This window comes from Olea europaea, chromosome 6 (assembly GCF_002742605.1).
Source record: "Olea europaea var. sylvestris chromosome 6, O_europaea_v1, whole genome shotgun sequence".
NCBI lineage: Eukaryota > Viridiplantae > Streptophyta > Magnoliopsida > Lamiales > Oleaceae > Olea > Olea europaea.
This window is the reverse complement of record NC_036242.1, coordinates 24327811-24399899: the sequence shown is the minus strand read 5'-3', so window position 1 is coordinate 24399899 and position 72089 is coordinate 24327811. Positions and strand designations below refer to the sequence as shown.

General features: G+C 33.0%; 2 protein-coding genes, 1 long non-coding RNA gene and 1 other non-coding gene across 7 annotated transcripts; 1 reads left to right on the top strand and 3 right to left on the bottom strand.

The window, feature by feature from the left end:
- Positions 1-16131: 16131 nt before the first annotated feature.
- TRNAI-AAU lies at positions 16132-16205 on the bottom strand. Its single transcript has one exon. It is a non-coding gene; the product is annotated as a tRNA-Ile (tRNA).
- A 4894-nt stretch (positions 16206-21099) lies between these two features.
- Positions 21100-30449, top strand: LOC111396223 (truncated transcription factor CAULIFLOWER A-like). Its single transcript, XM_023022582.1, has 8 exons — positions 21100-21435; positions 24037-24115; positions 24359-24423; positions 24517-24616; positions 24713-24754; positions 25757-25798; positions 26085-26203; positions 30084-30449. The coding sequence occupies exons 1-8, from the start codon at positions 21251-21253 to the stop codon at positions 30181-30183; spliced, it is 732 nt and encodes a 243-aa protein (XP_022878350.1). The 5' UTR covers positions 21100-21250; the 3' UTR covers positions 30184-30449.
- A 712-nt stretch (positions 30450-31161) lies between these two features.
- Positions 31162-37288, bottom strand: LOC111396222. Of its 4 annotated transcripts, XR_002702964.1 has the most exons (8): positions 37094-37288; positions 35989-36131; positions 34875-35298; positions 34215-34312; positions 33562-33704; positions 32499-32852; positions 32276-32386; positions 31162-31410 (listed from the first exon to the last, which is right to left on the bottom strand). It is a non-coding gene; the product is annotated as an uncharacterized LOC111396222 (long non-coding RNA). The 4 variants fall into 4 exon arrangements; XR_002702965.1 differs by having other exon boundaries at positions 32499-32861; positions 35989-37288; XR_002702963.1 differs by having other exon boundaries at positions 35989-37288.
- A 3530-nt stretch (positions 37289-40818) lies between these two features.
- Positions 40819-43350, bottom strand: LOC111395297. The gene is made up of 5 exons (XM_023021279.1): positions 43081-43350; positions 42200-42343; positions 41842-42106; positions 41555-41679; positions 40819-41214 (listed from the first exon to the last, which is right to left on the bottom strand). Exons 1-5 carry the CDS (start codon positions 43348-43350, stop codon positions 40819-40821), a joined length of 1200 nt encoding a protein of 399 aa, XP_022877047.1.
- Positions 43351-72089: the final 28739 nt, after the last annotated feature.

Genomic DNA, 72089 nt, shown 5'->3' with positions numbered 1-72089 from the left:
TACAAATATTTGAATCTACGGACTCTATTATTTATTTAATTGTCTATTAATTAAATAATAGATATGCCATTTAATTGCATTAATTACATATAAAAGTATTTATGTCCAAAGTTGATTGGACCTAGGGCATAATACTTACAGATTCAACCACACAAAGATCTCGAAATTCATCATTTCAAGTAAATTTGTTAACCCGAAATTCATGTCAAAGCATGCTATAATTTTCTGACATTGGTATCAGAGCCATAAGGTTGAGTTCCTTGCTGTAATTAATGCTTAATTATGCCATCACATGATATAATTGGGTTATGAATCTTGTATGCAAAGTTTTGAAACTTTATGTGGTATTTAGTGGCATCATTTGATAATTTACTGCAATCCATTTATCCATCTTCATGTAGTAAGATTAGTGTATTTAGAAAGGTCTTCTCATAAGCTTTCCAACCATATAAAGAACTCTAATTTTGGACTTGAAACGAAGAAGTTATGAGGTTATGAAATTTGGACGATAATCTGAATTTTTTGCATGAAACTTGATAAAATCTAAAACTTCATCACATGATAACTTTTTATAAATTAATTTTCATACTATCCATTTGGTATGGTTGGATAGATCTTCTCAATACCTTTCCAATGATATAAAGATCTTTAATTTTGGGCTTGAAATGAGAAAGTTATGGCCTCTCGAAATTTAGATATAAATCTGATTTTTGAAGTGAAAATTGGTAAAATCTGAAACTTCATCACATGATAACTTCTTCCACGCTATGTTCCATGATGCTTATTTGGCATGGTTGGATAGATCTTCTTGAGACTTTCTAACGGTATAAAGAACATAAATTTTGGGCTTGGAATGAAGAAGTTATGACCTCCCGAAGCCTAGAAGTAAATCTGATTTTTGCATGAAAAATTGGTGAAATCTGAAAATTCATCCGATGATAACTTCTTCCACTTTGTGTTTTATGATTCTCATTTGATATGGTTGGATAGATCTTCTCGAGATCTTTCCAACGGTATAAAGAGCATAAATTTTGAACTTAAATTGAGGAAGTTATAGCATTTCAAAGTTTTGAGAAAAATCTGAGAAAAATACCTTTTTTTAAGATGATGAACAGTAATCGAAAAAGAAAAATTGTTGCCGTGGAGGGATTCAAATTTTGGAAATTGCATATTGGTCCCTCAATTATCGCAGATGCAATTTGAGAAATTTCATGTTGGTCCCACACTTTTTGAATGTTGAATATTCCAAATGCAATTTGAGAAATTGCATGTTAGCCCCACACTTTTGAATGTTTTTCAAATGTAATTTGAAAAATCGCATGTTGGTCCCAAAGCTATTTTTGAATTTTGCTTATTCCAATACCAATTTGAAAAGTTGTATGTTGGTCCCACAATTATTTTCTTCAGGAAATTTGATTATTCGAAATTCAATTTAGAAGATTATAAATTGGTCACGCATATGAGGATGCATACGAGACCCGACTTCAATTCTGAAAATTGAAAATTGGTCCTTCAAATATTCTTGTTTTTTGTGTGCAATTAAAATAAATTTCAGATAGTTCAAATTTTATTTATTTATTTATTTATTTTTACTCAATCAAACTCTGAAACATTTTATAAAGATCAAGAATATTTGTTAAATGGTATTTGCATAGTGGGAGTTATTATTATTATTATTATTTTTTTTTGAAGTGTTTCATTTTTGGAATGAAAAATACTCCAAAGGTATTTAAAATACCACATTTTATATATGTTCATGAGTTGTATGGGTCTTGATTAGGTTATGTGATCCATTATGACTTGTTTCCAATTTTGTACTTGATTATATATTATTGGATCTATGCACACTTATAACATCCTTAGCGGGAAGACTAGAGATACAACAGTTATAAGACTTGTTGAAAAGCTAAGTGCTTACTAAAATTTAAAATAAATGGATCTAAAACATAACCTAGTGTAATACGTGAATATTTTTGGGGACATTTTTTGGTGATAAACAGAATATGAAAAATTCTAATTTCACTTCCCATTCGTTGGGATTGTGTTGCAACAAATATTAAAGTGTGGTTGACAATCATGATATATGTCATAATTACACATTATGAAATTATATTATTGGATAAATGTGCATATTTATGGAAATACATTATATCCATTGACTCGTGTTGTGTTATAAATGCTAAGGTCAGTAGCATTAGTGAGATTCTTACTTAGACCTGTTGATTGTTAGTTGAGTGATAGTTCGATGATTGGAAGATTTAAAGAAAATCTCACCAAGAGCTATCTGATTCATCAATTTAGTGGGCGTTCTGAAGTTGGAAGAATTAATGTGATTCTCACTTAGAACACATGGAATTTTGCATTATGAAATTAAGTTTATGATAGTGAAACAATAGGACTGTGGGCGATGATTGGGAACATAGTGAACTTTCGACTCTGTGCCTAACGTTGAACTATCGTAGACGTTAATTTGCGTTAATGCAAAATTAAATATGTGCACAAATGGGCATTGATTGAGAATAAAATATCTCTAAAAATCTAATAGATCATGACATCAAAATCTATAGTAGTTAATCTTAATAAAGGTGATAAGCTAAATGCAATAACATTTGCCATGATAAGATTTTGAGTGTACGAAAAGGACCGATGCTTTAGAGAGCATCAACCACGCAATAGAAGACCTTATGTAGGTCATACTACTCTAGAGAATAAAGACAGAACTTTGTCGAGTATGGGAAAAATGTAGATTTTAGTACTCGAGCATTTAAATTGTTAAGTTTCATTATAAATAATCTTTTTTTTTCTCGAATGTGACTTAGTTGGTGGTTAGCATAGTGTTAACATTTTCGTTGGTCACATTAATTTTAGATGAGTAGTAAGCTCAAAATAGTCTCTTCTCAATATATGAAAATTTGAAAATCATTGTAACTTACAAATTGAAGTGTCAATTTTCTCTATTGACATTACCTGTTATGTGAGTTAAAAGACGTGGGACTTGATGTTGCTAAGTCTCAAGGACATGATTGTGTACCAATGTTCTAACTTGCATAAGATTTTGAATTTTAAGCATTGAATAAGCTAGAACAAATGTGGGATAGATGTGAGAGATGGGTAAAGGGACCAAGAAGAACTATCAGATAGTAAGTGAATGAAAGTGATTTTGGTAGAGGATCAATGTTACAAAGGTTCAAGTGCTTCAACTATACGATTTGAATCTCTTACCTCGAAAGTGGTTAGCTAAAAGATATTGCACTGAATATATTCCTCTTAGTGTTGATTACGTGTCAACACTATACACATTAGATCTTATCTTATGTGGATAGTGGATCCAAGGGTTAGAAACCCACTTTATATGAGATCAAAAGGTATATTAGTCTATTGTCGAGTTTTTGACTTGATACAAAGTAGATACATACAAATAATGAAGATGGATGGATGTTTATATGATTAATACTACAATTTAGTGTTGCAAAGTGGAGAAACTAACCTCCTATTTGATATTAAGATAATATCAAAGATTCCACTAAATTTGATCTTAATTATTGTTCTTCAAAGAGTGGTTTCTTACTTGGACTTATACGTGGTAGTTCTGTTCGTACTCACAATGGTGATGTTTATTATGATTCTGGATATTTGTACAAAGGTTTGAGATTTTGAGTTGAGAAAACTATTCAAAGCTGTAAGAGCTGAACTTCCATAGAAAAATACATCCAAATTTCATTGTGGGCCTTGATTAAGAGAGATAGGATGAAATTTCACTTTTCATTACATTTATAGATAATTCACGCACTTCAGTTGTGCGACTGATTTTCTTAAGTTGAAGATATTGTATTGATTTAGAATTTTGAAGTCGAGTAGAAAATCAGATTGTGAAAGTGAAGACTTTGAGAATTATCTGATAGCGTGAATCTCTATTGCGAGATATCAACGATCTATGTAATGAAAGATATTCTTATTTGATGGACTATTCCTTAATGTCCAATAATTATAAGGTGTATTGGATTGAAGGAATAAAATATTGCTGAATACGATAATGTTTGAGATATGGAGTAAAACTACGTATTTGCTTTTGGAAAGAGCGTTGCCTAACTACAACATATCAGTTAATGGAGTTCTCTCAATGTTGGTAACTTTAGAATATATAAGTTTTGGACATGTAAATAATTGAATGTGAGTTATCATAGACTGTTAATTGACTATATATGTTCTCGATAATGAGTATGGTTAAGAACAAGATGTGTTTTGATGACATACATGTAGTCCAAAAAGGTACTTAAGTGAAATTTTTGGATAAATATCGAGTCATAAGATATGATATTTGACAATTTTTTGAGTAAGGGAGAAAAAGATTGGAGAATATTGTTGAAATTGATATTTTTATATATTGACGAATCAGTTTTGAATATATAAGAGATGATTCAAACTTCTGATTCAAGTGGGAGTAATCTGTTTTCGAGTTGGCCTTATCTATCCAAGTGGGAGTCATTTAAGAACTGTCTAATTTTAATGATTCTTGGTTCCAAGTTGGATCTAAGAGATAGTTCAGAAAGTTAGAAGATGAATTTTGAGAAAAGTGATGGAAGTATTTATAGAGTATAGAATTTCAACATAATATGGGATATGGTGAAAGTTCTATTCAGACATTATGTTTACCGAGAACATTCAGGTTCTTGAAAGTTAAGTGGAAGACTAATGAGTTTCTAATAGATAAAGCTCATTTTTGAAAAATGTTATACTCAATGTGAGTGTATTGAGTTGGATAATTTTTTTCATAACGATGGGATTCCCTTCTGTAAATCATTGCTAGTCGTGATGGTATTTTTAAATTTAGAGTTACACCAAATCGACCTAGAGACTGTATTTTTATTCTCAATTGAGAAATGATTAAAGATATCAACATGAAGCGACTTTTAGATTTCATGTTAGGCCTTTTTTTTTGTATTGTGGTAACTTTACAGTTATACGCATGGCCAAATATAGTCATCTCGACAATCGTACTTGAGTTTTTAATATGGTTAAATCTCATACAAGAATTTCGTCATATAGACGAAAAATACTGTATTTATATAAAAGGTCTGATGTAGGTTGTAATTCTAATATTGATATTTATGACTTTGGATTGGCTGAGCATGATAAGGAGTGTATAGAGACCATTTTGAAATGATCGTCGTTAATTTTTGAGACAAAAGATATGAGTTTAGCAAATTGTATGATTTGTATTAAGAATACTTATCACATGTTCTTGCTCTATCATAAGAGTTTTATACTATAAATGCTCATATGGAATTGCAACTGTGATCATATAAGTCTTTAAAATGTCCAAAGACTTCATAAGTGCACAAAGAAATATCCAGAGAACCATATCTAATAAGATTAAGAGTTAGGAGATAGAAGTATACTATGATATATACTTGTCTTAACAATGGTCATGCCATGGATCTAATCGGTAGGTATAAATATTATCTTTAGAAAATATATTGTGATACCTGAAGGGTACTGCTGTCAGTTATTCTATTTCGTTGTCAAAGGAATAACTTGTGATTGGAATAGATATACAACTGTTGACTAATAATGAGAGTTAGTCGAGCACAATTAGTTATTTGACTTGTGCGCTTTTACTATATAGAGTAGCAAGAAGCATATATTATAATCTATATCTTAGCAGCTAAAGAAATTGTTTGTTATGGATGTATTAAGCATCTAATGATACTGGTTAAGAATATGAGATCCATGATAGTTACGCAACTATCTTATATGTTAAGATCTCAAGTATCAAGATGGAACCAAACACTTAATGGTAATTCTGTGAGAAACATTAGCAAAGAAAGTGTCTTTACGATATATCTACGTAAATGATGATATGTAATCATCATACTATGAAGATGTCTAGAGATATATTTGTTGATAATATAGAATCTCTAGAATTTCGTAGAATATGATACTTGGTGTATCAGACAAACTCTTGGTTGAGTTTGTGTGCCTATAGATGAACAATTTTGAGTTCATGTATAATCTAATGTTGGGATTACGAGACAAATGATTTGTATGCACAGATAAAGTATGTCGAATGGGTTGAGATTGGCTTACTCACACAAGCAATTGCCTCATACGTTTTAAGATACGCTGAGATGAGATATAGTGATCATGTTGTGTACATGATCCAATCGCCTTGATAGTGATCATTTTGTTTACATGATCTAGTCACTTTGATAAGGTATCAAGATGATATTACAACAAGTAATCGAAATAGATTTTGCTATCCATTAAACCCATTTAGTAGCCAGATCGAGTTCTCGATTTGAAAATGCCTGGAGGAATGAACATAAGGAGAACTCAAGTTAGGTATCGAGTAATACTTGAACTAGGATCTGTACAATGTTATTTGTTTACAAAGAATACGACATACGTCCTAAGAAAGGGAGAAAACATTGTAGCACGTGTTTCATACAGCGTGTGCTTTTACAACCAATATTGGGTAAATGAGTGAATGGATCCCTGTTTCTTCATTGTGTGAGACCCCAAGGTTTATGTAACCTCATATATACCCTTATGACTTCTCAATGTTTCTTGAGGTTTTATTTCAATGGTACTACTTTAGCATATTGCCAGTAACTATGATTGATTCGGTTTGATGGGGCATGTCTAGGAATGCAGCTGATTTAAAATCGAAAGACTCAAGTAGGAAAGGAAAACTATTTTGACCAACATTTATGTTTATATCCACCGGCCGGACAATAATGTTTAACCATTTGGTGTATAGAATGCAATTGTGAATGCAATGATATGATGCGGGATGTGATGTTCCTCCTCTAGTAGAGTTATTATATATCCCTAACAGGTTTATAGTATCGTGAGCTCTAATATTACTCGTTGGTCGCATGATCTATTTGCTCTATGAAGCTTTGTGAGATAGATCTTGAGAAAGATCTAAGGTGTGACATTTGTTGTCACTTGTGATTCGAATCAACTCCATCATGTGCGAGTGGGAGATGTTGGAAAATACGGATAATAGGTCGCCCATGTGGGGTGAGCCGACTCGCAGGATTTTAAAAGAGTTGGAGAGAGTGGTTTGAATTTGGAATTCAAACTTATAACTCCCAGGTAATCACTTGAAACTTTCACATAAAAGTTATGGAAAAAAAAAGTGGTATATGAAAAATGGTAAAAAAATTCGTATGTAAATTCACTATAAAATTGAAAAGTCCCTAGAATCACATTTTTGGCATGAAATCTCACAAGAAATGACATTTAGATTGTGGATGATAATCCCCTTCCATTGTAATCGGGATTTGGACCATTGGAGTACAAGAAAATGCAAATTTTGGAGATTTGAAGGTAAGGTGATTCAACCACACAAAGATCTTGAAATTCATTATTTTAAGTAAGTTTGTTGACCCGAAATTCATGTCAAAACATGCTACAATTTTCCAACAGAAGCTAAATCCAAGTTACTAACTAAAGACAAATTGAGGCATTGGGAAATTGACAGAAGCTGCATTTTCTGTGGAGTTACCAAAGAGACTGGACAACACCTGTTTTTCTCTTGTCTGAAAAACTTCTCCGTTTTGGAAAAAATTCGTGAATGGTTGGGCATGAGGCGGTCTATGCCTACGCTACTTAGTGCATTGAAGTGGATTAAAAAGGAGGCTTGAGGGACGTCTTGGCAAAGTAAAGCTAGGCGAATCGTTCTTTCAAGTATCGTTTACCACTTATGGACGGCACATTCCAGGAGGATTTTTATGGATCTTAGACCGCAAGTTGAAAGCATTGTTAGATGAATTAAAACATATGTATACAAAGTTATGTTCTCTTTGTATCCGCATGTTTTGATTCAATTTGAGTCTTTTGCATTCGGTCATTAGATCTTTTTGCCTTGTTAACATTTTTTTTCATTTTGTTTACCCAGTATTCTTGGTATGCTTGTATGCGTCACTTGTTCTTTGTTTGTCCGAGTATGCCCAGTGTACTTGTATACGAGTTTTGATCAATAAAAATTTATATTTACCAATAAAAAAATTCAGCTGCAAATTAACGAGCCTCCATTGGCTGTGTTAGGGTACAAAAATAACTTGATGAAGTTACAAATGGGCTCATTATGTGTCAAATAAAAACAGTTCGAGGCACCAATGACCCTAAATCGTGCACAAAGAGAAAGGGTCATCTTTAATTTACCAAATCGCACCCCGTTTTTTAAATTGTTTATATTAGTTTTTAACCTTATTTAGGGAATATGCACTTTTTTGGCACATAAGTGTTGGCTAGTGTGTTTTGTACTTTGTTCTACATTTAGTCCAATGTTACTTTACTCTTGGACCATAAACACTAGAATCTTATGAATTGTAGTAGAGAATTTGAACAAAATTAATTAGTTAATTGTGGAATGGGTTCAAAAGTTAGCGAGCTTTAAAAAGTGGCTCGTTTCTTATTCTCAAGTAGGCTTTTACACTAGTTGAGATAAGATTGAGTCGCTCAAATCTTGCCATATTGTTGAATGGGATATTTTGTCCATGTTCTCAGACAGTTCACAAACTGGCCTATGTGCAAAAGAATGAGTCCCATCCATCCATGCACGTTCAATCACTCAATGACCAGCGAACATCACATCACACCAAGATAGTAACATGCAACACTAGTTGGCTACATATTTCGCAAAGTGAAACTTGTGGTGCACAATTTTAAAGAAAACAAAGAAGTCAATATTTTATTCATATCCAATATTGCATAGTGATGCGAATATAACATTTATTGTGATAAGCAATTTTTAAAAAATCAATATAACATCAACCCAAGAAGACAATAAAGAGTCAGGAGGAAGAAAAGAATCCAATTGATCATCAAAATAAATAAATATACCCTTTTAGAGTGTCGGAGAGGCTGCTTTTCACTATTTTAGCCCTCAAGCCATTCAAGAAAATGTTTTTTTATTCCGAAAGAACCACTTGAAAAAGTGTAAACAGTGGCCTTGAGTCTATTGTTTCACGCTTCATAAAGGCGGTTGGTCAGTTTCAACAATCCGAACAATTTTATAGTCCGGTTCCAGATTTTCAAAAACATTGATGATGGCTTCCCTGGTTTCTCCAGACGTGGCCGTTCATTCTACACTCAAAGTGCTACAGCCTACTGCCTACATAATTATCTTCGTAAAGTTGAAGCTTTTATTGAATTCTTGAATAAATTCTATTTAAGTCATTAACAGATGAAAAGGCAAATGCGTTGTCTTCTCATTACAAACCCTATCTTATCCCCATAAAAGTGTATTGTTTGTCTCTTAGCTTTGCAGGAACATTGCTTATGGAAACTCGGAAAGGCGGGGAGTAAAGAGCTATTATTCATGGGGTCTGATTCCTGTTTTAGGGTGGTGGAAAATAGACTTCTTATTCAGATATTTGAGAGAAAAAAGAAGACATTATTCTGTCTCCCTTATCATTCACTCCATGTCATGATGGTCGATTTTATATTGTGGATTCCTATACAAATACCATGTAAGGAATGTTGCATTCGTATTCATAAATTATTTATAAATTTGTCGAACGAAAGTCCATCTTATTGGGTTTTTCACAAGTCATTTCAGATTAAGAAAGAGAGACAAGATTTAAAGCAAGATAATCTTCTTTTCATGGATTCATTTTAATCAACTTCAAATTTTGTAAATCATTCACAGTAATTCATAAACATCTGTTGGGCATCTTTGATCAATAGACGGGTGAGTTAGGGGGGTGCCTGATTATTCGACTGCAACAACCAATCAGTCGTTGCTATTGAAATCTAAAAGAGTGTAAGTCGAGAACTTAATAAACGGAGTAATTTGAGATGAGTCGGGGTCATGGAAAATTTTGTGCAGACTACATCACACTAATCAATGTGAAGCACATCAATATTGAGCTGGAAAACCCCTGTCGACCATGCTGGTCATTTCAAAGTTGACTTGTGTAATGTAGCATGAGTGCATGACTGGCCGAACTCTTCCTTTTGAACTTGAATGCCTTGGTGTATTGCCTTAGCAACCATGCATTGCTGCTTGTGCTCAAATTTTCAAGCCACTAGTAAGGACTTCTAATTCTATGACATTCATGGTTGGGCTCCACCGAACTTTAGCTTTTATTTTGTCCAGACATGAAGGGTAGAGCTTGAACTCATGTCTACATACTAACTCGATCAAATATGACAACTTGTATCTTTAAAGTAGACCTTGCCCAACCATTAGATTTTGGAGAGACTTAGGCCAACTTCAAAATATGGGCTCCATAAATTTTTTTAAAAAATATATATAATAATAAGGAAATAATAAATAAAAATTATATCTAGAACTTTCAAATATTTAAATTAAATTCACTCTTCTAGAATTTTATGATAAATAATTAACAATTATAATATTATAATCAATCTTTTTAAGAACTTTTTGATTAGACGCCATCACAATCCATTCTACCTCTCTTTTGATGTCACTAACAAAAGGTATGATTTTTATGAAATTCAACTTTGAGAAGTCCTTCTCAACAAATATAACTGTAACTACTAAGTCAATAATATTTTATAAGCTACCTACACATTCTACAAACAACAGTCAATCTTCTTTTGGATATCTTATGAAAAACAGTTTTTAACAATTTACAGATCTAATTAAAATAACGCATGCACATCAATATTAGAATCCTTGTCGTGTTTAAAAATTCTTCAAACTTATCATACAAACACTCCAAACAATTACATCTGCAAATTTTTAAATCGAATAGAAACCCAAAAATATTTTCATATTTTTTAATTATTTAAACATTAACATAAGTAAAGAAAGAGCTTGATTAACCATGGCTTTTTTAGCCCATTTTTTGGGGTCATAAATTTTGTAATAGTAATTTTTATTTTTTTTGGAGAATTTGTAATTAAAAAGTAGGAAAAATTGTGATTTATTTGTAAAATGAAATTTAGGAAAAAATGAATTTTAAAGAATGAGACTCTAATAGTGGGTATATATAAGACATAATCAACTCTAAAAGATTCTACACTTGAATGTCATTATATCATCATTCATATTTTCATCAAAGTTTTCTTTCTATGAATAATACGTTTTTCATGAAATACATGTTAAACTTCCACTTGAGCAACAATTTTTTAATAGTAATCTTGTCAGATTCAAATCCAATTTTTCTATATGTTACAAAAGATGAAGCTAGTGCTTTCAAGTGACTAATAGCAACACCAATAGAAATGTCATCATCTTGCAATATTTTGTTCACTCTATTAATAGCAAACAATACATTGTACTAAATAACTATGCTAAACAAGAACTCAAAATTCATAATGTTAAAATATAAAACATTTAGGATCTCTAAATGCCTTACGTCATGATCACATGTTTTAACCAAGTATTTTACAGTAATTTTTGTTTTTTGTGCTTGGAATCTTATTATTTTAACATTTTCAAATTTACTTTTTCAACGTATTTGCAATAGTGGATCATGTGTTAGGAAAAAATTCATCACTTCATAGAAAATGATATATATATATATATATATAATGATTACTAATGTTTAATTTATGTTAAGCATCGGTGACATGGCGTGCCAATTAATTGATAAATCGTTAAATTCGTGAGACCTATCACTAAAATATTTACCAATTAATTGGTGTGTCATATCATCGATACTTAATTTTTTTATGAATAATACGTTTTTCATGAAATATATGTTAAACTTCCACTTGAGCAGCAATTTTTTAATAGTAATCTTGTCAGATTCAAATCCAATTATATATATAACTTGTGTGTGGGCGCACAATTTCAAAAAAAATTAAAAAAAAACGATTTAACCTTTATTAGAGAACTTGCTATGTCATAAAGTGCAAATGTTACTACACACATGTTAAATTCACTAATGACAAACCAATTTGATTTTATTTCATTATGGCCACCCAACTTTATACTTAGTGTCACCATGACCAACCAATTTGATTTTATTTTATAACGCTCATCCAATTTTATATAACGTTTCACCATGGTTACTCAACTTCGTTTTACCATTTTCACCAATTTTGAAATGGTTAAAAAACGGTAACTTTACATTATATATAAAATAAATTTAAAAAAACAAAAATAAAATTTTTTCTATTTTAATTTTTTTAAATTAAGTTTTTAGTTTTATTTTTCTAAGTATCATTTTTTTAAAATAAATTTTTATTTTATTTTAAAATGTATTTTTTAGATAATTTTTTATTTTTTTAAGGAATAGTTTTTTGAATAAGTTATTTTATTTTATTTTTCTAAGTAACATTTTTCTTTAAAATAAGTTTTTATTTTATTTTATTTTTGAGGAATTTTTTTCAAAGTAAGTTTTTTATTTTATTTTATTAAATAACATTTTTTAAATATGTTTTTTCTTTTATTTTATTAATAAAATAATTTTTTTTATTTTTATTTTTTTAAAATTTATTTTATATATAATGTAAAGTTGCCGTATTACCTTTTTTTAAAAAAATTAGTAAAAAGTGTTCAATATTTTGACTTGCCTATGTATGTGATATCCAATATTTTGAACTTTTTGACTAGGGTTCATGTGTTAACTTAAGGGAGAATTTTGTATTGTTTCCTATAGTTGTGTTTTAATCTTAAATGTTAAATCTTTTTGCTTATGACAAAAGAGAGAAATATATGAGATTATATGATAAATAAGAATGTGGTTGTAGATGGATATGATCAATATGTTTGCCTTGATAAACATGTGCTTTAACGTGAATGACAAATGTTTGTAAAAGATATGGGGAATATATGAATTAAATGCAAAATTTAAGTTTTATATTCGTTATCAATTGTTCAATATTACTTTGCAAATCATATTGTTTGTTATAATAAAAAATGGAGAAATTGTTGACCTATGATTAACTATAACCTCAAAGTTTTGATTATAATTTACAAGATAATCTTGATTCTTGTTTTCTACCAAGTTGAACTTAAATAATTATAGTTTTTCAAAGTATACTATGAAAGATTGAAACTCCCAGTCCATTCGATCGTAATCCTTTTCAAGATCAACTTTGACTACAATGAAAGCCATCTTTCCCTAATTCTTCTTCACCCACTTACCCCTCTATCGTCTAGGCTACAAGCTTTGCGTGGTCTGCGATCAGACAACTAGAAATGAAAACAAAGGAAACAAATGCCTAGCTACTTCTTGAAAGTAAGCTCCGAACCTACCCCTGCTTCACTCTGTTCCCACCGCTCATTACGGAAGAGGCCAAACAAACCCAAGGCCTCAGCTCCAAATGCTATAGAACACCTTTCCCTCCTTGCCAAAGGCGTTGTTATCTAGACACATCATTCATGCCCTATGCCCATGGGTGGAGATCAAAAAATCCCTTCCTTCCAATCCTACGCTACTCTTGGTTTTTTTTTTCTTTCGATCAGCGGTTTAATCCTGTTTGGAGAGATAGTGGTGTCATCATTTCGGATTCTCGATCGATTTCGGCTTTGAACAAAAATAAGACCAATGTTATTGGGTGAGGTGCATACCAACTCGCTTTCGTCCTTTCCTGTTTGTAGTCCAAGGATTGTCAAAAGATCAAAAGTTATCATCACAAATCAGACTCAAGGAGGAGGTCAAGATCGAAGTCACACATTCATGAACTTTAGAGCCAAACTTCGAAGCAAGATCAATGACTTCATTTTCTAGATAAAGTGTAAAGGTACTAACACTAAGATATTTGGTAATGAATGCTTAATTTCACAATCCTCCTATAAATTGAAAATAATTTTGAGCATTAAAAGTCATTCTAGTGCAATGATTTAATTAAATATAAATATGAATTTTCATAATGATATTTGAACTTGAAAAATATCTTTTATATTAAAAAGTTAGTTGAAAATACTTTTCAAAAGTCCATGCTTCTCAAACCTTCGAATCGGAACAAATGGGGCTAAAGCATAAAAAGATCGAAATTGTCAAGCTATTGATCAGTCGGAAAAGGTGGTCGATTGGAAGGTTCCAACGGTCCAAAATTTGATCGTTTTAACATTTGATTTTTATTGTACAAACGGATCTATTGATTTTCCGGGCAATTTTTTGGCATTTTGAACTCTATAAATACCCCCGCTTCTTGCATTTATTATAACATTCTTCAAGATCATTAAAGTAAGAAATATTTGAGCAAAACTTTTTAAGCTTACATCTTATTTATTCCATCAAATAATTACTTTAAAAATCTTTGATTGATTTAACTTTTGAAAATCATCTTTTCATTAAAGCTTTTTCATCAACACTTGAACTTCATTTATTACTATTCAAATGAAGTGTTAGCCTATTTCTCTCTTAGTACTTAATTTATTTATATTATTTATTAATAGAGAAGTTTCAAATTGTAAAATAATTTATTATCAAATTTGTGGTCATATTGAGGTCTCGTAAAGCTCAATATTGCATTGTTTGTAAGTCACATGAATCCTTGTAAAGGGTTGGATTAATTTTTTATTATTAAGTAATTTGTGATTGATAAAATAGATAACTTGTGATCAATATATAATATGTGGCCTAAAAAAGTAAGATTGCAATTAAATTTGTAGTCACAATTCGCAATTTGTTAAGTTGTGATCAATTAATTTGACAAATTGTGACCATTAAATAAGTTGTGATCTATAAAATGTGCGACTTGCCATCGAGAAATTATACGTGAGCTATTAATTTGATAATTTGTTATCGATACATAAGTTGCGACCTATAAAATTTGTGATTTATGATTGAGAAATAATACTTGATCAATTAATTTGATAATTTATGAAAGAGAAATAAGTTGTAAATTATAAAATTTTTGATTTGTGACAGTGACATTTGGTGTGATTAGCATGTAACTGTGATCATAAAACTACATAATATTGTGACCTTAGTGTATTTAATTAATAAAATTTAATTATGGCATGCTTTTCAAATTTTGAAACAAATTTCTTAATTTCAAAATTGTATTTTTAAAGACCTTAAATATTTTTCTCTTTCTAGATTACTCGGCCAATTCCCCATTTTTGTCCAATCTGATTCTATTTTGATACCAGTTTTTTTAACAAAATATTACCACAAATAAACTTCACATTAATCTTCAATATTATTATGTTATTCATAAAATTTTCTATTAACATTATATTTTATTTTAGATACTTTATCTAGCTTCAACATTTTGGTGAACAAATTATATTTAGAAAAATGAGTGTTCCTTTAATTATTACAGATAGAAAAATCCAACTCAAAGATTCTTTTGATTAAACAACTTGGAAAGAGTTTTCAAAATTCGAGGGTCTACTTTAGTGTGAGACGCATTATCTAGAAATTGAGACAATTCTGAATGGTGTCATATGTGTCACATAAAAGGGTTATCTTTCTTTGAATACTGTATCATAAAAAGAATTTGAGATATGAATTCACATATAATTCAATAAACAAAAACTTAAATAGATTATTATTACTGGTACTAGCTTTGGCATTAGAAGTTGAACAAAGCCATTGTCCAATAGCAATCGAAGGATTTGGCTCAAAGGTAGCTTCAATGGCGTGAACTGACGAAGAGGCTTATTATTCCCATCATTCTGATTTTTATAATTACGAGTAATAATACTAAAAAAGAAATGTTGACAAATCTAACTTGTTAAAGAGCCATGAAAATTCTCTTACTGTGCATTTGAGCATTGATTATATTATTAAATAATTATTTTGTAATTTCTTTACACATGCTAATCTAAATTTATAATTTTTTGTGCATTGTTTGGAGAAATTACATAATTTTTCCACTATAGATTAAACATATTGCTTAAACTTTTTACAATCAGCTAACAAAATTTTTACCACATAATTTATGAGTTTAAATTGTAATAAAAAAATTTTTTAACATACTATATCCTTCTATTTATTCTAGAATAAAAATCTCTCAAAAAGGAATGAAAATAAATTTTTTTTTTTTTAAAAATGGTTTTTAAAGGGGAAAGCTTTATCACTCTTTTACCCGAAATGATATTACGTACTGGGCCACTGGGTCAGGTCCTATATTGTTATTAAAACCGAGGAAGTGTGAGACTTGAAGGCCAGGCCCAGCACCAAACATAACTAGCACTTTAGCCAGGTCGTTGGCAAATTGAAATTTGTGGTATTCATTAAACAAAAATGGCCCATGCAGGTCTCGAACCTGCGACCTTCGCGTTATTAGCACGACGCTCTAACCAACTGAGCTAATGGGCCAATTTGCACAGACCTTGATTACAAATTTAATAAATCTTATCAACGGCATACTGCCATTCCCAACTAACTTTTACGTTGAAATTTTACAGAGCCAGCGGGAGCTTCGAACTTTGGCATTAATTTTAGGTCAAGATTCGGTTCCAAGCAATTTTAATGGGGACATTTCAGTATCTATCACAATCCAACCTTCTTGGACCATGCTAGTAAAACTAATATTTATTGCATTAAGCATCTCGTGCTGCAGTTCTGATCTCTAGTTCACAATGGACAGAATAAAAACTTCTCACTACTGATGGCAAAAAAATTTCATGAAATTGGTTTTCTTGATACAACCTTTCTATGCACCATTTTCCACCTTTTTAAGGAAAATGTTTTTCTGTGGGTTAGGTGGTTTTTTGTTCTCCAGCCTTTATTTTTTTTGGCAATTGATACAAATTCTATCCCCAATTGCAATAAATTTTATTTCTTTAATTGACAATTTTCATGAAAACAAAGTCAAATGAGTACTAAAGATTCAAAATTTCAATATTTTTTAGGTGAAAAATTATACTATTCAAATACATTTAATTGACAATTCCCAGTAAAACAAGTTCTAGACAATTCAATTATATAAAATTCGTTTGCTTTCCATCCAAATTTTATTCTTGCAATCGAATGACCCTTATAGTTTTTTGCAATAGTTATACATTTAGAGAATCATACTTACGATTCTTTGTTTTTATCATGTCTACTAGGGTAGGAGATCAATTCTATCTCATGTTGATACAAAAGTTTTAAGTATAAAATAGATCAGAATTATTGCATAAGAATTCGCGATCCGAATGTCTTTGTCATGCATTAGAACACATTAACTTGCATTCAACACAATTTGCATTTAACTTAGTTAATTTACTCATAATTGCATAAGCATATTATTTTAGTTATAATTTCGTCATAAACAAACACATCACTTTATTATTGTTTCAGTTAAGGTCGCGATATTCAAAATCAAACTAAATGAATTTCTGTGGGACAATACTTGGACTTAAATCCACTTTATTACTTGTTAAGTAATCGTACATTTGCAGTGGTTTTAATTCGACAGATATTTTTTGAGCATCTTCAATTGAGATTTTAATTATTGAAATCCTTTAAAATTAAGCATCCTCAATATCTAGTGAATTTATAAAAAAAAAAAAATTATTAATAGAATGGTTCTAAAAGATTTGAATGGATTTCAAGGTAAAAAATACATGAAATCAAATCTTTTGAAATTTCAATATATTCGATGAGATTCTTATGAAATTTGTGAAAATTTATTCAAATCCACAAAATTCATTAGGATTTATAATATTTTAAATTTATCAAAATTTTAGTTGAGTACACCCCCCATAAGTCTCTAATCGTCAAAACAGAGCAAATTGGTCCCAAATCTCTCATTATAACTGTTCAATCAATCTCTAATTATATTGACTTTTCAAAATCATCATTGAATGACACCGCTCCAAGTCGTGAAAGAATGACTTTCCTATTTAACAAAATGCCTTAAGCAACTATAATAAAAGTTAGAAGCAAATTTTATTCTTTTTAATAGTTGAAAACTAACTAATATTGATGAAATAATACATTTGGGACCAACAGTGCAATTTTCCCACATAGATAGGCAGGTGAATCAAGCTACAATTCAACTGAGTACTTAGAGAGAGCCCTACAACAATCTCCAATGCGATAGTACAACTTAATGCTATCTTTACATGAAACTGGTGACTGCTGCAGTTTATCTAACTCTTCATATAGAGTAAATTCCATCTGCATTAATCGATAAAATTTTATCTTTGAACAAAGACGAGGGACCATTTCCGTACTTAAGGCACAAGCTAGGGATAATTTGCATCAAATTCCCTCAATTTATTTACGGAGAAATTAAAATGAAGATAGAAATACAAAAACGAAAAATTAAAATTCCAAATAATTGTAAACTACGTCATGGAATTTTATAATCTAATAACATTTTACTATCGGAAATTATAATTTAAACTCATAAGCAAAATCCAATCTATAATCATTAGAGTTCTCCTTCATCTTCTAATCATTTTCACCTTTTTTACTATGCGACACTGAAAGAGCCAAAACATTCTTCATTGTTGGTTAAAATTTAAGTTACAAGAATATTTTCTCGGACATCCTTCTCTCTAGTACACTTCGTCAACAATATTTTGTTCTTCGCTTGGAAATGAAGAATTTTCACTTAAAGTGGAGAAGTCGCCGGAATTTGTGGAGATGAGCTAAGTAGAAAAGGAGAATTATTTGAGGAAAAAAAAAATGCAAACTATGATTTGGGGGAAGAGTGAGATTAAGGACTGGAGAGAAGTTGGGAGATAGAATACTATTGGAAAAAAATCGTGCAAGTACGTAAAAGTACAAAATAAAAATAAAAAAAATCAGAAATTTTTGTGAGGTCGACTACTCATTTGCTACTATGTAAATATGCCACTTCCATGCATCGAAGCATTAATTTGTTTCACTAGAACGTCTTCAACAATATTTCATTAAATATAAAAACAAGTTTTTCATCAAAACAATCGTTTTAAAACTTGATCTAGACATTATCGTTCAATTAAGTCCCATTTGGTTTAGCAAAAACTCAAAATTTTAAGATATTTTGATAAAAGTGATAAAAAAAAGTTAATAAAAATTGTGAACTTCATATGTTATTAGAAATAAGTTTGAAAAAAAAAATGAATTTTGAAAAAGGGGTCAAACAATCTAAGCAATGTTAGAATTTGAGATTTCAACTTCTAGGGTGTGTTTGATTGATTTTATTTTTCATGAAAAAATCAAATTTTACTTTCACTCGAGTTTCTACTTTTGGAGTGTTTGATTGATATCTTTTTTCATAAAAAATATTCTTTAAAGGTTGGTCACGTGATCATATTTTCTTCAAAAATGAAGAAAAAAATTCTTGGGGATGGATATGTTTTTATTTTTCGGCAATTCAATCTCTCTTATGTAATCACCAATAAATGATTGACAAATATAATATTTTTTAAATAAAAAATTAAATCAATCAAACATATTTATTTCATGCAAATAAATTTTAGACAATCCAAATATCTAAAAGTTATTTTACTCTCATACAAATTTTATACTTGCAATCAAACACGCTCTTATACTATCACATTTCAAAAATACATGTAACCAAGAGAGCACAAATTTCTAGTGCAACAAACTCACTAGTTGCTACAAAGTTTTAATCAAATTAAGTATTTTTTTAAGGGAAAAATCATATTTTAGGTATATTCATTACACCATTTCAAAAATCTAAAATGAAGTTTGAAAATTCAAAATTCAGATATATATTTATTTAATTAAAAATATTTATTAAATAAATATAATAAAGTTACAATTACATGATTAATGGTCACGGATTCATAATTACATGTCATAGAATCATTAATTGATTACATATCGTCAAATTAGTTGGTCACAGATTATTTTGTGGTCACAAATCAAAAATTTTGTTGGTCACAGAGTATTCAAATTACGAGTTATATTTTATCTATGGGTCACATGGTCACAGTTTGTTGGTCACAAATCAGCTAAATTGTTACAGACGCCCCACCCATCACCGCCACCGCAACAACCACCTCCAACATCATCAACAACACAACAATAATTGGTCATCACGGCCTCTAGAGCCACCATCACCTCACCAATATGAGCACCATCGCCTCCTGCCACCACCCATAATGAGCACTATCGTATTTGTACCACCACCACCACAATAGGCCACCAAATCCAATCTATTACCAACAAAAACCACGACAACCACCTCTATCAGATCTCTTGCCACCAACAACCACCTCTACCACCACCAACCACTATCACCATCACAACCACCACTATCTCAAAAATTACAATCACCAGACCACGGTCTAGCTATCTCACACATCGATTTTAAAGAGTCTCCAACCCCAGCCCCACCACCACAACATCAATACTACACCAAACAGTGCGACGGTGTCATCAAACAATTGCAGCAATGCTGCCCAACACCCACATCAATTAACTACAGCGTCATCATCTCAAAATCCAACCACCACCTACGACAACTACTAAACCTTCGAATAAAATGCCACTTTGAGGCCGATTGAGTACTGCTGCAGCGGCTAAGATCTGAGCGCACCTACTGTTCTTCGTTGCAACGGCGCTCAGATCTGAGCTCCACCACAACTAGCATTTCAGAGCGTCGCTGATTCAGAGCGTTGCCAGAGCAAATAGAGTACATAGATCGGTGATTGAGTGTCGTCGATTCAGAGCGCCGACATTGATAAAGGAAGAAAACCCAGTGGCTTGACGACAAGGAAGAAAATAAATGGGTAGAGCGAGAAATCTAAAGCAGAATAAATTATATTGAGAGATAGATATAAATTCAATTACTACCTGAGTTTTGATTAAATAAACTTTACTCCTGATTATTAAATTAAGAAACTTAAGTAACTGTTTATATGTAATTTCCTTCTTTTTTTTTTTTTTTTAATTCACAAGCGCCACCAACAATAGTCAAGCAGAGTCACAAAGTCATCAAAGTATGAGTAATTCCATTTTTACAGTGTACAGCCCCCTGGGTTCATAATAAATAAAAAATTTGTGGCCCCATCATGTGAGGACCGGGATTCTCAAAGTATACTCAAATTCCGTACATTTCTGACCAATTAAACAGAACCCATCGTACTGAAACATCTTAAGAAAATCTGAAACTAAAAAACCACCGCGTACCAACGTAACCAAAAGGACCAGAACCAATCACAACTCGACAACGCATCCTCATAAAACCACCTTGTTTTCTATGGTGGTTTCACATCCTATTCCGCATGTGTAGGTGCTTTATCAGACAGCAACTTGGCCACCAAATGAAACAAAACAAGAAATGAAAATTTTACTGTACCTTAAAAACTTTCACCACGAGAGAAATTACAATCTGAGTGAAAAAATAATTATTATAATATCTGGGTTTCCATTTTTAGGGTTGTTTGAGAGAGAGAGAGAGGAAAGAGAGAGAGAGAATGGGAAGAGGAAAGGTACAACTGAAGAGGATAGAAAACAAGATAAACAGACAGGTAACTTTCTCAAAGAGGAGAGTTGGATTGCTAAAGAAGGCTCATGAGATCTCTGTACTGTGTGATGCGGAAGTGGCTTTGATTGTTTTTTCCTATAAGGGGAAGCTCTTTGAGTATGCCACTGATTCTTGGTATGGTTTTTCTTTTCTTTATTTATATCTGATATTATTATTGTTCTTTGGGTAATAAAATCTGTTATTTTCTTTAGGGTTTCTTAGTTTCACTTCTCTTCGTCATTAATTTTTATGTTATTTTCAATTCTTAATTTTCTTGATGCATACATCTTTTTAAGTTTTTTATCTTTAAATTTGTGATATGCTCATATGTTTTAAAAAAAATAATTTCTATTTCCTGTGATTTCAAAAGAAACATCAATTTAATTAACATCCCTTATTTCTTCGTTTTCTCCTAAAGATTTCGTGGTTATCTGTGAATTTTGGCCATCTAAATATATTTCTTCATATAAATATCCATCATTGTTTTGATTTGCTGTGTTTAATGAATTCTCTTAGATTTCTTTGAAAACAGTAATATTCAGTTCTTATTCTATTTGTAAAATTCAGTTATTTATGTTTCTGTACTAATTGCATGCTGAATTCATTAACATTCTGGGGCTTTTAAGGAATTTTTGAATTCAGGAAGTTAGAGTAGCAGTGCCTTTCTAACAAAGAATAAATGCTATATATACAATCATTGTTGAGAACATTGATTTACAATATCCTGCTCCGCAGCATCATATTCATCCATTTTAAAAACGATTTTTAATATCAAATGCTCAAATTTTGACAACACATGGTTATTAACCCCATATTTGTACATCTAGCTTTATTGAAATCAGATTATATTGGAAAAAACACAACTTCTCCTTTACTTCACTTGATAAAAATATTGCTAGTCAAAATTATAAATTCGATCGTGTAACAACTTGCTAAATTGATTTAAATAAAATGTATCAACTTCAATGCATGTTGTAATATAGAGGTTGTGGGTTTCCATGTGGGATGACCAGACCCGCAACACACAAAATGGTTGGAGAGAGTGGTTTGAATTTACAACTTCCTATAACCTCCCAACCTACAATATTCTACAACCTCAAAGTCTTGTCTTGTGCAAGGAAGAGAAAAGATGGCAAGGAAATAGTGAAAATCTGTATAGAAAATACCAAAAAATTGAGAAGTGCCTTGAACCATAATTTTGGCTTGAGAACTTATAAAACTAGGCATTTAGATTGTAGATAATAATCTTCTTCATTTTCACTACAAAAAAATATGGCTTTAGACACGGATTTTTTGTTCTTGAAACCACAATATCCTTTGATGATAATATTCACCAATGGAAAATGATTAGTTGAAAGCCTGTAACTATTCTGAGTTATGTAGCACGGACACTCTAACTAGAGTAGTGTGTCTGTGTCAGACATGTGTCGATACCAACACTCTTCGAACGCTCTGCAATAATTATTTTTCTTTCTTTATGAAGATTCAAAATATTTAGGGACGACACATATAACCTCGGTTGAGGGTGGTTCCCGTTGCCAAGCCAAAGGTGGCAAGGGAAACAACTAAAATTCAAAATTGTTATATTGAGGATATCAGCAACTTGATGGGAAGATGACATACGTAGTTAAGGAAAAGTTGTTGAATAACGCGATAATAAAATAATTGTCAAAAAGTCATACTAAAACTAGAATCGAAAACTTATCATAAGGTTATGCTCATCGATCCATTTTATTTTCTTTCTTTAATTTTTAATAATATGAATACTATTAATGGAAAAGAATACTAAGTGATGAAGATAGACAGTATTATTAATTTATGTTATTTTTATCTTTTTTTTTTATTAATTAGTAGTTGAAGGACTAGAGAGCCATTTTAATTCTAATTAGCAATTATTCTTTAGCTTTGTTATTGAATAAAATTATATCGATCCAGAGGTTCTCCATGTCATATTATTAATTAATGCCCGTGTTTAAGGGAATCAACGGTTATTTGATTGCTCTTTTTTTTTCTTTCTTTGAAAAAAAAAAAGAAAAAAAAAAAAAAACACTATCGGAAGGAATGTAGGATTTCACAACACTATGCCAGAAACCTCTCCATTATTTCAACCGACAACATATAGTTAGCTCTCCATCTAGATGAAGAAAACCTTAGCTAATGTATTTCTTTGACCAAACAAGCAGACATGGGCATGTAAATCTTAAAAATTTACTTATATGCTTTCAAACAAATATTTTTTTTGTCAAAGTTAAAAATAAACAAGTTAGTTATTTTGATAGCAACCACTATGTTACTTTTAAATAGACCTTGCTATATGTGTATCAAAATTTACATAAAAAATTACGTAATGTGTACATGACATTTTACCATTTATTAGTTAAAATATAACAACTTTTTTATCCAATCTTTTCACTCCACTTCATTTTCGGTAACTACTTATGTACCATTTTTATGTATAAGTTGCAAAATCTTTAAAAGAAATACTCCATCCCACAAAAAGATAGGTTCACTTTCATTTTCAAACAAATTAAGAAAATTTAATTAATATAGTAGGAAAAAATATATATATATATATATAGAATCCAAAGTTTACTTAAAAGAGCTTAGCCAAAGATGCTTGGTGACTCCAAAAGAAACAGACTTCATCAACTCATTGACTCTACCAATGAAATTTGTGCTGTGTGCATATATAAACATTGCATTCTGTGGAAATTTAACATTTTTCTTTTATGACAGCATGGACAGAATCCTTGAGAGGTATGAAAGATATTCATTTGCAGAGAGGCAATTAGTTGCAAATGAACCCCAGTCACCTGTAAGTCCTGAATTCAACAAGCAAACTTTTTGGTAGTACTCGACAGTACTAAAAAAGATAAAGACATATTTTCCATTATAATGTCGAGTTCTGTCTCATATTGCATACGGACATGCCCATAGGGTATGTATTACTTGTTCGTAGAGTATGATTTGTATTGGTTTATGTATTTGCTTTGGACCCATTCCCATGGAGGCAATATTTTAAAGTTTCTATATTTGTAACAATATTTGAATTATGCAGGCAAACTGGGCACTAGAATACTCCAAACTTAAAGCTAGAACTGAACTTCTGCAGATGAAACACAGGTAAAAAATTTACTCAGTATATATATTCAAGATGAGTAAACAAGGATCCCTGTTTACGGTTTCTCTTACTCTATAGTTTGCTTGTCCTCTCAGCCACTATATGGGAGAAAATCTTGACTCGATGAGCCTGAAAGATCTTAAAAATTTGGAGCAACAGATTGAAACTGCTCTTCAGAACATTCGATCTAGAAAAGTACGATGTGGTTACCTATATTTTCCGCAGAAATAACGGTTTCACTTTATTCAATTTTCAATGTGAAATCTAAAGGCTCTGGTTTTTTATGAACAGAATCAACTGTTGCAAGAGTCAATCTCTGAGATGCAGAAAAAGGTTGTCTCTTAAGCACTTTCAATCTCAAAATGAAATTATTACTGCTTATGATAACAATGATCATTGTGCCTGGTCCTCCCGCTCCCAAATTAGTCTGCAGCAAAAGTTTTTAGTGATCATAATTTACACTTAGGATTTGCATTTGTAACAATAATGAGGCCTAATAATCTCACTGCACAAATTTCAGGTATACGAGCTAGAAACTCCTAACTTTCAGCCAAGTAGATAAACACCATTTATATATGGGTAGAAATGCACTTCAGGTTAAAACCTTTTTAGGGTTTGGTATTATAAGTTAAGCTCCTGTTTGATGAGCTCAAAAAAAAAATAATAATAAAAATAAAAATAAAAATCACTTTTCTTGGTTTGTGTGTAAGTTCTATTAGGCAAGAAAATTTGTCTTTGCCAACATATCAAGAAAGTATCGAAATGTCCTTTGCAAAACTTTTTGGAGAAATAACAAGCATGAGGGCATTTCCATCTTTTGCAGAAGTGTAATAAGGTGTGGGCCCATTTGGAGTTATTTTATTGAAAGTTTGAATTGTCAAAATAGCTAGTAATATGCAATTTAAGCTACATCAAACAGGTTAATTTGCTTGTGAAAGTTCTAGGTTTACTATGTAATTGTTTCAGAGGTTCAGAAGCTCTTTGCAACTCATTTTATTATTTGGCGATAGAAAGGCCAAAAAGTAACATAGTCATAACAGCTAAATGTGTGTATGTGTGTGATTTTTTTTTATTTTTTTATTTTTTTTCCCTTTTTAATGATGACTTGCTGCATTTCAAACGTATAAAGGCAGGTTCGGTTGAAACCATGAAGAGACTATTAGAAAGAAAAAAAATTTAAAATATCATATATTATATTGCCTAGTGTTATCTATCTAGTAGTAGTTATCAATATGATAGATGCAATGAGAAAATACATTTTTAATATTGTAACCTACACTCTAGTAATTTTTATTTATTTTTTTCTTTTATTTATTTATTTATTTTTTTTTACAGGAGAAGGCATTACGAGAACAAAACAACATGCTGGAAAAGAAGGTAAGTCATATTGATGGATAAGCTTACAAATCAGAAAGAAAACGTTAAACTATCTTCTTCTTCTTCTTCTTCTTCTTGATAATAAGGTAATGGTTACTTTCAAAATTTTTTACTAACAAAACATATAAAGCTTATTTACGTATAAATACACCTATTGATATAACAAAGTAAACTTTTTAAGCTCCGGAAACATGCACAACACCATGAATACTGCAATTATCCTTTGTCTCATTTCTTATAATGAATTTGAAGCTAATAGAAATTAATGGCTGTCATCTGCAAATAGATCAAAGAGATGGAGAAGGAAATGGCAGTACGGCAACAGTGGGAACTTCCTAATCCTAATCATGGCGGTAATGGACCACCGTTCCTAATGGCTCCTCAACTTCCTTGCCTCAACATCAGGTGAGTATCTTAATCCCAGGTTCAATGAGGAGAAAGAAAATAAATCTTTATTTGTGCGTGAATAAAAATTTCCTTGTGACATGCATATGTGTGTAATCGAGTACAAATATTCATATTATCTTGAGAGACAGACATGAACCCCAAAAAATTGGATTACACATACTATCCATCTTAATGTCCTATATTAAATTATATCAACAATTAAATCTCCATGAAATGCATGATTTTTTTTTTCATGATTTATGGATTGTTTTGGTTTTTGTGTAACCTGTGTTATTTTGGTAGTTTATGTGATTTCGGTATTGTTATGACATTTGTGACTTCGATACCCTATAGAATCTGTTTGGGAGTGATTTTGATAATTGATTTCTTGACCGTTAGGAGAAAAGTGGGGTCCACCTGTGAGAGAAGAAGTCAAATATGACGGCTGGAATAGTGAAATAACGGTAAAAAATCAATTTTTGTGTGCAAAAAATCATTCCCAAATAGGCTCGTAGTAGTTTACTAGTTTTTAAATTATCCTCTTATGACATTAAAATTTTGTTATCTATTTTTGAGATTTTCTTCAAGGACTAAGATTTAAATTGCATTTAAGAAAAAGGATGTTCACATCATAATCCTTTTTAGTAAATGCACCATTTTATGTCCTTATCTTTTTTCATCACAATGGTTTAATACGAAAGATAAATATTTAGTCACATTTTCATATATTTTATATTTTTATTTATTTAAAATGCAATGGATAAATACGTCTTTACTTCATTTTAACGAAATCTTTGGATAGAGACCATCGATAGGGGCAAGATATGCTAATAAATGAAAAGGTAAAGGATTAAAATACGATGAAAAAAAGTTGATGACATAAATGTACAATGTATAAAGATCATGGACCTTTCATACAATTAAAATCGTGGCATAATAACGCTCAAATATTAAGCAAAAGACTTGAGCCAAAAGGCACTGAGGCCAAATGCGCTTATCACCCACATCCAAGCTATGTCAACACACTTCCTTTCAACCCATCACGTGCACACCCACGCCAAGGCATCGACATGGGGCAAGGCAGAGCAACATGGATCTAACCATTCTCGTTATTCTTTGTGATCGTACTGCTTATGATAACAATGATCATTGTGCCTGGTCCTCCCGCTCCCAAATTAGTCTGCAGCAAAAGTTTTTAGTGATCATAATTTACACTTAGGATTTGCATTTGTAACAATAATGAGGCCTAATAATCTCACTGCACAAATTTCAGGTATACGAGCTAGAAACTCCTAACTTTCAGCCAAGTAGATAAACACCATTTATATATGGGTAGAAATGCACTTCAGGTTAAAACCTTTTTAGGGTTTGGTATTATAAGTTAAGCTCCTGTTTGATGAGCTCAAAAAAAAAATAATAATAAAAATAAAAATAAAAATCACTTTTCTTGGTTTGTGTGTAAGTTCTATTAGGCAAGAAAATTTGTCTTTGCCAACATATCAAGAAAGTATCGAAATGTCCTTTGCAAAACTTTTTGGAGAAATAACAAGCATGAGGGCATTTCCATCTTTTGCAGAAGTGTAATAAGGTGTGGGCCCATTTGGAGTTATTTTATTGAAAGTTTGAATTGTCAAAATAGCTAGTAATATGCAATTTAAGCTACATCAAACAGGTTAATTTGCTTGTGAAAGTTCTAGGTTTACTATGTAATTGTTTCAGAGGTTCAGAAGCTCTTTGCAACTCATTTTATTATTTGGCGATAGAAAGGCCAAAAAGTAACATAGTCATAACAGCTAAATGTGTGTATGTGTGTGATTTTTTTTTATTTTTTTATTTTTTTTCCCTTTTTAATGATGACTTGCTGCATTTCAAACGTATAAAGGCAGGTTCGGTTGAAACCATGAAGAGACTATTAGAAAGAAAAAAAATTTAAAATATCATATATTATATTGCCTAGTGTTATCTATCTAGTAGTAGTTATCAATATGATAGATGCAATGAGAAAATACATTTTTAATATTGTAACCTACACTCTAGTAATTTTTATTTATTTTTTTCTTTTATTTATTTATTTATTTTTTTTTACAGGAGAAGGCATTACGAGAACAAAACAACATGCTGGAAAAGAAGGTAAGTCATATTGATGGATAAGCTTACAAATCAGAAAGAAAACGTTAAACTATCTTCTTCTTCTTCTTCTTCTTCTTGATAATAAGGTAATGGTTACTTTCAAAATTTTTTACTAACAAAACATATAAAGCTTATTTACGTATAAATACACCTATTGATATAACAAAGTAAACTTTTTAAGCTCCGGAAACATGCACAACACCATGAATACTGCAATTATCCTTTGTCTCATTTCTTATAATGAATTTGAAGCTAATAGAAATTAATGGCTGTCATCTGCAAATAGATCAAAGAGATGGAGAAGGAAATGGCAGTACGGCAACAGTGGGAACTTCCTAATCCTAATCATGGCGGTAATGGACCACCGTTCCTAATGGCTCCTCAACTTCCTTGCCTCAACATCAGGTGAGTATCTTAATCCCAGGTTCAATGAGGAGAAAGAAAATAAATCTTTATTTGTGCGTGAATAAAAATTTCCTTGTGACATGCATATGTGTGTAATCGAGTACAAATATTCATATTATCTTGAGAGACAGACATGAACCCCAAAAAATTGGATTACACATACTATCCATCAAATTATATCAACAATTAAATCTCCAGGAAATGCATGATTTTTTTTTTCATGATTTATGGATTGTTTTGGTTTTTGTGTAACCTGTGTTATTTTGGTAGTTTATGTGATTTCGGTATTGTTATGACATTTGTGACTTCGATACCCTATAGAATCTGTTTGGGAGTGATTTTGATAATTGATTTCTTGACCGTTAGGAGAAAAGTGGGGTCCACCTGTGAGAGAAGAAGTCAAATATGACGGCTGGAATAGTGAAATAACGGTAAAAAATCAATTTTTGTGTGCAAAAAATCATTCCCAAATAGGCTCGTAGTAGTTTACTAGTTTTTAAATTATCCTCTTATGACATTAAAATTTTGTTATCTATTTTTGAGATTTTCTTCAAGGACTAAGATTTAAATTGCATTTAAGAAAAAGGATGTTCACATCATAATCCTTTTTAGTAAATGCACCATTTTATGTCCTTATCTTTTTTCATCACAATGGTTTAATACGAAAGATAAATATTTAGTCACATTTTCATATATTTTATATTTTTATTTATTTAAAATGCAATGGATAAATACTTCTTTACTTCATTTTAACGAAATCTTTGGATAGAGACCATCGATAGGGGCAAGATATGCTAATAAATGAAAAGGTAAAGGATTAAAATACGATGAAAAAAAGTTGATGACATAAATGTACAATGTATAAAGATCATGGACCTTTCATACAATTAAAATCGTGGCATAATAACGCTCAAATATTAAGCAAAAGACTTGAGCCAAAAGGCACTGAGGCCAAATGCGCTTATCACCCACATCCAAGCTATGTCAACACACTTCCTTTCAACCCATCACGTGCACACCCACGCCAAGGCATCGACATGGGGCAAGGCAGAGCAACATGGATCTAACCATTCTCGTTATTCTTTGTGATCGATAACTCTTGATGCTTATTTTTTTAACATCTTAAGGAATTAGAAAATTGTTCGTGCTTGTCTCTTTTATACACTTCTTCTGACAACACACTCATTTTAATTGCCTTTTGGCTTATTTGAAAAGATGGAATACGCATCGGCATTGGAGACTATTAATCAAGAAAAGAAATTGTTATCATATATTGTAATGTCAAGTCAAATCGAGTACTGTATACAATAAAATACTTGGACACATTGTTGATAATGTGTAATTGGTATACTATTTGATGCAGTGGTGCATATGAAGGAGAATCAGCAGAAGCCACCAGGAATGAACTCGATCTCAATCTGGATTCACTGTATTCATGCCATCTTGGATGCTTTAATGCATGAAAAATATATAAAGACTGCTTCTTTAAGTAGGATTATATTTGGATCAGAGAATAATATACTCTCGCGTATTTATCATGTTCGAGTGTATTGTCTTTGCTAATTTCCATCTCCTCTGAGCAAATTATTTATAAGACTGTATTTTGCAAGGAGTATTTAGCGAAGAAACTCTAAATACGTTGCAACTATGAAATAATGTAATCTATGTACGTATAACATTACATATGTGACTTTGATTTATGCATTATGAATCCTTTCACAGTAATTCATATTTTCTGTGCTCTTTATTATTTTCATCATCTTCATCTTCATCTTCATCTTCATCTTCATCACCATCATCTATTTATTATTATCAGTGATTTTTAGGATTTGAGTTGCAAAAGAGAAAGGGTCTAAGGCATGTAATCGATTGATTGAAGATACAGTTTGTAATTTTTCTAGTCGAACCAACTAGTCTTACCAGGTTTTATGCTTTCAAATAGAACACAATCTAATATTATCCCTTTTACTGGAGAATAAGATTGAAGCACACAGCTTCCCAGAAAGTTTATGATACTTTGATTGCACAGAAACGGGTTAATAACCTAAATGATTACTGAACTTTGCAAAAAGTTACCACGGAGTCATTTAACTTTAAAAATCACCCAAGTCATCACTGAACCTTGCAAAAGGTTTCCATGGGATCATTGAACTTTAAAAATTATCCCTCCCATTCAACATTAAACTTTGCAAAAGGTTTTCATGGGGTCACTGAAAACCTTTTGCAAAGTTTAGTGATGAATGAAATGATTTTTAAAGTTCAGTAATCTCGTGGAATTTTTTTGCAAAATTCAGTGATGACTTGAGCGATGTTTAAAGTTCAGTGACCATGTGAAAACTTTTTACAAAGTTCAGAGATCATTTGGGTTATTAAATCCACTGAGAGGCACAAACAAGAGGAAAAGGCAAGATTTCGAAGAGTAAAACATATTATTGATTACTGCTAACTTTTCAAAACATCCATCATGGGCAGATAATTAACAGAATTTTGGGTGGATCGGCAAAGGAAAACACAAAATACAGAATTCAACCTCAAAATGCTATGTATCCTTTGATAATCCATATATAAGAACAAAAACAATTGCGAACCCACCTTGCATCCAGCATCAGCAAATTTACATTTCATATCCTCTAGAATATATCCAGTCCTTGGACAGTGGCACTTTAAACTGATTCATCAAAGAGCATAATCTAGACAGGAGAAGAGGAAATAAATGTGAAAATGGAATCAAGTAAATATCAATTCATGCGGACAATGCAATAACCGTCTTTGAAATAAAACTCGAGTTTCAGCAATTTTGGGGAGGAAGTGCACATTGCATACTCTACACTTTCACTCAATAACAGGAGAAATGAAAAAAAGTTAACATATATACTATAGATGCTAGTGTATTTCAGAAGCAATAGTCCACCCAGCCTAACAAAAATTTGCCAATGCATTCAAAGGAAAACATAAATATAGCCCATTGAAGATGTCGAAATGGTATAGCTTTCTTTTCTGTGAGTTAAAAGCACTCCTTACTGATGTTTAAGGGTTCTAGTGGATATTATAAGGAGGGTCGTGTTAATTCAGTCAATTCGTAATATTGTGGTTGAAGAGGTTAAGGCAGATTTAATTGCCCTGTGTCACTTGACTTTCAAATGATTTCAGAAGGCCTTACAAAGGTTTGACCACGAAAATACCAAATGCTAGGTAAAAGGTGTATGCATATCTTCTATGCAGGTCTTTCCTCCACTGTTAGTCGCTTAGAACTAATGAAAGCAGAGTACTCAGAACTAGAGAATGAGATTTATATCTTCTTTGGGACGTTATCATGGTAGCATGCCACACATGAGGTGCAGTTTTATTACGGGAGTGTAAGAGATGAAATAATGAATTTCTTCATCTGAGTGGGAAATTGGGTTATGTAACAATTTACTTCTTTCATCAGCATTTATCACACATGATTATCTTTGATCTTTATTCAAAAATATGGGCAATTTATATACAGAGAACGGTCATTGGCCAATGGAACTGTCATATAAGATATAGAAAGAAGGCCAACTAGCATCCTACCTTTCCACAAACAGGACAGCTTACACTTCTTTCCATCCACTCTTATATACAACTGAGATGATAATGATAAGAATATTTTGCTATAATTTTAGGATTTTTCTGGAGTATATTCTGCAAGAAATATACTTCAAATATTAGCGGATTAACATATTTTGTTTGATCAAAAAGAATTTATCAAAAATTACACATATTGATACTACTTCACATATTCTATAATAATTACCTTCAAGACATTTGGGACATACATCCTCATTGTCTGGTGAAGAGAACTCATAGCCAATTCCACTTTCCACTCTTGATGACAAGACTTTCAGAGAGGACTCGGATTGGTAATTAGTGGACGCTGTTTCACCATAAGATTCATCTATCTTGTGTTCTAGTAATATTTTTATTTTTCCGTGAAAATCAGTTGGTCTAATTGGTTCCGGCACAACTTGGGATTGGCTAGTAACCTTCTCCTCTAATCTCATTACTACATCCTGTTGCACTTGCAAATTTCGGAAGTTGCCACTGTTTGGCAATGCTCTGTCATGAGATTGACTGTTGTCGTATGAAATGTCAAGTGCTGCTTCAGAACCTGAAGGAGCTGCTTGTCGATTAGATAAAGTGATTGCATCCAAATTTAAAATGAAGGCCATCTCTTCAGCAACAAAATTATGATTTTATTATTATTCAAAGAGAATGCCAAAATAACAAATGTAAAAACAACCAAAAGAACTGCAACAAACAAGGTGATTGGAAAATTCTCTCATCCATAATGTACTTTTTGAGAGATTAATCTCTAGTATTCTGGAGAACACAAAGTCAGATTCACCAGATATATTACAGTTGCATATTTTGTTGGCTTATGAAAAAGACATATCAACGTTTTACGAAGTTTACATTTTTTTCTAGTCTATTGAAATAGTTTAAAACTGATGACAAGTGCAAAAAAATACAAACATACACAAGTTAAGGTCAATTCCAATTTAAAAAAAAATAAAAAAAAATAAAATAAAATAAAATCGTTAAATAAATAGATAAGTAACCGATTTTCACATCACCGGGATCAGAACTTCTCAGTTCTCACTGGACTACGTTAGATTTGTTTGGCACTTTTCGGAGCTCATACTGAATACTAGATGAGAAATCATTTTTAAGTCTTTTTCAACAACTAGTTTAACTTTTTACAGGAAATTGAAATCAATGTAAACAGAGTCCAAAAAGGACGATGTACAGTACAAAATTAGGCAAGTGAAAAGCTTGCATCACATGTTAGCTCAAGATAAATAAAGTCCCTAATTTACCTTATTCATTAAGTATTGAATGCAGCATTTGGGACACGAAAAATCTTGGTTCCTTGTATTCGATCCAGCACTACCATCCCCATCATGAACATGGAAACAACAGCAGATGGAACTCATTGTCGTCGTCCCAACTCACGTCTTCTCTGAACCCAAATAAAACTATGAATTTAAGGTCCTTGCAAGAATTGACCATGTAATTCTAAAGAGATTCAACAGTCAAAACCTTTCTTGGTTCACAATTAAATCCATCCAAAAGATTTTCACAGGGTCACTGAAAACATTTTGCAAAGTTTAGTGATGAATGAGATGATTTTTAAAGTTCAGTCATCTCGTGGATACTTTTTGCAAAATTCAGTGATGATTTGGGTGATTTTCAAAGTTCAGTGACCCCGCGAAAGCTTTTTGCAAAGTTTAGAGACCATTTGGGTTATTAACTCCACTGAGAGGCACAAATAAGAGGAAAAGGCAAGATTTCGAAGAGTAAAACATATTATTGATTACTGCTAACTTTTCAAAACATCCATAATGAGCAGATAATTAACAGAATTTTGGGTGGATCGGAAAAGGAAAACTCAAAATATAGAATTCAACCTCAAAATGCTATGTATCCTTTGATAATCCATATATAAGAACAAAAACAATTGCGAACCCACCTTGCATCCAGCATCAGCAAATTTACATTTCATATCCTCTAGCATATATCCAGTCCTTGGACAGTGGCACTTTAAATTGATTCATCAAAGAGCATAATCTAGACAGGAGGAGGAAATAAATGAGAAAATGGAATCAAGTAAATATCAATTCATGCTGACAATGCAATAACCGTCTTTGAAATAAAACTCGAGTTTCAGCAATTTTGGGGAGGAAGTGCACATTGCATACTCTACACTTTCACTCAACAATAACAGGAGAAATGAAAAAAAGTTTAACATATATACTATAGATGCTAGTGTATTTCAGAAGCAATAGTCCACCCAGCCTAACAAAAATTTGCCAACGCATTCGAAGGAAAACATAAATATAGCCAATTGAAGATGTCGAAATGGTATAGCTCACTTTTCTGTGAGTTAAAAGCACTCCTTACTAATGTTTAAGGGTTTTAGTGAATATTATAAGGAGGATTGTGTTAATTCAATCAACTAGTAATATTTGTGGTTGAAGTCTTGAAGAGGTTAACGCAGATTTAATTGCCCCGTGTCACTTGACTTTCAAATGATTTCAGAAGGCCTTACAAAGTTTTGACCACGAAAATACCAGATGCTATGTAAAAGGTGTATGCATATCTTCTATGTGGGTTTTTCCTCCACTGTTACCTTCAAGACATGTGGGACATACATCCTCATTGTGTGGTGAAGAGAACTCATAGCCAATTCCACTTTCCACTCTTGATGACAAGACTTTCAGAGAGGACTCGGATTGGCAATTAGTGGATGCTGTTTCACTATAAGATTCATCTATCTTGTGTTCTAGTAACATTTTTATATTTCCGTGAAAATCAGTTGGTCTAATTGGTTTCGGCACAACTTGGGATTGGCTAGTAACCTTCTCCTCTAATCTCATTACTACATCCTGTTGCACTTGCAAATTTCGGGAGTTGCCACTGTTTGGCATTGCTCTGTTATGAGATTGACTGTTGTCATATGAAATGTCAAGCGCTGCTTCAGAACCTGAAGGAGCTGCTTGTCGATTAGATAAGGTGATTGCATGTGATCCTCCTCTGACAAATAGATTCCTGTACTGTAACCAAATTTAAAATGAAGGCCATCTCTTCAGCAACAAAATTATGATTTTATTATTATTCAAAGAGAATGCCAAAATAACAAATGTAAAAACAACCAAAAGAACTGCAACAAACAAGGTGATTGGAAAATTCTCTCATCCATAATGTCCTTTTTGAGAGATTAATCTCTAGTATTCTGGAGAACACAAAGTCAGATTCACCAGATATATTACAGTTGCATATTTGCAGCTTTTTATAGGCAGACAAGATAATCGGCTTATGAAAAAGACATATCACCATTTTACGAAGTTCACATTTTTTCTAGTCTATTGAAATAGTTTAAAACTGATGACAAGTGCAAAAAAATACATACACACACAAGTTAAGGTCAATTCCAATTAAAAATAAAAAAAAATAAAAAAAAGCGTTAAATAAATAGATAAGCAACCGATTTTCACATCACCGGGATCAGAACTTCTCAGTTCTCACTGGACTACGTTAGATTTGTTTGGCACTTTTTCGGAGCTCATACTGAATACTAGATGAGAAATCATTTTAAAGTCTTTTTCAACAACTAGTTTAACTTTTTACAGGAAATTGAAATCAATGTAAACAGAGTCCAAAAAAGACGATGTACAATACAAAATTAGGCAAGTGAAAAGCTTGCATCACATGTTAGCTCAAGATAAATAAAGTCCCTAATTTACCTTATTCATTAAGTATTGAATGCAGCATTTGGGACACGAACAATCTTGGTTCCTTGTATTCGATCCAGCATTATCATCCCCATCATGAACATGGAAACAACAGCAGATGGAACTCATTGTCGTCGTCCCAACTCATGCCTTCTCTGAACACAAATAAAACTATGAATTTAAGATCCTTACCAGAATTGACCATGTAATTCTAAAGAGATTCAACCATCAAAACCTTTCTTGGTTCACAAGTAAATCCATCCAAAACGAAATCTTTATCTTTCTTGCATTTTCTTTAAAACACAGCGATGTAAAATCCTTTATTGGTTCACAGGTGTTGAATCAATGATAGCACATATTATAAAAACCATCCAAAACAAAATCTTCATTAATCTTTCGTTTATTTTGTTTAAAACACACTATGTTGTGATGTAGGCTGATGCAACCAATTCTCCCATTGCCGCAGCGGTACAAGAGTCGCATTCGAGCCCTTTATCGTCCAGAAAATGTCTGGAAATTCACTCCTATGCTATTAGTTCGAGCCTTGGGTCAAGAATACGTAGGCCCCCACTCATTATAACAAGTAATTAACAGACTGCCTCCCGGGGCACAGCTCAACTGGTGGATCAATCAATATTGTCTTGCTTCCAGCGGCAGGGTGAAGGTTTTAATCCTGGTGGAAACCTGCGGCTAGATTTATTTGGTATGGAGCAATCACTTTGGAGGAGGATCTCTTGTGCGCAGAAGTGTACAGACGGTGGGGGAACCTGTAATCCAGTTGAGGCATAACCCGCGATTTACCCCCTCCAAGATTCTAGGGGCAAGGGTCTTAGGGATCCAGGATTTAGTCTAGTGTAAGATTGAATACTTGGATTAAAAAAAAAAAAAAATAGGTAAATAACAGACTAAACTACAACCCACCACTACTTGCAATAATTATTCTTTACAACAATAATGATGTGACTAAAACCATAAAAAATTAGTACGAACCCATACAAGATAAACATACACACAGGAAAAAAAATCTTGAATAATATAATTGTTAGTTTAGAAGGAACCCTTTGTTAAATACATTTCATTATATGCATAAAGTCAGGAGAGGGCGTCCAAGAAATACCAGAGAGTTATCTTGTTCTTGACCGAAAGAAAAAGAGACGAAAAGGGAGTTGAAGTAGAGCAGACCTAGGAATCTCCGAGTCTGTGTCAATGTTAAAATTGTAGAATTTTTCGCCTGGGAATTAGCCCATTCCAATACTACATGAATTTTGGTTTCTTTGACTTATAGCAAACTATTCCCATTCCAATCTTACGGTTTGGAAATCTATGTTTGGTTTTGGTTTCCCATTCTCAAACTGTTTTCTATTTTAGTTTTCGAAAATACCCAAAACTTATTTGGTCTGTCGTTTTCAAAAATACATTTCCGACGACAAGGAAAAATTTAATTGAAAACTCAAAACAATTCTTTTCCGTTTTAAGTGTTTTTGTTTTAAAAACTCAAAACACGAAAAACACTTATAACACTCCATTTTTTTTTTAAACTTTTTTTTAAATTTTTTTTTACCAATGGGTGCTCAACAATACTTTTAAAATGAAATGTTGTGATCTGATACAATTTAGTGAAGCATAATAATTTTAAAACCCACAAAGCATTTTTCAATTTTCATTATTTTTTTTTCGTTGATCAAAATTTGGAAGAACTATTATTTCTTTTTTACTGTCCAAGTGACAACAAAACACATCTTGAAAGATGAAGGATGTACTAGCTATTTTCTTTACAACGATTCTTATTTTTGGTCTATAAATTTATTATTTATTATTTTATTTTTATAGCAAAAAATAGTAAATTCACCAAATTTAAAATATATAGCATCTGGTAATATATCAACATAAAATTATTATGTTTTACTAAATAATCAAATTAATTGAATAAATGCTATAAAACAATTTCTAAAAATTTTAAACCAAACGCATTTTATAGTTTTTCTATTTTGAGAAATCATTTTTCAAAATGACAAATCAAACACATTTTCTATAATTCTAAAATAGTCCCTCAAAATAGAAAACTAAAAATGAATTCAAAACTAAAAATAGAAAATGGAAACGCAAATCAAACACGGCCTAATTACTTTGGAAAAAATTAACGTCCAGCTTCTTAACCTTTCAATTGGCGTGATATGGGTTTCAATTTTCGAAAACATCTCAGTTTATTCAAATATATAAATTTAAATCCTTGTGTAACCGAAACTATGAACCAGCTGCATTTTCTATGTTAATGTTCGGGTCGAGTCTGACAATTATGTTATGAATGTGGATGTTAAGATCACATGTCTTTTCCAATTAAATTGAAAAGAAACTTATGTAATCTAATAATTTTACCCCCTAGCTTCGAGTCAAGTTAAAGATGCATGAAATTTTAACAACTAAATTGACGATTTTTTTGCCATGTGGGGGTCGGAATTCACAAAATGTAGGGGCCTTAACCTTTACTTTTAAAGTTTGATGACTCATAATCGCATCATACGAAGTTCAACTCTAATTTTCTATTTAAGAATCAATCCATTAACAATTCTTGTTCCAGGTTAAGACATAGGAGGGAGGAAGTCAATTAAGCAATAATTCAGAAATATATTCATTAAGATATTCTGAGAGGAAAAAAAGAATATTTTCTTCACTATAAATTTGCTGGAACCCAAAAACTCCAAACTCCTAATTTCTCGTATAATTTTATTATCAATCTTTAAATTTTATAATGTTCAATTGTTTAAGTTGTTGTTTCTGGTGTATAAGTTTCTCCTTAAAATAATCCGACGGAATTACCTTATGTAATTTTGAACAGCGTAAAATTATGATCAATAGTTAATTCGAGGCCACCGATTTCACGATATTTTTAGAAAGTGAATTTGCAGCCTTTAACAGTGCTAAAGGTGTCCAGCAATCATTTCTTAGGATAAAACGAATTTTGGCTCCTACGAAAACAGTACAGCAATCTGCAAGAGTTCCAACGAATGCAACAAGTGTTTTAACTTTGAAAATAATATCAGAACGAGAGAGAGGGGGGATGAGATTCAATGCAAAGAATATTTGTAATGAAAATTGTGTAATTTTTCTAGCAGCTGGACAGGCTATTTATAGACTTGTTCGTGACCATTCGAACATCCTCTCGAACAGTCGTCACTGGCCTTCAAAACTCGAACAAACATGTTTGTTCGATACTGTGCCGGTTTAGTCGGTTAATAGTCGACTGTTTAGTCGGTTAATAGTCGACTGTTTGGTCGGTTAACAGACGACTGTTTAATAGACCATCCAGACCAAGAAAAATTACCTAAAAATAAGCCAAAATTAATTTCATTAAATACCCAAGAATTTGATTATTTACAATTTAGTCCAAAAAACTTAAATAAATTTTGTCTAAAAAGTTAATGTAACGCAAGGACCCACCCACACCCGAACATGAACTAGACCGGATTCGGACACGGGCACGTGCTCGTGCCGGCCGATTGGACCAACGACGATAGATGCGTGCGCATGGGTTTATGATCGAACCCGATAGAATATAGGTCTCCCCCTTCCAAAGACTATTGGTACCCCTTGAGGCCCAAACCCAATTCCCAAACTTCCACTATATAAACCATACCAAAGTTTCCTAACTTTTTTATGTGGGATAAGTGTTTAATAAATCAAATTCTTCCATGATTTATAGTTTTAAATGGGTTACTTTGACATTCAATATTTCATTCAACTCTAAATAGTGTTTGACAAATAAATATACCACGTTAATCACCTCGTGAAGTAGAACGTGAATACCTAGATCCCGACATAATTAAAGTGTGGGTCCCACTGAAATTTGGGCTCAAACTTGACCGATTTATTAACCATTTTTCAACAATCTCCCACATGAATGAAATACGTCGACATTTTTCCAAACAATATCTGATATGTTTATCGAAGTAAAATTGAAGAAAACTCCATCGAGAAAAGTAGCTAAAGACTTTGAACTTTCCCTAATAAAATCTATCAGATTTACTCAGTCAATCAGTAGCAAGTTACTTTGAATAGTCAGCCATCCATGTAAACCTAGACAATAGAAGTCACACAGTTCTCTTCGATCACTGTTGGTTCTCACGTTTGTGTTCATTTTAGCCTTGGACACCTCCTGGTTCATGAGTGTTTTTAGAGAATTCGTCTTCACTTAATTCTCTTAGAAATGGCCCCTTCTCACCCACATAGGTGGTTTCTATAAAGAGTATTCTGCTATACTCCATTTGAACGAATCAAGATATAGAAACCATTAAAAGTGTAACTTAACCTATTTCACGACAATTAGACACTCGCTTATCATAAGAATGGGTAGGAGTAAAAATCTCCTAGTGCGTACTAAGTTTTCCACAATTTGGTTGTCCCATTGAACCTAGATTTTGGGATCTCTAGTCAACTATGTTAGGTTGCCATCATGGAAACTTTTGATTATTTTATTGGTTTTAATCTCATCCCCTTCGATGATCGTTCGACTTGCTCTCTTGTTAAACTTTTAGTTAGTAGATCCGCAATATTCTCTTTTGACTTCACATATTCTATAGAGATAATGCCAGTAGAGAGCAATTGTCTAACGGTATTATGTCTACGACGTATATGTCGATATTTACCGTTGTACATCGCATTCTGTGCCCTACCAATTGCTAATTGACTATCACAATGGATACATATAGCAGGCACATATTTTATCCAACATGGAATATCTTTTAGAAAGTTTCGTAGCCATTCAGCTTCTTCTCCAGCTTTTTCTAACGTAGTGAATTCGGATTCCATCGTTAACCTAGCCATACATGTTTGTTTTGAAGATTTTCATGATACTGCAGCACTTCCAAGTGTAAAAATATATCCACTTGTTGACTTGGAATCTTTAGTATGTGATATCCAATTTGCATCAGAGTATCCTTCAAGTACAGTTGGATATCTTGAATAGTGCAATCCAAAGTTTTTGGTATGTTTTAAATACCCTAAAACTCTAACAATTGTCTTCCAATGATCAGTACTTGGATTGCTCGTATATCGATTTAGTCTACTAATGGAATAAGCAATATCAGGTCGTGTGCAGTTCATGACATACATTAAGCTGCCAATAATACGAGAGTATTCCAATTGAGACTTACTATCACCAGTATCGGAAACAAGATGCATACTAACATTCATAGATGTTTTCATATACATAATATCATATTTCTTGAATTTATCAAGAATCTTCTTAATGTAGTGTGATTGAGTCAATATGAGACCATCGGATGTTCTAGAAATTTTAATTCCTAATATAACATCGGCCACACCTAAATCCTTCATTTCAAATTTACTTATTAGCATCCTTTTGGTAGTTTGAATTATGGTATCATTGTTACCCATAATCAATATGTCATCTACATATAAACATACTATGATGTAACCATTTTTAGTGTTTTTAATATATAACACATTTGTCACACTCGTTAATTTTGAAATTATTTGACATCATAATCGTGTCAAATTTTTCATGTCATTTCTTAGGAGCTTGCTTTAATCCATAAAGTGATTTAACAAGTCAACATACTTTCTTTTTTTGTCCTGAGGCCACAAATCCTTCAGGTTTCTCCATATAAATTTTTTCATCTAATTCACCATTCAAGAAAGCTATTTTAACATCCATTTGATATATATCCAAACCATTTAATGCTGCTATCGCAATAAGCATACGTATGGAAGTAATTCTTGTCACAGGAGAATAAGTATCGAAATAATCAAGACTTTCTTTTTGCTTGTAGCCTTTTGCGACAAGTCTAGCCTTATATTTGTCAATTGATCCATCTACTTTCATTTCTTTTTTGAAAATCCATTTACATCCCAATGGCATATTATTGGGAGGAAGGTCTACTAATTTCCATGTATGATTTTGTAGTATGAATCCAATTTCACTATAAACAGCTTTTTCCCAATATGAAGCTTTGGTTGATGACATAGCCTCCTTAAAACTTTGAGATTCATTTTCTAACAAATATATTAGAAAGTCAGGCCCAAAGGAGATTGAAGTCCTAGCCCTTTTACTGCGTCTAGGTTGTTCATTTATAGATTCTTGATCTATAGCCTCTTCACTTTCACGAGATATCTTCAGTGAATTTGATTCATTTTGCATGTTATAAGGAAAAACATTTTCGAAAAATGTAGCATCCTTTAATTCAATAATTGTATTGACATGCACATCGAGTATTTCAGACTTCTGTACAAGAAATCTATACGCATTATTGTAGTAGGCATAGCCAATGAATACACAATCAATGGTTTTAGGTCCTATCTTAACTCTTTTGGGTTTAGGAATTGCTACTTTAGCCAAACAACCCCATACCTTCAAGTATTTATAATTAGGTTTGTGATATTTCCATACTTCATAAGGTATTTTAGGAGTTTTTCGATGTGATAATTTGTTAAGAATATAATTGACAGAAAGCAAAGCTTCCCCCCACAAGTTCTGTGGTAATCTAGATCTTATTAACATAGCATTCATCATCTTCTTCAATATTCAATTCTTGCGTTCAGCAACACCATTGGATTGAAGAGAATAAGGCGTGGTAGTTTTATGAATAATTCCATGTTTCGAACAGAATTGTTCAAATTGAGAATCATATTCACCATCTCTATCACTTCTTATGGTCTTAATCTTTTATTAAGTTGATTTTCAACTTATAACTTGTAGTATTTAAACACTTCAATTGTTTCGTCTTTGCTTTTGAGTAAATATACATAGCAATATCGAGTACAATCATCGATAAAAGTGATAAAGTACTCATTACCTCCTCTAGTTTGAATAAACTTTAAATCACATATGTCAGTGTGGATCAAATCTAGGAGTTCGGTACTTCTTTTAACAGAACGAAAGGGTAAATGTGCCATTTTGGCTTCTACACATATATCGCATTTGTGATTAGGATTTAAATCGTACTTTGGTAATAAATTTAATTTGATTAGTCTTCGCAAAGTATTATAATTTACATGTCCTAATCGTTTATGTCAAATATTAAATGACTCCAGCAAGTAAGAAGAAGATGTAATTTTATTCATAATCGGAGATACAACGGTTATTACATTCAACTTAAAGAGCCCCTCATTCAGGTAGCCATTTCCTACAAGCATTTCATTATTTGTAAGTACAAATTTGTCTGAAACGAATACTAACTTAAACCCATTCTTGCTTAATAAGGAACCAGATATCAAATTCTTTTGAATATCTGGCACATGAAGAACGTCATTTAAAGTGAGCTCCTTTTCACTTGTCATTTTTAGCACTATCTTTTCATGTCCTTTTACCTTGGAAGATGAAGAGTTTCCCATGTAGAGGTGTTCATCATGATCCATCGCTTTGTAGATAGAGAAGATCCCATGGTTTGAGCATATATGACGAGTAGCTCCAGTATCCACCTACCATTCCTTAGTGTTTCCAACTAAGCTGCATTCAGAGACGAACCCAGAAAGATTTATATCTTGTACCTTATCGGAGAGGTTGTTATGTTCCGTTACATTAGCCTGATGTGTTTTTCCCTTGAAATTCTTTGGCTTTCGACAGTCCTTGGATCGATGTCCTGCCTTGCCACAATTGTAACAGTTACCTTTGAACTTTTTAGCAGTTTTTGAAGAACTAGTTTGTCATTCTCCATTGTGCTTCCTCTTTTTGCTTGTCTTTAAACATCCTTCCATAATGTTGGCTTTCAATTTCATCACATGAGATGCACCATTCTTTTTTTCAGATTTGCGATTGTCTTTTTCAATTCTCAATCGAACAATGATATCTTCAAGTTTCATTTCCTTCCGCTTATGCTTTAGATAATTCTTGAAGTTCTTCCAAAAAGGCGGTTATTTCTCAATCAGTGTAGCAACTTGAAATGATTCATTTAGTTTCATTCATTCGGCATGGATGTCGCTGAGTAGGATTTGAAGTTCTTAAACTTGGGATATGACAGTCTTGCTGTCAACCATTTTATAATCCAAAAAATGATCGACAATTCGTGCCTACATCTTCGATTTTGTACTTGGTTTCCAAAGATCCCCATAGTTCTTTTGCAGATTTCGTATTGCAGTACACATTATGTAATGTGTTATCCAATCCATTGAGCACATAATTTCTGCATAGAAAATCAGAATGCTTCCTTGCATCAACCGCAGCCAATTTCTCAACATCACTGTCTTGTTCGGTGTATGAAGGTGCATTTTTTTTTTTGAGAAATTTAGCCAAACTTAATATTGTTAGATAAAAAAGCATTTTCTGTTGCCAGCACTTGAAATCTGATCCATTAAATTTCACTGGTTTCTTTCCGATCGTATTCGAGAGTGTAATATCAGAAGTTGTCATTTTTGAAACACAATTAGAAGATAGATGATAAGAAGGGGTAGAAACATAATAAACTAGAAAAAAAATTCGTTTTAAAATTGTTATTTCTGGAGTATAAGTTTCTCCTTAAAATAATTCGACAGAATTACCTTATGTAATTTTGAACAACATAAAATTATGATCAACAGTTAATTCGAGCCCACCGACTTTATGATATTTTCTTAAAATGAATTTGCTGTCTTCAACGGTACTAAAGACGTTCAGTAATCGTTTTCCAGGATAGAACAAATTTTGTCTCCTACGAAAGTAGCACAGTAATCTGCAGGAGTTCCAACGAAAGCAACGAAGTGTTTTAACTTCGAAAATAATATCAGAACGAGAGAGAGGAAGGATGAGATTCAATGCAGAGAATATTTGCAATGAAAAAGGTATAATTTTTCTAACAACGAGGCAGAATATTTATAGACTTGTTCGAGGCTATTCGAACATCCTCTCGAACAGTCGTCACTGTTCAGACAACCTTCAAAACTGACATGTTTGTTTGATACTGCGCCGATTTAGTTGGTCAACAGTTGACTGTTTAGTCAGTTAACAGTCAATTGTTTGGTCGATTAATAGATGATTGTTTAACAGACCATCCAAACCAAGAAAAATTACCTTTTAATAAGTCAAAATTAATTTCATTAAGTACCCGAGAATTTGATTATTTACAATTTGATCCAAAAATTTCATATAAAATTTGTCCAAAAAGTTAATATAGCGCAAGGACCCACCCGTACTCGAACACGAACCAGACCGGACTCAGACTCGGGCATGTGCTCGTGCCAGGCCGGTCGGTCGGACGGAGGCTCACGCGTGTGGGTTTATAACCGAGCCCGATAGGATATCATTCTCTCTCCTTCCAAAGACTATTTGTACCCCTTAGGGCCCAAACTCAATTCCCAAACTTTCACTATATAAACCACATCAAAGTTTCATAACTTTTCTATGCGGGATAAGTGTTTGGTAAATCAAATTCTTCCATAATTTATAGTTTCAAGTGGATTACTTTGATATTCAATATTTCATTCAACTCTAAATGGTTTTCGACAAATAAATATATCACGTTAATCACCTTGCGGAGTAGAACGTGAATACTCTAGATCTCGACTTGATTAAAGTGTGGGTCCCACTGAAACTTGGGCTCAAATTTGACCCATTTATTAACCATTTTCCAACCTAAGTTAACATATTTATAATATGAATTGCTTAAATTTGTTCAATTTTGTCATTTTTCTCCAACTAAAATATACAAATGCAAACTATTTCATATCAGTTTTCCAATAATGACTATTGTTTTAAATTTTTTTGGTGTAGAAAGTCTAAAAAAGTAGTTTCTTAAACTTACAAATCTAATTTTTTTATGTATATTTTTAGTGTAAAAATTATATATACCAATGTATTGAAACCAACCCAAAAAGGACAAAGAGTCAAGGGTCAAAAAATCGAATCGGCATTGAGCCGGGTATAATAAATAAATAAATATACCACAAAATTTTGAGAAAAATAAGTTAATTTCTTAATATTAATTAATACACTCAGATAAAAGATAAGTGAGTAACAAAATTTTCCTCCCAAAATAAAGTATTTCTTTTCTTGAAATGTGTAGTTTTATTAAAATTTGAAACTTGGCTACATTTAATTTTCGTTATAATCACTTCTAATCTTTAAAAAAAAAAAAAAAAAAAGAGACGATAAAAATAGCTAAATTTTCAACATATAATTTATATAGCATTTCAGCCTGTGTTTATGTTTCATTTGTTTACTAAAAACTTAATAGTTACTTTTCAAAGTCAATTTTGAATATAACTACACATTTCAAGAAAAGAAAATAATTTATTTTGGGAACAAATTTTCTTATTCACTTTTTCAGATAAAAATAGCACTTCCTTCCTCAGATCATTCCTAGAAAAGTTGTTAAAAGGCTTGATGGTGTTCATTTGTAATGTTAAACAATACAACATCTAAACCAGGAAGGACAAAGGTGAAGGAAAAAACGATAAAATGGCCAGCAAATTGTAGGGAAATAATAAATGCTGGGCCTTATTAACTTGTTAACATTAGGCCTAAGGAGTTTACTATATAGGAATTGGGATCGAGTCACTGGTTTGTGGTTTGAACTTTCTTTTGGCAGATTTTTTCTCGATTATTAGCTTGAAGGATTTTAAGTCATAGTCGAACCGATTTATTGGGCGGTTCATGCGTTTTTCGGTTGGACCAACTAGTCCGATCCGATTTTGACAACATTGAAATATACATTATTCCTTATTGTGCACCTAGGAGGTCTAAAAAATTATTTGGTCATTGAACTTTGCAAAATATATACATTGGCCATTAAACTTTAAAAGTTTTTTTTTGAATGGTCGTTGAATTTATCGAATTGTTATTACATTGGCTATTAAACTTTAGAGGTTTTTTTGGATGATCACCTTACTTATCAAATTGTTATTCCATTGGCTCTTGAACTTTAAAATTTTTTTGATTAATCACCAAATTTATTAAATTGTTGTTTCATTCATCACTCAATAACTCACCATTAAAAAAAAAATTGACGGAATTACTAACATGACAAATGAAAATGCTAACATGACACATTATATTATTGTCGCTAATGGTCGACAAATTAGTAAAAAATGTGCTTCCATCTATTACGAGCTATTATAAAAATTGCGATTTAATTTTAACATTTGCTTGTTTTCTTTTGTTTATATGTATTTTCATTTAATATTATTATTTCATTGCTTTTTTACATTATTCAAATTTTTTTACAAGCACGTTTTTGGCTAATTTGTCAGTAACTAACAATAATAATATGTCATATCCATATTTCCATTTGTCATGTCAGCGAATTCGTTAAATTTTCTAATGATAAGCTATCGTTTGATGGACGGATTGATAAGTTCAATGACCATCCGAAAATTTTTTAAAATTTAATAGCCAATGAAATAATGATTTGATAATTTTGGTGACCATTCAAAAAACTTTCAAAATTTAATGACCAACGAAAAATATTGTGTAAAGTTCAATGGCCATGTGAATTTTTTAATTTTACCTAGGAAAAGATCGCTGCTATTTGAATATTAGCACATTCGAAAACTGATTCTAAAATGTTCACATTCATAGGAAAGTTTTGTGCGTAGAATACATAGCATTACTAAAAAAGAACATTTATAAATAGTGATGCATTGCTAAACTTACTAATCTTTGAAGGTAAATTCTTTTATATGAGATGCGTGTTCGATAAGATGGGTTGAACTCAATCAACAATGAAAACCTAATTATCAAGTTGGTCAGCCTTCGTAGTCAACTAGCTCGATTCAATAGTTGAATGGGTTGAGTTTTTATAATAACAAATAAAGGTAAAAATTTTTAAATACACACAATAAAAAGTAACATAGACAAGCAAAAACAATTTTCTCCCCACAAAAGTAATTATATAGTGTACTATCGCACATGCACAAGAGTATTTGGCCAGGAAAGGTAATGAAAACTTTCAGTAATTCTTTGAATGAAGAATCAGAGTTCATGAATCAAAGCCAAATCCCATGGAAATAAGAAATAACTATGACGAATGTGTTTTCAAAATTACGACATTTTCATAGGCTGTTTATAGGAAAATTTTATGAAATTATTTCACAAAAACTAACATTAGAGCACACTAAGAAATTAGATCAGAATTTATAGATGCTAAATTATACTATAACCAAAATCAGGTCGTATTTAGGAAAATGTGATCACAAATTATCAAAATCAAGTTACAAAAACCTATTCACGTAAGTCACAGTATGCTCATACGCTACATTTGACATTCCAGAGCATTTACACAAATAAACATTAACTGCACGAGGGATTACGTTCGATTTTTTTTTTGGTTACATATAAACAAAAATCAGATGGCAATACATCATATGTACGTCACAAATAATCCATTCAAAGCACATCCATACACTACATTTCATACTGGGAAGCATTTAAACAAAAACAATGAATGAAGTGTACATTAGGGATATACCTTCTTCGAGGATTTCCCACCGAATGCGGACTTCTTTTTTCTTTTTGGTGAAAATTCTTCGACTTTTTTCTTCATTTCCCTTTATCTTTAGCTTTTCAATATTTTCTGCATCCCCGTTGACTCTTGGAAATAGCACCATTTTCTTCAACAATTTATGATGAATATTCCTTAATCACAAGATTTAATGGTCAGAGTATTAAATTTAAGCTTGTGCCGAAAACTCAGTAGTAATAATGGCCGGTTTCAGTAGGGTTTATGGTAATGATTTGCATGGAGGTTGAAGACACGATGGAGTTGAGGAAGAGAGAAGTATAGAGAGAGAGAGAAAGAAGTGGTTCGGTTACGTTAAAGTGATTATTTGAAAAGATTTTATTATTTGATTTAAGGAAAAATAATATAATGAGCACGAGTTCTCAGCTTATTCTTTTTGTGAGTTTCAACATTTGAATTAAATTTGTTATTTATCAATGCATTAATTTAACAAATTACCGACACTTAGTATAAGATAAGTACCAGTGCTCATTAAATTATTTATTAATATATTAATCTTAGTTAAATCTAAATTAATACACGATTTATGAAAATAAAAGTTTAACATCTTATTTTTGAAATATAAAGTCAAATTTTGCTTAATTTTTTCCATTTTAAAGTCTATTTATATTATAGGCCCACCCCCAAAGAGTTGGGCTTGGGCCTAACGAACTCCAACTATTGGGAGGGACTGGCCAGTGGGCCTTTTTTCACATTACAAGCCATTTAGCCCATAAGTTGAAGACTTATTTTCATGTTCGAAGGTTGGAACCTATACCATTACCACATTTCTAGCATTTGGGAATTCCAAACCTGATTTTCCAAAAAATAAAAACAAAAGACTGAGCATTCAATGCTGAAAAAAAGTCTAAAAAGTTAACAGGGACTCCAACTACACGTTGTCCATAAGTTGGGGCACTAATTGCAATTTCTAGAGATCTCAAAAATTGGTCTTGCTTGTTGTTAAGAAATCTCAAATAATGCTTAAGTAGGACCCACGAGACGGAATTTTTCAGAAAGTAATATCGACTACATAAATAAACTCGGTGATTCTTTTTCCCATTTAGTCGTCGATCACTATCCCCTTACAGAATTTACTAAATTTTAAAAAGGAAAAACGTATAAAAATGTATTGCTTGTGGTGGGTTTCAATAGTTAGTATAAACCGGAGGACCCACAACGTGAAACTAATTGAAACACGTTGAAGGATGAATGGAATTTGTTGTGAAGAATTAGTAAATCGTTTGATGTTAAATCGACATTGTTTACATTGAAATAGAAATCTTAAAAAGTATTTAAGGGGGTGTATTTAATTGAATATTTTAATAACTTTTTTGGATTTAAAAAGTTTACGAGGATTTAATGTAGACTTTTTTAGACTCTCTAAATTCAAACTTTTAAAGACTTTGACGGACTTTTTTAAGTGATGACTTCTGTAGACTTCTTGGATCTTTTATAGATTTGTATGGAATTAATGAAAATCTTTCGTAAACTTCTATGGACTTTCATTTTAAAATTTTTAGACTTTTGTAAAGTTCAAAAAACTTTTGAAAACTTTCATTTGAAATAATAATCGTTTATATCTAGTACAGTGGTGTGAAATTCTTACATATGAAATGTACATTCCCACAATTTCATTTTTCATTTCCCTTCTTCTTTCCATTTAATAAAAAAATAAAAGAATAAAAAAAAAAAAATATATATATATATATACACCCATAAAAGTATTGAAATATTCAATTGAGACTTTTCTCTAAAAATCACGTTGTGTTCAGTTAAAACTTTTTAGAAGCATCTATAAGTTTTAAGATATTCAAATTTTAATGAATTTCAGAATATATATATATATATATATATATATATATATATATATCTTTCATTTTTCTTTCTACAAAAATTAGAGGTATGATTTAAATTTGAATAATATTATTTGCAATCACTTACTGTCGCAGTCGTCGTACGTGGCATACATATGACTGTTGGTAATTTGATATATGAGTAAGAATAAACTACCACATTAATTTATCAAATCACAAACCACTATGTAGGATGTCATGTAGGACAACTGCTGCAGTGAAGGATTATGAATAGCATTACTCTTAAAACATATATTTTTTTTATTGATTATATTTATTTCCATTTTTCTTTTTCTGTCTTTTATTGTTTATCTCTTTTTCTATGAAATAATTAAATTGGATTCTTATAACTTTTTTTTTTCCTTTTTCATTAATTTTTTTTGTAAAAAAAATCTATTTTTAATTAAATTATAAAATTTTATATAGACTAATTTATAATTAAATTTAAATATATTGATTTTTTTAATTTTTAAAGGTATATTGTATTAATAATATATTTTTTTTCTTTTATCATATGTATGTATAAATTTTATTACTATTTGATATTGGCATTCCGGATAACCCGACCACCATATTATTCCGAGGATTACGCTATCCTTTTATGATATACATGAATGCTCGATCATTTTATCCTGACCACAAATCTTGGATAAACTCGCAAATTCTACATATGGAGTGTTCGAGCATATGCTCAACCTGAGGGTTATTCTCGAGCACTCACTGTCTTGCTGCTTTACATATTGCGATTCTTGTACTCGAGCATTAGTAGTCCTCGAGCATACCCTCCCCTCACAACCTACGATTGTTGACCTTTTAGAACTCCTATGTAATTAGGACTCTAACTCAACCATATACTTGACTCCCGCAAGGATTCTATCCCACATATAATTATTGTATTTGACCAACTCCTTAACTATACAGGACTTCAACAGATAAGGACACCTAGCTAGTTGAGTCTCACTAGGAGAATGTCGCTTACTACTATAAATACAGAACCTTGAGCCATTATTCAGGTACTTTTTTCATTATTCCCCAGTCTATAGCCTCACACATATAATTCCCTTTCTGACTTAAGCATCGGAGGGGTGACAAGAACACACATCATTGCCTTTGTTTCAGGTATCGGAAGACTACGATCGTGCTCAATCAAATCATCAAGCTCGAGAAATATATAGGTATGATTTTTGGTAGCATCATTGGCGCCGTCTGTGGGAAACGCTACCAAAAGCCATGGTTAACACACAATCAGGTCTTCTTCCCGCAAGCTCATTCGCTCCCATCCCTCATCCTGTCGAAGATCAACCAGCTCCTCATGAAGAATCATCAGGAGTGCCCACACCTCTGCCAGCGGTCATCACAACCGAAGCCTTTGAAGAGCTCCATCAGCAATGGCTACGCTCACGCAACTGTTAAGTCAAAGAAATTCACATCCGTCGCCAACGCAGGAGGAACATGGTGGTTTTATGGCCGATGCTCGAGCACGACCACCAAACCCCGCAAATGGCGGAGTAGGAACCTCGGATATTCACAATATAGCCTCGGGCTCGAGATCGGTCGCCATGGATTCCGGTGAAATTGCCCGAATCATTCAAGAAAGAATTATAGCTGCACTGCAACGGAATGCTCGGGGGCCAATAGGTTTCACCCCTAACACTCCATTCACGCCAGAGATATTGTCATATCCCTTGCCCGACAAATTCAAATATCCTTGCATTAAAGAGTATGACGGGACGACCGACCCCATTAACCATCTCAATGTATACACTGATGTCATGAACTTGCAAGTTGCGCTGGATCAGGTTATGTACAAAGCCTTTCCACAAACGCTGACTAATGCTGCTAGGGATTGGTTCTCGACATTGGAGCCCAATTTCATAGCCTCATTCTCAGATTTGGCTTATAAGTTCTCAGCCTTCTTTGCAAGTAGCAAGCGAATCGGGAAGACCGCGACCTTTCTCATGGAACTTCGCCAAGGACCAACTGAAACCTTACAAGGATTTATGACAAGGTCTAACAAGGAAAGGCTTCAAATACCTGACCTTCACATCACAGCAGCTGTCTCTGCCCTCACTTACGCCGTAAGATGTGAAGCTTTCAAGATGTTTTTATCAAAGACCCCACCGCAGACAGTGACCGAGCTCCTCACTCGAGTTGAAAAATACATTAATATGGAGGAAACACTAAATCCAAGGAGACCTGGTCCTTCCCATGAAAAGATCGAGAACAAGAGGCAACATGATCCCGTCCCCTGGCATGAGGTTCCCCAGGATAAGCGCAGGAACGAGGTGCCATCTGCACCTCTCACTCGGTTGAACACCTCTAAGACAAACATTTTGATGGAGGTTAAGGATATGAAAGAATTAAAGTGGACTTCAAGGATGAAGTCACCCCTTGACATAAGAGATAGGATCAAGTATTGCAAATTTCACCGGGATCATGGGCATACTACAGAGGATTGTCATGCTTTACAGCGAGAAATTGAAGCTCTTATCAAAAGATGATTTTTAAAGAATTACATTGGTCATGATAAACGACCAAGGAGTGACCGTGACAATCAGAAAGAGCCTGGGGCCGGAAGCAGTGCTCAACCTACTGTCGGAACCATTAATATTATCGTTGGGGGCATAGCATCTGGTGGAGACACAAGTAGTGGGCGAAAGCAGTATGCCCGCCAACATGCTCATACCCCAAGAGAATCCCGTAATGAAGTCAAAGACATCACTTTTGGAGAAAGAGATTTGGAAGGAATATCATATCCTCATGACGATGCCTTGGTCGTCTCTGCGGTTGTGGCTAACTTCGAAGTAAGGAGGATTCTGGTTGATAATGGGAGTGTAGGGAACATACTATCACAGGAGGCTTTCACCAAAATGGGAATCTCTCCCAAATAGCTCAAAGCAGTAAAAACTCCCCTACAGGAATTTGGTGGTGGAGTCATTATCCTTGAAGGCATCATCAAGCTCCCGCTTACATTAGGAACTGGTAGTACACAAGTGATAGAGATCACACCATTCCAAGTGGTTAATACCCCAATGGCCTACAACGTCATTCTGGGAAGACTGCTACTGAACAAGATCCAGGCTATTGCGTCAACTTTCCACCCCGCCATGAAGTTCCCCACAGGTCATGGCATCGGAGTAGTTCGAGGAGACCAAACAGCGACTAGACAGTGCTATGTTACTAGCATCCGAGGAATGAGTACAGACGTCATGCAACTTTCAGACCTCGAGCTCGAGCCAAGGGGCAGATTGCCCTCTGTTGAGGAATTAGAAGTGGTCGAGCTCGAGCACGGGAAAGCTGTCACTATTGGTCGGGATCTTCAGGCCAACTTTCGGGAGGAAATCATCGATTGTCTGACCCGCAACATCGATGTTTTTGCATGGAAGGTGGAGGATATGCCCGGGATAGACCCAGAAGTAGCTGTCCATAAACTCAATATCAACCCAAGGGCCAAACCTATTAAGCAAAGGAAGAGACAGTTTGAGCCGGAAAGACATGTGGTTATTCAGGAAGAAGTCGGCAAATTGGTGAGAGCGGGGTTCATAAGGGAAGTCTAATACCCCTATTGGCTCACTAATGTTGTTCTTGTGAAAAAGGCTAGTGGCAAATGAAGGATCTGTATTGACTTCACAGATCTTAATAAGGCGTGCCCAAAGGATAGCTACACTCTACCAAGGATTGATAATCTTGTGGATAGCACATCAGGACATAAGCTGTTCAGCTTCTTAGATGCATTCTTAGGGTATCATCAAATCCTCATGGCCAAAGAAGACCAAGAGAAGACTTCATTTATGGCTAATTCAGCCATATATTGCTATAAGGTGATGCCATTTGGATTGAAAAATGCTGGGGTGACACATCAGAGGCTCATCAACAAAGTCTTCGCCGATTTGATAGGGAAGAACATCGAGGCCTATGTGGACGATATGGTTGTAAAGAGTAAGAGGGTGGAGGAACACATATCCGATCTAGAGGAGGTGTTTGTCACCCTACGAAAATATAAAATGAAGCTCAACCTGGAGAAGTGTGTATTCGGCATAGCTTTAGGAAAGTTTCTAGGTTTTATGATCACTCACTGGGGGATTGAGGCCAACCCCGACAAGATTCAGGCTCTGGCAGCAATGGAATCACCAAGGACCAAGAAAGAGTTTCAAAAGTTGACAGGTAGGGTAGCTGCCTTAAACAGGTTCATGTCCCGAGCAACAGACAGGTGCTTTCCCTTCTTCAAAGCCCTCAGGGGGAATCATTGCTTTGAATGGAATGAGGAGTGAGAGAAGGCTTTTTAGGAGCTCAAGCAGACATTGGAATATCATCCTATCCTCACCAAACCCAAGCCCAAGGATACTTTGTATTTATTCTTAGCCGTATCTCAGAATGCAGTGAGTGGTGTCTTGGTGAAAGAGGTTAACAGGGCCCAGCAACCCATTTATTACGTAAGTAAAGTTCTACTTGATGCAGAAACAAGATACATTTTGGCAGAACAACTTGCCCTTGCACTAATAGTGGCAGCATGAAAACTTCGACAATATTTTCAGTCGCATCCTATTGTAGTGCTCACCAATCAGCCTTTGAAACACATTCTTCAGAAACCAGACGTCTCAGGAAGATTACTGAGGTTGTCAATTGAACTCAGAGAACTTGACATAAAGTTCAAGCCCTGTCCATCTATCAAAGCTTAGGCCTTAGCTGACTTCATTGCAGAACTCATCCCAAGGCCTCGGGGACCAGATGGTAGCTCGAGCTCGACCATATGTGTGTGGAAAGTTTTCGTAGATGAAGTATCAAACTCCTCAAGCTCAGGTGCAGGAGTCATAATCATAGGCCCGGACATGCTCATAAACATTCAGTGCGCACTCAGGTTCGAATTTGAGGTGACCAATAATGAGGCAGAGTATGAGGCTGTCATCATAGCCATGGAACTCACCATAAATCTCGAGCTTGAAAATATCAAAATTTACAATGATTCCCAGTTGGTGGTTGGACAAATCGAAGGGACGTTCGATAGGAAGGAGGATAAGATGAGCTTATACTGCTTGAAAGTGCATGATCTCCAACGAAAGTTCAAGAGTTGTGAAATTGTGAAAATTTCTCGAACTGAGAATTGTAAGGCCAATGCCTTGTCAAGATTGGTGTTCATGGGAATAGATAGGTTTGACAGGTTGTAACCGAGCCAAGCATCAATTAGACCATAGGCATTATGGATATTGATAATGAACCATCGTGGATGGACTCAATAGTGGATTTCATAAAACATGGCAATCTTCCAGAAGATCCTCGAGCAACGACAAGCATCCAGTCTAAAGCTCCAAGGTATTGCATGATTGAAGGAGTTTTATTTTGCAGGAGCCTCACACTTCCATACCTCAGATGCCTTAGGCCTTTCGAATCATCCCAGGCCCTAGAAGAAGTTCATGAAGGAGTATGTGGGAACCATCAAGGAGCTCGAGCATTAGCCTTCAAGCTCATAAGGTATGGATATTATTGGCCAACCATGAAGAAAGACACCCAGGAATATGTCAAGAAGTGTGATAAGTGCCAGAGATTTGGTAATGTCATCCACCCTCCTATAGAGGACCTCACTAACATTAGTTGCACAACTCCATTTGAGCAGTAGGAAATTGACATCCTTGGTCCCTTTCCAATAAGTAGGGGACAATTGAAGTTTGTGGCTGTGATTGTAGAGTATTTCACTAAGTGGGTGGAGGCCGAGCCTTCAGCAACAATTTCAGAGCTGAAGTTAAGAAGTTTCATTTGGAGATCTATCATATGTAGGTTCGGAAAATCGAAAGTCCTCATAACTGATAATGGCAGGCAGTTCGACAATGCACAATTTAAAAAATTTTGTTCCAACCTAGGGGTTGATCACCGTTTGACGTCGGTTTCCCATCCTCAAAGTAATGGTCTCGCCAAAGTGACCAATCGGATTATATTGCAAGACCTCCATACAAGGATCGGGGATGCAAGAGGTTCCTAGTCTGATGAGTTACCTTCCATACTTTGGACATATAGAACATCCCATAGAACTGCCACGGGGGAAACCCCCTTCATGTTAGCTTTTGGTATTGAGGCCACCATCCCTGTTGAAGTCAGGTTGCCCAACCAAAGAAGGCTTGAGCCCGAAGATGCAGGGCGTACCACTGAACACCTCGACCTCTTGGAAGAAGTTCGTGATCAGGTAACTTTAAGAATGGCCTACTACCAAGATAAAATAGCAAAGTACTTCAATAAAAAAGTGAGGACACGGAGATTCAGAGCTAGAGACCTTATGTTAAGAAGGGCCGAAGCAGCAGGTCATGCCTCGAGCAAGCTAGGACCAGTTTGGGAAGGGCCCTTTGAGTCATACGACAACTCCAAGGAGGCGCGTACAGTTTAAGGGATACATCAGGAAGACCACTTCCAAGACCATGGAACGCCAAGAATTTAAAGATATATTACAGTTAACTTGGTCTTCTAGTTATCAGTAGTCAGGCCTGTGCATTAAGGTTCACGTTTTCAATTCTCAAGCCTGTGTGCCAAGTTTTATTTTTCGGTAGTCAGGCCTTCATGCCAAGGTTCACATTTTTAGTCGTCAAGCCTGCGTGCCAAGTCTATTTTTAAAGTATAATAAGAATTAAGCTATTCGTCAAAATATGATCTAGCTACAAAAAGCCTTGCCCTGCACAAGTCATTCAAGCCTTGCCCCACGCAAGCAACTCAAGCCTTGCCCCTCGCAAGCAATCAAAAAGCCTTGCCCTGAGCAAGCAATTAAAAAGTCTTGCCCCACGCAAGCAATCAAAAAGCATCAAAAAGCCTTGTCCCACCCAAGCAACTTAAGCCTTGCCCCGCGTAAGCACGTCAAGTAACATTCTTGATCACACAGTGCCTGATCAATGGTGTGAGAGATCTTATAAAAAGGCCATTATTGCCCTCGGGAATCACGCTATAGGTCGATACAATTACGTTGTCATGGAGTCCTCGAGATAAACATGCATAATATGCTCGAGCTCAACGCATAATGTTCAAAAATGATTTTACAAATTGAGTCCTCGGGATACTTGTGTACATGCTCGAGCTCAACGCATAGTGTTCAAAAATGATTTTAAAATCTTCGATTGCAATGCCTCGAGCTTCAGTCAGGTGAGTTTCAAAATCCCTCTTCAAACGCTCGATCTCGAGCTTTAAATCCTCGACCTCACCATTGGCCACTCCAGCCTCTTCCCGAGCTATTTGAAGGTCGTTCTTCACGTCATCAAGCTCTCTCTGGAGAAGGAAGCGCTCAGCTTCCATGTCAGCTATCCTCTTCTCATGTACTCAAGAAATATCCTCGAGCTCAGCAGTTTTCTAGTGCCTCGTCTTTCCCATTCAGAGAGAGGCCTTGAGTAATACTCAGAGTCTGCATCATATAAACCCAAGCTTAAACGATCACATCATATAAACCCATAAATTACACCAAGTAAGTTGAGCGAGCTTACCTTCAGTGTAAGGGATTTAAGAGCTTTCATGCCCTCGTCAAAGCCGAGGTCCTTTCGATATTTGTCCACGATGCTCAACACCAGGGGACACCAATCAGGATCTTGATTTTGGAATGAACGCATAGGAGGGACCTCATCCTCGAGGTTAACAACCTCGGGGGTACTCCTTGACCGAGGACATGATCGAGAAGGGGCAATTGGAGTTTCATGAGCCTGTATGGTCGGGGATTGTCCCCGGGCAGAAGGTTCGCCTGGCCCACTCCTAATATTCTCGGGGCCTGAATCATGAGCTCTTTTCTTCCCTCTCTTTTGACCTGGAGCTCGAGCTTAAGGGGCCTTCGACTTTTTGTTCACGGCCTGTTTAAGGGCTGAAGGATCGAAAGTCATCTCTGCAAAAACAAGTCATTAACATGAGCACAATTATACATTCAAAGACAGATCAATGAAGAAGAAGGCAAAAAGATGATCCCTACCCTCAGTGCCTTTCACATCCGCAAGATCGAGAACGTCACCCCCGAGGATGTCATCTATATCATAAACAAGAGGCTCAAGGTTCTCTAACATCGCCCTATGCCTTTCTAAAGACTCAAAATAGGCATGGCCTTCACAAAACCTGGTAGTGTCGGGCAAAACCCACCTAGGACTAAAAGGAAGGTCACTATCCTGAGGTACGACATAAAACCACTTTTCTTTCCATCATTTCAATGAATTGGGCATCCTCGGTAATCTAAAACTTCCTTGAGATGAAAGGTAGGCGAACCAAGTATATTGAGGTAGCTGTTTCAAGTCAAAGACCATTCTACAAAGATCGATGTATGGGTTAATTCCTAGGTATCTACAGGCTATAAAAAAATAGGTGAGCATCCTCCACCCATTTGGCACGAGCTGTCCAGGGCTCATGTTGTGCTCAACCAATAAAGCCACAAAAAAGGGGTGCAGGGGCCATCTAAATCCACCTTTTACTGAGTCCCTAAAAATTACAAACTCTCCATCCCGAGCAAAGGTCATCCTATCCTCTCCCCCTGGCGTCCTAATATCACACTTCGGCATGAGCCCGTGCTCTCTAGCCGTCGATATTGCTAGATGCTCTTTAAACTTACAAGGAACCTCGGGGTACCTAAATGGGGTCGGGTTACTTTGTGCCCGAGGTTGGGCATTAATAGGCACGACCATAGGTATGATCGAGCATCCTATGTCCTCGAGAGTACTCCTCGAGGAGGAGGACGAAGACTCACTACTACTACTGCTAGACATCCTGACCTAGGTAAAAAAGTGCCTAAAGAATAACTTAAGAACTTGAGGTCTTACCTTAAAGACGATGCCTAAAAACTCAAAGTTCTGATCTCGACGATTAGCAAGAGAAGTTTACTGAGAGTAAAAATTGAAAAATGAAATGTGGAGAGGGTATTTATAGGCAACAGGAGCGGGTAGTCCAAAAGTCACTACCCCGACTGTCAGATGTGGCCACGTGTCCTACATCCATCCCTTACCATTTTTACCGCCTTTTCTTATTTGGGGCTTAACTCAGTACACGTCAGCCCTTCTGAACACCTGTCTTCAAAAACTTCCTCAAGCTAAGACACCCAAGCTTTTATTTCAAACCTCTTTGCATCATATCCTCGAGCGAAGGCTTCGAGCATATGTGCACGGGGGCCAATGATACTGACATTCCGGATAACCCGACCACCATATTATCCCGAGGATTAGGCTATCCTTTTATGATATACATGAATGCTCGATCATTTTATCCCGACCACAAATCTTGGATAAACTCACAAATTCTACATATGGAGTGCTCGAGCATATGCTCAACCCGAGGGTTATTCTCGAGCACTCACTATCTTGCTGCTTTACATATTGCGATTCTTGTGCTCGAGCATTATTAGTCCTCAAGCATACTCTCCCCTCACAACCTACGATTGTTGACCTTTTAGAACTCCTATGCAATTAGGACTCTAACTCAACCATATAATTGACTCCCACAAGGATTCTATCCCACATATAATTATGGTATTTGACCAACTCCTTAACTATACAGAACTCCAACAGATAAGGACACCTAGCTAGTTGAGTCTCACTAGGAGAATGTCGCTTACTCCTATAAATACCTTGAGCCATTATTCAAGTACGTTTTTCATTATTCCCCAGTCTATAGCCTCACGTATATAATTCCCTTTCCGACTTGAGTATCGGAGGGGCGACGAGAATACACCTTGTTGCCTTTATTTTAGGTACCAGAAGATTATGATCGTGCTCAATCCGAATCATCAAGCTCGGGAAATATACATGTATGATTTTTGATAGCATCACTATTTATTTAATCAAGGTATTAAATTTTTATTCTTTCTACAATATTTTTTATTATATGGGAAGGGGAAGGGGAATTGTGGGAACTACCGCCTCGTATGTGAGAACTTCACACTATTCATTAGATCTATGTGAATTATATTTCAAGTGAAAATCTTCAAAAATATCTTGAATTCTACAAAATTTATAAAAGTTTTAAAATGAAAGTTAATAGAAATCAGACTTTCACTAATTTCATACAAATCTATAAAAAAATCCACGAAACTACAGAAGTCATCATTTAAAAATAGTCTATTTTCAAAAGTTGCAATTGAATACATCCCATAAGTCATCAACAAAAGAAATTTGTTTAGTAAGTACCAAGTTGCATTTAGAAGATGCAAATTAGCCTGACTTATTATAGTTTTATAAAATAATTCATTTTTAGTTCATATTATCTCTCTCTCTATAATTATTCTACGTCCTTGACCATCTCACTTTCTATATCGATTTTTCTTACTTCCTAAAAACCTAGTTATTGCTCGAGTTATCAAGTCTTCCAAACGGTTGAGTACATATATCCCTTTCCTCAAAAATTCAACGAACCCTTTGCAAAACCAAGGGTCATATTTGACCAAGAATTAATCTCAATCATTGATTAGATCGAATGGTCTAGATTCCTCCTTAATTAACACAATCCTTGTTAAACCCAAGCTACCATTTGGAGGTTGTCATGCTGGCCGTCCATTAATCCTACAAGGCAGCATAGGATGATTACCAAAGTGATCTCCATTAAGTTGTATATGTGTAACACGTTTCTTCAATAAATAACCTAAAAATATAAACTATTTCCCAAAATAATATCAGTTTTTTTACAAAAAAATTATTTTTCTTTTTGTACCTTTTTTTTAAAAATAATTTTCTTATTTTTTTATACTTTTGGTAACAAAATTTGTTACTATGCCACAACTGTCACTTTTGGTTCAAATAATTCTTGTAACAAACTATATTATACTGCTTGCACTAGCATTGTCCTATCATTACCCAAATTGTAATACTTGTAACAAATTGTACTACACCACTTTGCCACGACCTCAACGATCTCCCCAAACCCAAACCCCAACACCATCACAACCATATAAATCCAATGTCGTCACCATCAAACTCCGTTCCAAACATTCCATCTCTACCATCACCACTTCATCCCCCAAAGCACTATCACCGTCACCGTTACCACATCTACGTTACTCACAACAAAATTCAATTGGTTGGTGTTATTTTTAGGATTTGGTTGGCAATATAGAGAAGTATTTATAAGGTTAAAAAAAACTGTATATTGAGAATTTAAAAAAATAAAAATAAAAAATTAGGAAAAGTGATTTTGGAATGTAAAAACTAAACTAGTTAACGGGCATATTTTCTCACGCCTAGTGGTGCAAAGGACAGGAGTGAGGTTATCTCACGCCTTGCTGGCAGCCACAATGTGGGGGTTCGATTCCTGGGATATGAAATTGGACTCATTGTAGGCGCAGTGTACATGTAGCTCTTGTTCTCTGGTCTGTTGGGGCACATCCCGCGATTTACCTCCTCAGAAAGCCCTAGCGACGAGACGGTGGGAGCTCTTAACGTTGGGGTTCAACCTTTATATTTTCTCTATAATGGGTAATTTTTCAAAATCTTTTTTGGGCAACTTACAAAAATACTCTTAAAATAAGAGTCTTTTGAAAAATTATATGAAAAGATTTTTGGAAGTAAAAAATACTGTGTGATATTAAAAAGTAACACAATGTCCCCCTTTTTTTTTTATAAAAATTGTCACTTTTTAATTAAAAAATGATACAATATTACTTTTAAAAGTTAAATGTCACTTTTTGCTGTAAAATGTAAATCTATTAGGGTTTAGAGGTGATATGATCCGCAACGTCAATTCCGGCAGGGAAAGTTTTCAAAATTCACAAGTTGTTAGTTTTGGTTAGAATTCTTTATTTTTGGTGATTTCTATATTTTTAGGAGTTTTATTTTGTTTAGAATTTTTATTTTTGGTAACTTTTATATTTTTAGAGTTTTATTCCTTTTCAAACTACTTGCTAGGTTTTTAGTATAAATAGATTAATTTTCTCATTGTAATACAGAAGATTTTTATCATGAATTGAATGGAGACTCCTCTCGAAGCTTTTTGCTTCAAAATACCGAACTTATCAAGATTTAATATCTTGTGGCTTTCAAACAAATCATCGGGTTAGATTCTTTGGGTTGTGTAATCAAAAGATCCTTCACATCGCCGTTATCATTGGGTTGTTTGATTCATTAATTCTTTGGATTAAATCCACAAATCGGGAGGAGATTTCAGGATTGTGTGATTAAGAGGTCGTTCGTTTCATATACATTCAATTGCTTAGTTCACATTTCCGGGTCAATTCCTAAACCTTGATCATTATTTGGATGTTATTGGGATCCATTGTCAATTCATGTGGATTTGATAGCAACCTTGCAAACCGGGTTCACATCATTTGGTATCAAAGCTAATGCACCAAGATTGAGGTTATATCTTTTATTTTTTTTATTGAGTCTTTGTTTTCTTATTTTTGTGTTCTTCAAGTTTATGTAAATTTTTTCAGTTTGTTGAGCCTTAGATCCAAAATCTTTAGTAATGTAGTTGTCTTTGTGTTTTGAAAAAAAAATTACTGTTCATCCGTACGGTATAAAAAAATTTTGAGTAAAAGAAAAAAAAAGAGTCAAAAAATGTCAAATTCACATCAAAGTCAATTCCAAATGTTGGAAAAGATGATACGGAGGTTTGAGATGATGGTTGAGAATATGGAAAATAAATTGGATAGACTGGATGTGAAATTGAAAAGTATTCATAGAGATCAATGTGATGAGGGGTTCAATGTGAGGAGACGGGAACCTGGGATGAAAAATTGTGATGCATATGAATATGGTTGTGGCATTGATGAAGTATGGGAATCGAGAAATAGAGGCGATAGGCATGGAAGAGGGGATACAAATTATTATAGGAGAGATTGGCGAAAAGTTGAATTTAGGGAGAAGCCTAGGAAATGCTGTGGAGATGAGTATCCAGTGGAAAAGAAAATACCTAGTGCGAAGTGTGCGGGTAGTGCATCAAGCAAGAGGACTGAGGTGGATTATAAGCAGGAATTTTCAAAGATTCATGAATTGTTAAGTTCTCAAATTAATCATGTGAAGGAAAGTGAGAGTAAAGAAAAAATCAATGGGGTGGTTAGTAGCGAGAAAAAAGGAGAAAAGCCGCAAGAGAGTGAAAAGGGTGAAGTGGTTAAAATGAAAGTGGAGTTACAAGATGAAAATGAAAAAGAGTCTTTAGAGGTGGAAAAGGAGAGTGGAGTGGAGGAGGCGTTGGCGATAACTAACACTTCCCTCCCCATTTTGAATAATTCTGTTTTGCAGGATAACGAATATTCGATTACAGAAATCAATCAGATTGGAATCCCTTACAACCCAGGCATTGATTATCAAATAGTGGATGACATTCAACAACAACAATGCTTCAATCTGTATATCTCTATAATACCGAAAATTGATTTTGTTATCCCTGGGGAGACTATGGAGATTCAAAGGTAGTGGAATGAATTTGTATGCAGTGGATTGAATTACAAAGTTGACTTGGTGGGAAAAATGCATCCATTTGAAGTGTCATTATTATCAGTACCTAGGCAAGGAAGGACATGGAAAATGCACAGTAACTCATCACATAAAATTATTTTGGGAGTATCTCAAACGGGACAAAGTAAGCAGTCACAACGTGAGCACTTCAACCATTGTGAAGGCAATCGGGTTTACATATGCAAGAGGCGGGTTGGAATACAAAAGCGGTCCAAATTGCATCCTAGAGGATATGGACCATTCCATGTACTTGCATTAATTAGAGATAAAGGCTATAATTTGAACATTCAAGGTTTGGATTCGATGTCGAATCTTTTCGAAGAGAGGAGGACTGATATGATCCGCAACGTCAATTCAGGCAGGAAAATTTTCCAAAATTCATAAGTTGTTAGTTTTGGTTAGAATTCTTTATTTTTGATAATTTCTATATTTTTAGGAGTTTTATTTTGTCTAAAATTCTTAATTTTGATAACTTTTATATTTTAAGAGTTTTATTCCTTTTCAAACTACTTGCTAGGTTTTTAGTATAAATAGATTTATTTTCTCATTGTAATACAGAAGACTTTTATAATGAATTGAATGGAGACTTTCCTCTCGAAACTTTTTGCTTCAGAATACCGAACTTATCAAAATTTAATATCTTGTGGCGTTCAAACAAATTATCGGGTTAGATTTTTTGGGTTGTGTAATCAAAAGATCCTTCGCATCGTCGTTATCGTTGAGTTGTTAGATTCATTAATTCTTTGGGTCAAATCCACAAATCCAGAGGAGATTTCAAGATTGTGTGATTAAGAGATCGTTCGTTTCATATATGTTCGGTTGCTTAGTTCACTTTTGCTGGTCAATTCCTAAACCTTGATCATTATTTGGGCGTTCTTGGGATCCATTGTCAATTCCTGTGGGTTCAATAGCAACCTTGCTAACTGGTTTCGCATCAAAAGATGAATGACAATTATACCTCTATAACCCTAAAAATTATTACTGTTGTATCCCTGACTCTGCCATATAAATACAAGGCTTTGATTCTTAATAAAACACACACAAGTTTATTGACTTCTCTCTGTTCTCTTCTTTTTTCTTCACTTTTATAACACGTTATTAGCACGATAGTTTAATTTTTCAAAATTCAATGAAGGTAATAATTTTTATAGGCATGAATATTTATCACTTGTATCAAAATTAATTTGGTAGCATGTGAAATATTTCAATATACGTATGCATCATAACGATGTTGCTTTTTCTTCTCTACTTTTCATCGGCATGCATATTAATTCTAATACAAACATGTGTAATTTGAACACGTATTAATTCACGTTTTTTTATTCATACACGATTATTATTTTCACATATTTTTCAATATTAATTCCATCTTTTGAATCCATTACATATTAGTTCTACCTTTAATTTCTACATATGTGAAATTCATATGCATGTTTAGTATATTTTGCATGTTGGTAAAAGATGTAGTCAATAAATGATTTAGGCAGTTTTGTTAACTTCTATATATGGAGATTCTTTTTCTTAATGCATGTTTGGTAATTATTTTTTCTATATAAATTTATATCATATTTAAATGGTAATTAAATATTTTTAGATATTATTCACTTCAAATTAAGAATTTATCATTTTATAAAGTAGCAAAATATTATAATTAATATTCCAGAAGAATATTAATTGTATATCTATCTATTATAAATAGTTCGTTGTTGCTTCTGAAGTAACACAACATTATTAATATTCTAAAAAAATATTATTTACTTATAAAGAGTATAATATTACAAGTTTAATATTCCAAAAGAATATTTGCTCAACGTTCCTGAAGAAACATAATTTAAATTATAATTACTTTAAACGGATATAATGTTGATGTTCTTGAAGAAATGCAACACACGCTATATAAATATTCAAGAAGAATATTTCATTTTTACACATGTAAGACATAATTTTATTATTTAGTTAGAAAGGTAAAATGAATCGTTAATGTTAATATTCCGAAAAAATATTGTATTTATACTCTTGAGGATTATATGCATCGTTGTGTTCTTAAAGAAAACACATTTTATATAATAAAATTTTTTTAAAAAAATGTGTTGATGTTCCTGAAGAAACACAATGTTATTAATATTTTGAAAAAAAAATATTAATTGCTCCAAAAGAATATAATATTATAATTTCAATATTCCGGAAAAATATTAATCTATTATATGTATAATCACAAATTAAATTACTCTATTTATCTACTTGTCCATTTTTCTGCATACATATTTAGATACTGATGTTCTGGTCAGATTTTATTACCCTTGAAGAAGATAATGATATAAGATATAGCATAAAATTATGTTTTTACTCCTAAAGAGTAAATCCTTACATAATTATTACTGTAAACAATAATATATTATTGCTCTTGAATAGCATGCCATTAAAATTTTTCATATTTCAAAAGAATGTTGATCTATTGTTCTTGAACAAGTAATAGTAAAATATAATGTGATATCAAAATAGCACATTATAATTTTCATTAATATTCTAGTTAGATCTTACTTGCTTTCGAAAAGTATAATTACATATACTCTAACGTAAATTATATTTTTACACTCGAAGAGTAAATTATTATATAATTTATTATAATAATATTTGATTATTTACCAAAGAGCTTGAATTTTCAATATTCCAAAAGAATATTGACATATTCTTTTTCAATGAGCGATAATAATAAAAAAATATAACATGCTCTTAAAGTAGCACATGTTTCGAAAAATATATTATTTTGAATTCATGTTTATCTCTGAAGGAAAACATATAACTAATGTTGTTAGAGCATTGATTAATTTGATTAATTGAATAATATATGATCATATAATATTTAATTATATTTTTCGAGATGAAATAATTGAATTATATATTATATTGAGCCAGAAGTTCAATTTTATTTTATTATTTGGCATGACCAGTTGGACTATTATTGAATCAATAATGATGCGAAATTTAATTTTTTTAATGGATATTAAACGAAAAATCAGAAGATTTTTCAATTCAATGAATTCATATATATTATTTGTTCTCTTTACCGACAACTGATCATTAAACATCGCTAGCTAAAATAGAGATTGAATTCTCTATATTTCTGAAAATTAATTAAGGTGATATATGGGACCCATCACCCAACATATTAATCATCTAACTATTATTTATATCTAATATATTTGACACAAATATTAGATGATTGCATGTTATTCGCTCCCTCAAATTTTGCGAAATTATTGCTCAAGTTATGAGCATAATTTTCAGATTATATAATCAAGACTATGTCTTAATAATGCTAGTGGGCATAAATATCAACATTTCAATAAGTGTTAGTTGAGATGTCGATAAATGGGTTAACACTATTGTTTGTTAAATGCATCCAATTAATTTAATTGAGAATAAAGTATTTCTCATTTTTATTTAGAAAATTCTATTACGCATCATGTCAAAATCACAGTTTTCCCTATTGTAATCAGCTTATGGTCATATCCTAATTTTTTCATCTAATTATTTTTGATGGTGTAGTATATGTAAAAATTGAACACCACAATACACTGAGATGGAAAATAAATAATGCTGAGAATAAGTTCATAGTCTGAACTATTATTTCAAATTGACGATATTTTATAACACCGAAAAAATGGTTGTCAATTTGATTGGATAATTCTCTCAGCACTAGGGGAGGAATAAAGAAGTTGAAAATAATGTATAAATACATCATCATCTAAATCCTCGCTAAATATCATTTGAACTAGAAGTTCGAAAGATAATTTATTTAGATGCATTTATTAATTAAAGAGATCAACAATATCTCACACACCAACTTTTAATGCTCCAATACAAATTGATGTCTTTTTATTAGCATTATATTTGATATATCTATGGCACGCCTGAAGCGTGATGGTGTTCGATTTTAATACAAAAATCCTCAAATGGAAATGGAGCAATTAGGAAAGATGATCTCATTAAGGAGGCATATACTCTTAATGAGTATTTAGACATAACAAATTATAAAACCTTAGAAGAGGTTTAGGTACTTGATATGTTGAAAATTGAGATATCTAAATAAGTTATATTACTATGGGAAAAGAAATAGAATCAAACGAGAAAAGAAAAAGTTATTGACAACAATTTTGTACATGATATACAATATCATATGTGAATCGCGAGGAATCGAAATAATGTTTGGCCAAATAAAAAGAAACACAATCTTAATTTGAATTTACTAGATAAATACAAAATTTTTGGACCTGTAGTCCGAAAATCTAAAGGTATATACTTATACGAAAATGAAATGAGAAAAATGAAGCCGTATTGTGTAATGCACGACTCTCAACATAGTGAATTTTGCAAAAATCGTCATGGATGAAATCACGAGTCTATATCATGTTATCTTGATGGTACATGAAATTTGGAATACGTGATAGTTAACTGATCTGCCATGATTATTAATGTTATCTTTATAAGATTTAATATGCCTAAAGCATAATTCAAATGATACATGCTCGAGAACTATGTTCTTAAATCATTATATTGATTAAAATAATTTGGACGCATGTGATATAATCGCTTTAGCAAATATTTGTTGAATGGATACTATGAAAATAACCATGTTCGCCCCATATATTTTCATAAAGAAAACAAATATTGGATTTACAATTATAGTTGATAATTTAAATTTAATTGGAACTCCTGAAGAGCTCAACAAAGCTGGCGATTATTTGAAAAATGAATTTGAGATGAAAGATTTGGGAAAAATCAAATTTTGTCTTAGGTTGCAAATTGAACATTTTCCAGAAAGATTATTTGTTCATTAATCTATGTATACAAAAAAGTTTTAAAATGCTTTTATATAGATAATACACATCCACTGGCATCACCATAGTTGTTCGATCATCAGATGTGAAAAATGATCCATTTTGTATATTTGAAGATGGAGAAAAGGTTCTTAGACCTGAAGTACTATACCTTAGTATAATTGGAGTATTAACTTATCTTGCGAATTGCACTCGACCCAACACAACTTTTTTTGTAAATCTCTTTACAAGATATAGCTTTATACCAACTCAAAAATATTGGAATGGTGTTAAACATATTTTTCATTACCTAAAGGATACTATTGATTTGAGATTATTTTATTCTCAAAAGCTAGGATCCACTTTAGTGGGATATACAGATGCATGTTATCTCTCTAATCCATATAAAACTAAATCACAAACAGAATATGTGTTTATACGTGGAGGAAGCAATCATTGACAGCAACTTTCTCAAATCATTATGAAATTATTGCAATCCATGAAGCAAGCAATAATGTGTATGGTTGAGAACATGACCGATCATATCCAAGTATCATGTGGGTTAACTCCAACAACTAATAGCTAACAATTTTATAGGAAGACAATCCAACTTTTATTGCACAACTCTAAGGAGGCTAAATCAAAGGTGACAGGACGAATCATATTTCTCCAAAATTCTTTCATATACATGAGTTTCAGAAGAATGACGATATCGATATCCAACAAATTCGCTCAAGTGACAATGTGACCGATTTGTTCACAAAAGCATTGCCAACATTTACATTTAAGAAATTAGTTCAGGAGATTGGAATACGTTGACTCAAAGATCTTCAGTAATTAACATCAGGGGGAGTAGCTGTACTCTTTTTCTTTCGCTTAGATTTTGTCCCACTAGATTTTCCTTTCAAGATTTTAATGAAGCAGCATTTATTTTACTCCAAAATAATTGTATTCTTTTCCCTTCGTTTTGATTTTTTTTTCCATTGAATTTTTATCAAACAAAGTTTTAACGAGACATATATTTTATAATGTTTCATTTAAGGGGGAGTATTGTAAAAGGTAAGTTTATTAGGATTTGAGATGAATGACAACTATATCCATGCAACCCTAGAAATTATTACTATTATATTCCTGATTCTGTCTTATAAATATAGGGATTTGATTCTTAATAAAATACACAAAAATCTATTGAATTCTCTCTATTCTCTTCTTTTTTCTTCACTTTTATAAAACTTTTTTGTTTAAACATAACAAACATTAAAAAGTGATATTTGCCACCAAAAAAAGTGATAGAAGTCAATAAGGTGATTGAAAAAAAAAGTGACAAATACTAAAAAGAAGTGACAAATTTTTTTTAAAAAAGTGACAAATTAAAAAAAAAAAAAGTGACACAAATTAAAAAAATTTACACGGATAAAAAAAAAAGTGACAGAAAATAAGAAGGTGACAAACATTCAAAAAAGTGATAAAAATTCTAAAATATGACACAAATTCGAAGCAGTGACAAAAAATAAAAAGTGACGTTCTGCCACTTAATTCTGTTTTGGCATTACCTCTTTTAATTTATTTACATACTTTATTTCTTCATTCGTCAGGTGACATTTTTGTTATTGTTTTGAAGTATTTATGACAAACTTTGAGATACATATTTCTAATTTCCAAAAATGATAAACGGTGAGTTCATAATTGCAAGTAAAAAATGGCCACAAAATAGATTTAATAATTATGGTTTATTTTGCGTTCAATATTTCGTGCAAGATAATTTTTGACATTTAGACTTTATCCATAACATATTTATCATGCTCTTATTACAAGCTTTCTAATAGATTTTGAATCGCTCAAAATGGATAATCATAGCGTAAAATACTGTTATCAAACTAAAAAAAATTTAGTAATAAAAATTTAAAAAATAAAAAAAATATTAGATTGAGAGTGCGTCCGTTTGTCCCTCAAATGATTTTGGTGACTTTCAAATGTTTTCAGTTTTCAATTGACGTAATTAATACGTTTATTAAAACTTTAATCTAATTTAAGTGTATTAATCATTTCATTCTTTTTTTTTAGGGTACTATGCCTAATTTCCTCATCTTTTTATAATAGGCCCACCCCAAGAAGTTGGGCCCGACGTACTCGAACTATTTGGGACGGGCTAGCCAGTGGACGTTTTTGACACTACATGCTCTTTAGCCCAATGTTGATGACTCATGTTTTCTTGGGGAAAAATTCATGAGTGTATGTTGAAAAAAAAAATATATAAAAAAAATTAAAAAAAAATACATTTTTTGTTGTAATATATTTTTGTTTGGCACGGGTAGTCGCTAACAATTAAAAAGGGATCAGACGATTGTGTGAGGAACAAACCTCTTGAAACAAAGTCCCAAAAAATAGTGTTTTATTAGCGATGATTTTACAATTGAAACTAAATAGAATGCCTCCAAGAGGCGCAATCACACGAGTACTGAAAAGAAATGTTTAAATCTAAACTAAGAAATTGAAATTACATATTCTCTATTTGAGAGTGTTTGATTCGGGGTCCTTGGCTCTATGTCTTCTCTTCCTTTTATGTTCCCTTGATGATTTTTTCGTGATCAACCGCTTAGAAACTGCTTGATTGCTTTATAACTACCCACTTTCTTTATGGTGGCTAACTTATCGTGGAATTGTCGTCTCTAACTACTACCACTACTCTTTGTCGTTCAATCGTCTTCAACTGAACTCCTTAAATCGTGGAACGTGATAAAGTTACTCAATAACTGTTTCAATAACTGCACTTCTAGATAACCATAACATCTTATATTTGCTAAGATCTTGGGTGATTCGAAGGTTTGGGCGAGAACAGGGTCATAACTCTGGGCGACTGTAAGGCACTTCATTTGCTCAGATCTTGGGCGCCTTGCAAACTTGGGCGATGATGTTACCATGTTTGTGGGCTTCCACTGCATTTATTAATAACCACATCTGGGCCTTTATCCTGAATTGTCCAGTTGGGTTTCATTCTTTGGGCTATTTGATTTGGGAATTCCCCAATTGGGTTTCATTCCTTGGGCTATTCAATTTGGGCAGCACTTTTAGTATATCAATAATTACCCCCCAATATGACAGAATTAATACCAATTATTAATTTTTGCCATATTTACTTTGTGTTTCCCAGCAACATTTGAAATTCCCAAGAATTTCAATCATTATTTCCTTCCATAGCTTGAAAAAGCGCGACTCTACAAACCCTCATAAACCCCAAAGACACGCCATTTCGTTGTACCACTAAATTATGCCTCATTATTTTGCGCTTCTTTCTCGTAATACCACTGTTCATCTTCTTGCTTCTCTGCTACGTTTCTCAAGCAAACTTTAACAAAACTGTATTTCGTTCCCAATGGCTGCTCCACAAACCATTCATTCTTTGGGCTATTTGATTTGGGAATTCCCCAATTGGGTTTCATTCCTTGGGCTATTCAATTTGGGCAGCACTTTTAGTATATCAATAATTACCCCCCAATATGACAGAATTAATACCAATTATTAATTTTTGCCATATTTACTTTGTGTTTCCCAGCAACATTTGAAATTCCCAAGAATTTCAATCATTATTTCCTTCCATAGCTTGAAAAAGCGCGACTCTACAAACCCTCATAA

Coding starts and splice junctions, on each gene's coding strand:
- LOC111396223 (XM_023022582.1), top strand. CDS start 21,251: ATGGGAAGAGGAAAGGTACAACTGAAGAGGATAGAAAACAAGATAAAC. Junction 24,424..24,516: donor CTTCTGCAGATGAAACACAG/GTAAAAAATTTA, acceptor TTGTCCTCTCAG/CCACTATATGGGAGAAAATC. Junction 24,617..24,712: donor AGAACATTCGATCTAGAAAA/GTACGATGTGGT, acceptor TTTTATGAACAG/AATCAACTGTTGCAAGAGTC.
- LOC111395297 (XM_023021279.1), bottom strand. CDS start 43,350: ATGGATCATGATGAACACCTCTACATGGGAAACTCTTCATCTTCCAAG. Junction 42,344..43,080: donor AGGGGCTCTTTAAGTTGAAT/GTAATAACCGTT, acceptor AAATACTTGAAG/GTATGGGGTTGTTTGGCTAA. Junction 42,107..42,199: donor AGAAGTCTGAAATACTCGAT/GTGCATGTCAAT, acceptor AATTCACTGAAG/ATATCTCGTGAAAGTGAAGA.